General features: G+C 39.7%; 4 protein-coding genes across 4 annotated transcripts; 3 read left to right on the top strand and 1 right to left on the bottom strand.

Moving 5' to 3' along the window:
* The first annotated feature begins 12,761 nt into the window (after positions 1 to 12,761).
* Positions 12,762 to 23,655, top strand: LOC139442836 (cysteine-rich PDZ-binding protein-like). Its single transcript, XM_071223738.1, has 4 exons — positions 12,762 to 12,792; positions 14,228 to 14,348; positions 15,350 to 15,432; positions 18,048 to 23,655. The coding sequence occupies exons 1-4, from the start codon at positions 12,777 to 12,779 to the stop codon at positions 18,128 to 18,130; spliced, it is 303 nt and encodes a 100-aa protein (XP_071079839.1). The 5' UTR covers positions 12,762 to 12,776; the 3' UTR covers positions 18,131 to 23,655.
* Positions 23,656 to 24,285: 630 nt separating this feature from the next.
* On the top strand, positions 24,286 to 32,216 carry LOC139444047 (sororin-like). Its single transcript, XM_071224953.1, has 6 exons — positions 24,286 to 24,399; positions 26,184 to 26,269; positions 27,377 to 27,403; positions 28,292 to 29,081; positions 31,442 to 31,515; positions 32,100 to 32,216. Exons 1-6 carry the CDS (start codon positions 24,342 to 24,344, stop codon positions 32,181 to 32,183), a joined length of 1,119 nt encoding a protein of 372 aa, XP_071081054.1. The 5' UTR covers positions 24,286 to 24,341; the 3' UTR covers positions 32,184 to 32,216.
* Positions 32,217 to 38,341: 6,125 nt separating this feature from the next.
* Positions 38,342 to 45,063, bottom strand: LOC139442733 (enhancer of rudimentary homolog). Its single transcript, XM_071223614.1, has 4 exons — positions 45,006 to 45,063; positions 41,964 to 42,051; positions 40,405 to 40,525; positions 38,342 to 39,370 (listed from the first exon to the last, which is right to left on the bottom strand). Exons 1-4 carry the CDS (start codon positions 45,006 to 45,008, stop codon positions 39,277 to 39,279), a joined length of 306 nt encoding a protein of 101 aa, XP_071079715.1. The 5' UTR covers positions 45,009 to 45,063; the 3' UTR covers positions 38,342 to 39,276.
* A 178-nt stretch (positions 45,064 to 45,241) lies between these two features.
* Positions 45,242 to 67,241, top strand: LOC139442343 (zinc transporter ZIP9-A-like). Its single transcript, XM_071223142.1, has 7 exons — positions 45,242 to 45,405; positions 53,849 to 53,951; positions 54,794 to 55,015; positions 59,265 to 59,342; positions 60,278 to 60,363; positions 61,452 to 61,586; positions 62,826 to 67,241. The coding sequence occupies exons 1-7, from the start codon at positions 45,310 to 45,312 to the stop codon at positions 63,069 to 63,071; spliced, it is 966 nt and encodes a 321-aa protein (XP_071079243.1). The 5' UTR covers positions 45,242 to 45,309; the 3' UTR covers positions 63,072 to 67,241.
* Positions 67,242 to 72,089: the final 4,848 nt, after the last annotated feature.

Raw genomic sequence — 72,089 nt, 5'->3', positions numbered from 1 at the left:
GAGGCAGCATAACACTGCTTTACTGCCATTTTAGCTTCTCCAGACCTCTCCCCAATAGAACCTGTCATGAATGAGATGGACGAACGCCTACAACAGGTTTGGTTGGGTATGGCTGGTTTGTTGTTTAACGCCACACTCAGCAATATTCCAGCTATATGACGGCGGTCTGTAAATAATCGAGTCTGGACCAGACAATCCAGTGATTAATATCATGAGCATCGATCCACGCATTACGACAAGCATAGTCACCAGCCTACAACAGGACCACAACCAGTAGGTAACGCCAGCTCAATTTGACACATATTTGGTTGACATTTCTAAAATATGACAAGCGTAGCGAGGGTCATTATTTTCAGTACTTTAGTGCATCAAAAACGTCTGCCTGACGTTTAAGGGGGAACAAGGACTGGTCGGCTCGGAGTAACGAGTGGAGTAATCGTGCTATGCGACGAAATGTCAAAGCTACATGTTAATATTCGCTAAAATTATTTGTAAACTTGTCTTTAACGAACTTGACAAACGTTACTATAACTAACGATGTGTGTTTGTTCAAATACACTGCTAGCTTCCACTCCAGCGAACAATGCTCCTAACCATTCGCTGGGATTCTAAACTGACGTCTGTTTCAGATAGGAGAACGTCATAGGCGTAAAACTTGTACATTCTAAGCGAGATGTTCAAATCAACCAAGAAATTCTACCTCCCAAATCTGTGTGACTGGATAGTCTTTCGACATTACCATGATAATTTGCAGGGGTGGTACGCGCAATATCGGAAGACGGATGTCGCGTCCAATCCAAGTCTCAATATTCCAGAACAGCGCTTGAAAGATGGATACACTTCTTGCAGAGCTGTCCAGCAGCAATATCAACATCTTGCATTCTTGTGTAGTTTCTTCTACTGAGGTGATATAACGTGTCCGGATGAAATATTGATTTTTTTTTTTGTTTAACGCCGCACTCAGCAATATTCCAGCTATATGACGGCGGTTTGTAAATAACTCAGTCTGGACCTGACAATCCAATGATTGACATCATAAGTATCGATCCACGCAAATGAGATACGGTGACATATATCAACCAAGTCAGCGAGTCTGACCACCCGATCCCGTTAGTCGCCTCTTACGACAAGCATGGTCGCCTTTTACGGCAAGCATGAGTTTTTGAAGATCTATTCTACCCCGGATCTTCACGGGTCCGGATAAAATAATATATAAAATAATATATTACACAAGGTATATTTATGGAATATTGTTTAACGCCGCACTCGGCGATATTCCAGCTGTTTGACGGCAATCTGTAAATAGTCGAGTCTGGGCAATCCAGACAATCCAGACAATCCAGTGATTGATAGCATGACCATCGAGCAACACAATTCAGAAACGATGACATGCATCAACAAAGTCGCCGATCCTAACCGCCTAACCGGTCCATTTAGACGCCTCTTACGACAAGCAAAGGTTGCCGGTGCCTATATTCTCACCCTGACCCAAACCGTGTGCATATCACAAGCACATCTGAACATTTGGTTCTCCTGAACTCGAATGAGAAAACTTTCAGTAGTTCGTTGCTTTTAAACAACCAGTGAAGATACGGGTTTGAACTTGTCTTCAGCAACCCATGCTTGTTAATGCTTCCAAACTGAGTAGATCGATGTTCATGATGTCAATCACTGGATTGTCTAGTCTCGATTATTTACAGACCCTCGTATGACAGCTGGAATTGCCTAGTACAGCGTAAAACAACAAGCAAACTATACAATAAACTACGGTTCTAACGAACTCAAAGGGACCAAAAAAATGTGTTCGTTATATCCGTAGTTCGTTATAAGCGTTTCAACTGAAGGTTATCGCAAATGACCGGGACCAAAAACAACAGTTCGTTATAAGCGTGTTAGTTATAAACGTAGTTTACTGTACTTTTAAACCAATGATGCTGGATTAAATTATCATTGGTATTTTCATTACGTTTTGATGCGCGTCGGGAGAATGGTCCTAATGGGCATCAAATATTTGTATTACGCTTTTGGGGAGTGCGAGATAACGATGACAGGAAGATCAGAGGATGTTTAATGCATTATAATGCACTAAATACGTTCGAAATTGTTTTCGTTGCTTAAAAAGCACACATCTATAAATAACCGTAATTGTGAATTGGAGATGATGCGTTGTATATATCAATCGGATTTCCACCGTGTGTGTGCCCATCAGATGCCAGTGTCCGTTTCAAATCATCACCAGAGACGTAATTCTATCCGTCTGATTGTGTCCGAAACTATACACGCTTCCTGGGTAGAATAAATATTATTCTGAATGCAAATTCATGTGATATCGAAATCAAAATCGCCATACGAAAGGGCAAATAAAACCTTTAAAAAACATAATGCATGGCTTTTCTTACTGTTTTGTTCTTTATCCGTTTGATTAGTTGAACATAGTTTTGACAGATCCGCATGTCCTCAAATATTTGCTTTAGATCAGCCTCGGCGGGAATTCTATTAAAGTCAACACACCAAACAGGCGAGCAGACGACAAGCGCCGCCATTTTGATTACAAGATCAAGTCCTGAAATGGAGAACAATTCCAGTAATGAACTGGATCTGCCCATGGTGATTGCAGGACTTGAAATGATTGGAAGGGGGGTTGAAGGCATTTTGCTGTAGTTTAGAAAGTACTTGATGTGCTGGGGTGAATTCAATCACTTTATATCATTAGGCATACCTTCAATCGTTTGGTTTCCACAGGTATAAAACTTCTGCGCATGAAAGGATGCGATTATGCGTAATTATGCGTACACTATGCGTGGCCATTACTCGAATGCGTGTGCGTCTGTTCGGGCTAATCAATGTGGGGCTTTGATATGCATTTTAATACATTCGTCATCAGCCCGTTCCTTCTGGCGGTCTCCAATGGTGGATGGTCCGGGGCTGTCTGGAAGCTGTTGATGATCGCATCAAAAAGTTTATTATGGTTATTTTGATGATGCTAAGCTTTTCGGTTGGAGTGATGATGATTGGTTTGGTTGGTTTGTATATTCCAGCTATATGACGGCGATCTGTAAATAATCGAGTCTGGACCAGACAATCCAGTGATTGATATCATGAGCATCGATCAACGCAATTCGGATCGATGACATGCTTCAACCAAGTCAGCGAATCTGACCACCCGATCCCGTTAGTCGCCTCTTACGACGAGCATAGTCGCCTTTTACGGCAAGCATGGGTTGCTGAAGACCTATTCTACTCCAGACCTTCGCGGGTCTGGAGGTGATGAGGTGAGGTGTTGTGAAATGGGGTTTAACGTCGCGTCCAAGATTATTGCACTTATATAGCGACGTGCATGCATGTGTGTGTGTGCGTGCGTGTGTGTGTGTGCGCGTGCGTGTGCGCGCGTGTGTGTGTGTGTGCGTGTGTGTGTATTTGTGTGTGTGTGTGTGTGTGTGTGTGTGTGTGTGTGTGTGTGTGTGTGTGTGTGTCTGCTTGTACTAGTCGGGACTGATGCCGATTTATAGTGCTAGCACACTGAGATACCATGCCGCAGTTTAACATGAATACCCCACTCAGACACAGTATACTGACTCCGAGCCGACCAGTCCTTGTTTTAGCCCCTTTATGCCGAGCGCCAGACAGGGTAACAACAAGTACCATCTTTTAACGTCGTTGGGTATGACGCGTCATATAGCTGGAATATTGCTGAGTGCGGCGTAAAACAAACAAACAAACAAACAAAACAATCAGTTATGATAATCCGCTCGAGTCTTAGTAATGTGATCTACTCTCTACCCGTTCAATACCGGTGTGCATGGATACCGTGTGATCCATTTTAACGCCCCTTCTTCTCTACTCTTAAGCCAAACGAATTTCTCTTCGGGGTCACCATGACAAACTGTTTTCAAATCCAGTGTAGTCATTTTCAATTAAGGAAGTGTATGGTGTGTGACGTTCGCCACGTGTCATTCCTACTGAAGGCTGGTATCGACTGACAACATGTGGCTGTCGTCCCAACCAGAACATGATCAAGGTGAAGGGTTCGTGCCTCCAGTAGGATTTTGTGTTGCAACTCGTCAGCACTTGAGTCTGACTGTCTGGACTCAAGACTGAAATAACCTTGGCTCTGTTCAACAAGGCGACCTCAGTGTTTTATTTCTAACAATCTAGGTGGTTGAGTGGAGAATGTTTCACGAAGTAGACTATCACGATGACAGTAACTATACAAGCCTGTGCCAGGCAAACCAGTGATTGTTAACATGAGCAACGACCCACTCCGTGATACACAAGGCATTCATTGCAACATCGACGACTGCGACTTCTTCTGCGACTTACAACTACGATTGATGCTTCTAAAGCTCTGACTGACACTTCTACAACTACCACGAATATTTCTACTCTACCAATACTACTACCACTACGACTAATACTTCTACTTCTACTACGACTAATACTTCTACTACTACTACGACTAATACTTCTACTACTACTACGACTAATACTTCTACTACTACGACTAATACTTCTACTACTACTACGACTAATACTTCTACTACTACTACGACTAATACTTCTACTACTACTACGACTAATACTTCTACTACTACGACTAATACTTCTACTACTACTACGACTAATACTTCTACTACTACTACGACTAATACTTCTACTATTACTACTACGACTAATACTTCTACTACTACTACGACTAATACTTCTACTACTACTACGACTAATACTTCTACTACTACGACTAATACTTCTACTACTACTACGACTAATACTTCTACTACTACTACTACGACTAATACTTCTACTACTACTACGACTAATACTTCTACTACTACTACGACTAATACTTCTACTATTACTACTACTACTACTACTACTACTACTACTACTACTACTACTACTACTTCTACTACTACTACTTCTACTACTAGGACTAATACTTCTACTACCACTACGACTAATACTTCTACTACTACGACTAATACTTCTACTACTACTACGACTAAAACTTCTACTATTACTACTACTACTACTACTACTACTACTACTACTACTATTACTACTACTACTACTACTACTACTTCTACTACTAGGACTAATACTTCTACTACCACTACGACTAATACTTCTACTACTACGACTAATACTTCTACTACTACTACGACTAATACTTCTACTACCACTACGACTAATACTTCTACTACTACTACGACTAATACTTCAACTACTACTACGACTAATACTTCTACTACTACTACGACTAATACTTCTACTACTACGACTAATACCTCTACTACTACTACGACTAATACTTCTACTACTACTACGACTAATACTTCTACTACTACTACGACTAATACTTCTACTACTACTACGACTAATACTTCTACTACTACTACGACTAATACTTCTACTACTACTACTACTACGACTAATACTTCTACTACTACTACGACTAATACTTCTACTACTACTACTACGACTAATACTTCTACTACTACTACGACTTATACTTCTACTACTACTACGACAAATACTTCTACTACTACTACTACGACTAATACTTCTACTACTACGACAAATACTTCTACTACTACTACGACTAATACTTCTACTACTACTACGACTAATACTTCTACTACTACTACGACTAATACTTCTACTACTACTACGACTAATACTTCTACTACTACTACGACAAATACTTCTACTACTACTACGACTAATACTTCTACTACTACTACTACTACGACTAATACTTCTACTACTACTACGACTAATACTTCTACTACTACTACTACGACTAATACTTCTACTACTACGACAAATACTTCTACTACTACTACGACTAATACCTCTACAACTACGACGAATATTTCTACCACGACAAAAACATGTACTATGACAAATACATCTACAACAAATATGTCTACCACTACCATGACGAATACTACTACCACTACGACACATATTCTTCTACTGCGACTAATACTTCTACTACAACTACGACCAGTACCTCTACAACTACTACGAATATTTTTACTACTACAACTGATACCCCTACTACTACTACGACAAACACTTCTACAACTACGACGAATATTTCTACCACGACAAACACATGTACTGCGACGAATACCACTACAACTACGACAAATACTTTTACAGCGAATATTTCTACCAATACCACGACGAATAATTCTACAACTACGACGAATACTTTAAAACTATGACGAATACTACTACGACAAAAACTTCTCCAACTACGACAGTGTACTATGTACTATGACGAATTCTTCTGCAACTACGACGAAAACTTATTCAATATTCAATGACGACGAATACTTCTACAACTACGAGTGATACTTCTACAACTACGCCGAATACTTCTACAACTATGATGAATACTTCTACAACTACGATAAGTACTTTTACAGTAACGATAAATACTTCTACAGTTACGACAAATATTTCTACAATTACGACAAATATTTCTTCTAAGGCAACTAATACTTCTACAACTACGACGAATACCATGTCACACTCCCGTCCACGACACAAACATGGCGGCATTGCATCGACTAATGACCGTGTTTATTCGTTGAACTTTGATTCAATGCAGGCACGTGGTGGTTCATCGGGGGTCATGGAGACAATATCGGCCCAGTGACCTCATTGTCAGATCAGCGAGGAATGGTAAAGCAATGAGGTTTACTGACGATCTCACTGGAATCTTCATTAACGCCACAATCTCCGTTCCTGGAGGGGAAAGCCAATTAGTGAAGTGGCACATCGCTGACATTTCGGCCGGGGGTTGAGATACCAGCAGCCCCAAGCATGGGGGTATTTCCCGCTAATATTTCGTATCTAGTATCACGTGCTGTAATATTTGTCATGTCCAACGTTAATCTTCCATTGCTTTCCCAGAGACGAGGTTTCAAAGTGGAAAATGGTGGCAAGGCTCGCGTTTTGGTATGTTCATATTAAATCAAAGGATTAAGGTGGACGCGCTCCACTTCTATCCATGTATGCACGCCACTTTTATTCATGTTGAAATAAAGTATTAAGGTGGATGCACGCCACTTCTATTCATGTTGAAATAAAGGATTAAGGTGGATGCACGCCACTTCTATCCATGTTAAAATAAAGGATTAAGGTGGATGCACGCCACTTCTATTCATGTTAAAATAAAGGATTAAGGTAGATGCACGCCACTTCTATTCAGGTTGAAATAAAGGATTTGGAGGATGCTCACCTCTTCTGTTCCTGTTGAAATAAAGGATTTGGAGGATGCGCACCTCTTCTGTTCCTGTTGAAATAGAGGATTTGGAGGATGCTCACCTCTTCTGTTCCTGTTGAAATAAAGGATTTGGAGGATGCGCACCTCTTCTGTTCCTGTTGAAATAGAGGATTTGGAGGATGCTCACCTCTTCTGTTCCTGTTGAAATAGAGGATGTGGAGGATGCTCACCTCTTCTGTTCCTGTTGAAATAAAGGATTTGGAGGATGCGCACCTCTTCTGTTCCTGTTGAAATAGAGGATTTGGAGGATGCTCACCTCTTCTGTTCCTGTTGAAATAGAGGATGTGGAGGATGCTCACCTCTTCTGTTCCTGTTGAAATAAAGGATTAAGGTGGATGCACGCCACTTCTATTCAGGTTAAAATAAAGGATTAAGGTGGATGCGCGCCACTTCTATTCATGTTAAAATAAAGGATTAAGGTGGATGCACGCCACTTCTATTCATGTTAAAATAAAGGATTAAGGTGGATGCACGCCATTTCTATTGAGGTTGAAATAAAGGATTAGGTGGATACGCACATCTTCTGCTCATGTTAAAAAAAAGATTAAGTTGGATGCACGCCGCTTCTATTCATGTTAAAATAAAGGATTAAGGTGGATGCATGCTACTTCTATTCATGTTGAAATAAAGGATTAGGTGGATGCGCACCTCTTCTGTTCATGTTGAAATAAAGGATTTGGAGGATGCGCACCTCTTCTGTTCCTGTTGAAATAAAGGATTTGGAGGATATGCACCTCTTCTGTTCCTGTTGAAATAAAGGATTAGGTGGATGCACGCCACTTCTATTCAGGTTGAAATAAAGGATTAAGGTGGATGCACGCCACTTTTATTCAGGTTGAAATAAAGGATTATGTGGATACGCACCTCTTCTGCTCATGTTAAAATAAAGGATTAAGGTGGATGCACGCCGCTTCTATTCATGTTAAAATAAACGATTAAGGTGGATGCACGCCACTTCTATTCATGTTAAAATAAAGGATTAAGGTGGATGGATGCCACTTCTATTCAGGTTGAAATAAAGGATTTGGAGGATGCTCACCTCTTCTGTTCCTGTTGAAATAAAGGATTTGGAGGATGCGCACCTCTTCTGTTCCTGTTGAAATAAAGGATTTGGAGGATATGCACCTCTTCTGTTCCTGTTGAAATAAAGGATTAGGTGGATGCACGCCACTTCTATTCAGGTTGAAATAAAGGATTAAGGTGGATGCACGCCACTTCTATTCAGGTTGAAATAAAGGATTATGTGGATACGCACCTCTTCTGCTCATGTTAAAATAAAGGATTAAGGTGGATGCACGCCGCTTCTATTCATGTTAAAATAAAGGATTAAGGTGGATGCACGCCACTTCTATTCATGTTAAAATAAAGGATTAAGGTGGATGAATGCCACTTCTATTCAGGTTGAAATAAAGGATTTGGAGGATGCTCACCTCTTCTGTTCCTGTTGAAATAAAGGATTTGGAGGATGCGCACCTCTTCTGTTCCTGTTGAAATAGAGGATTTGGAGGATGCTCACCTCTTCTGTTCCTGTTGAAATAAAGGATTTGGAGGATGCGCACCTCTTCTGTTCCTGTTGAAATAGAGGATTTGGAGGATGCTCACCTCTTCTGTTCCTGTTGAAATAAAGGATTTGGAGGATGCATGCCCAACGCTTCGGATAAGCGTCTTTTGTACGGTAAAAGGGGGCACGGGTGGCCCAGTCGTCTAGGGCGCCACGATTCCCTGTGCAGAGTTGCGTCCCTTGGGCACGCCAGAAACCTATAATTGTGGGTTCGAATCCCGGTTCGCCCCAATTATGTTTCTAGGTTTGTCAGCATCATACCCGTGGGTTTCACCGAAGTGGTAAACGTCTGAGACCTGCATCACTTTGGGCTTTCCTCCCACATTAAGCTGACACGCCGAGATATAACTGGAATACTGTTAAAAGCGGCGTTAAACCCAACTCACTCACTCAATTGTACGGTAATGGAATGTATGGATGCACCCATGTGTCATAAACTTACCCCACCTTCACAATCTCATCAACATCAGATAGTTTACTCCGATACACACATCCGTCAAGATCTACCAAACCACCCAGTAGATGTTGAATCGAAGAAAAAAAACTGATCTTAATTAGATTAATTAAACCACGAATGTATTAAACGTCCTTGAAACAAACAGCTTCCACAGCATGTGTGCAGCATCCGCCCCAAGTGTCAGCATCATTCCAAACTAAGCTGACCTGGCCTGGGAGATATAGGGCTAATTCCATATCATGGCCCGGGGGCCCGGGCGAGGCCCGTAATGATGTGACAAACACCCCCGGGCCCGCTCCACCCCGGGGCCAAGGGGATCACAGGGCCGTGTTGTATGCAGCAGCTGGTGGGCGACCTGCCTAGGCACTGGTACATGTTTAGTGCTTCTTTCCTTAATTAACTTATTTCGTAAATGACACCTCCAAAGTATGAATATCTGTGTAATTGGCGACACTTTCAGCACGTGGTGAAACGGTCACATCGACTAGAAGAACACTGAAATGGTTACTATGACGGCGATCACGATAATGATGATGATGATGACGACGACGACGACAACGATGATGATGATGATGATGATGATGATGATGATGATGATGATACAACAAACTTCAAGTTACTTTGAGTGAGTGAGTGAGTGAGTGAGTGAGTGAGTGAGTGAGAGAGAGGGTCATCGGTTAAACGGTCACATTGACTATAAGAACACTTAAATGGTTACTATGACGGCGATGACGATTATGATGATGATGACGACGACGACGACGATGATGATGCTGCTGATATAACGAACTTCAAGTTACTTTGAGTGAGTGAGTGAGTGAGAGGGTAATCGGTTAAACGGTCACATTGACCATAAGAACACTTAAATGGTTACTATGACGGCGATGACGATAATGATGATGATGATGATGACGACGGCGACGACGACGACGACGATGATGATGCTGATACAACGAACTTCAAGTTACTTTGAGTGAGTGAGTGAGTGAGTGAGTGAGTGAGTGAGTGAGTGAGTGAGTGAGAGGTTCGCCGGTTAAATGTTTGAATTAAACTGGAAGAGATGCAGGTCACCGCATTCTCTTCTTTGGTGCGACAGACGAGCTGCTGCGGTATACACTGGTGCAGACAGACCAGGAATCTGGGATTCGAACCCACACCACAGCTGTGAGCGCCCAATTCCTTATCTAAAGCCGCATCAGCAATATGACAACGATATAGAGACTACGCAGATTTAGGGGTAGAGTAAAACGTGAAATTCCTGTACCATCTTTTAAATATTTTAATGTGTAAAAAAAACAGGATTTAAAATGTGAAATTTCCATAACCTGTGTAAACTCTTTATTTTCATTGTGCAGCATTATAAAAATGAATGTTCGTATGATTCGGAATATGAGGTCAATCTCATTAAAATCAGACCTCAGTTCTCGCTACCGTTAAACAAAGATCTGAGGACAACCCTTTAGGGGTCACGTCAGAACGACCTTTCATCCGACCAATCGCATCGCTTACCAGATTATGAAAGTGACAGTCGGAATGTGATTTCTAATCATGCACCCTCGAAAACTTTAACTCCAAACGATAGTAACGGGTTTAACGACTGAATCCATACAATCTAGACCTTCTATTAGCCTTTCCAGAATGTTTTTTTGTTCAGGTTTCAAATTTGTAATCGAGAATTTGTCCAAATGTGTTTCGAAGCGTAGTCGCCAATTTGTAATAGGGCCGTAAAGCACAAGAAAGCTGCCTTCTGATTGGTCATTCCATTGGTCGGTCACAGTTCGCACAAGGTCGGTCTGACGTGACCCGTAATGGGATGTCCTCAGAGATTTGTTTAGCGGTAGCTTGCATTTTCGTATTTTAGTAAAAAGAACTTTCTTTACACTTTTCCTTTTGAAATCTTTCTAGGATAATAATGTAGGATAGAATTACTGAGAGTTTGCGACTGTGGTGTCATGCTGGATCTTTTTCTCAGTTTCTTTACCATAGGTTCCCCAGCAGCCTACTTGAAACGTAGTCTAAGGGGCGTAACTCTTGATTAAACGTCACAGATGTCGAGGCGAATATTGGAATGAGATTTCCGTCGCTGTTCAGCATTATTCCAGCCAGACAGCCGTAAATCTAACGCAGCACAGATGAACGAATAACATTCTTTAAAACTAATTATAAGCTAGATACTTAATTTAGTTCCCTTTTATCTCACCAGGATTGGAAATAATATGATGTTATTCTTGCGTCTGCAGCTGTAAAATACTCACCCGGAAGTAATCCATTCAATAAAACTGAAACCACCACTCGTGTTCCAATCCAAGGGGTGTGCATTAGCCCGCAGCCATACTGAAAAATATATTCGATGCCGTTATATTCCGTATAGAAAATGAGATGAAACTTGGTATGGTATGTTCCTAAGTATCAATAAATGTGTCACCAAAGTATGTTAAAATGCTCTGAGTGGGTGAGTGAGTGAGTTGGGTTTAATGCCGCTTTTAACAGTATTCCAGTTATATCACGGCGTGTCAGCTTAATGTGGGAGGAAAGCCCGAAGTGATGCAGGTCTCAGATGTTTACCACTTCGGTGAAACCCACGAGCATGGGTATGATGCTGACAAACCTAGAAACATAATTGGGGCGAACCGGGATTCGAACCCCCAATCATAGGTTTCTGGCGCGCCCAAGGAACGCAACTCTGCAAGCGAATCGCGGCGCCTTAGACGACTGGGCCACCCGTGCCCCCGAATTGCTCTGATCAATATATGGTGAAAACTATTTATGAATTTAACTATCATCTGAAATAAAATAGCGCACTGAAATCTGAGTCAGGTGAGCTAAAAATGAAAGTTTCGTTTTTGTTAACTGGAAAAGTGTGACAGTTTTGAACAACAACATTATACTTTCTTGCAAATCAACAATTGTTGCAATTTAGTTGTTTGATATCAGTGTATTAGGACACAGAATGATTATTTATTGTGTGTTTGGTGATGAATTACTTTCTTCGTGAAAATATCAACTTTGTCAAATCACTGACATGTTATTTGACTAAAAATTACGTAAATATCGTCTATTTTTAATAAAGACATTAACATAGAGGCATGACTGTATCGGTGATCATCTAACACATTGACAGAAAACCCTAATGATATTTTATAACGAGGCGATTCACGTTTGTTATATAATAGATCTATTATTTTAACTTAAATGATTTGTTTAAAGCAAATGCGACTGGACGTAATGAGCGTTTTTCTCTCTTTGCCATATTAATTTTAATATTTTCTTATGATACATCGTACAGTCCCTCATTAATCACTAAAATAACACTATCCAACAACCCATGCAAGTCTATAATAGTTTAGCAAGTCTAGATTTTTCCTTTTTAGTTTACGACATTGGCCGCTATGAGAATATTACGACATTACCACTTCCGGAAATGCGACTGCTTCACGATACAAACAGTTGTGAATAACAAAATGGTCTGCGAGAAATGTAAGCATTTAGTTTTTGAGAACGTTTGCGTATGTGTTGACACAACATTCATGTTCATATGGTTTGATTAATCGTAACACAAATAGGTAGCAATTAGACTGGAGTAGACGTTGGAATATCCTGTGCATGTTGCGATCCAATGTCGTTTTGTGAACAGTACTTCTGTAGCCTAGTTCTCAGTGAATGAGCCTTCCGAGTGAATCTCACAACATGTAACTAACATTCTAGGTCTGTACTAACAGGCGAGGCCGCTCCTCTTCGACATTGCTGGCGAGTGTGTTCATATATGCGGAAAATGCCCAGAATATTAGTTGTATAGTCCGGTGTCCTTACTGGTTTATAGTCAAAACGGCCTCAAAACTCAAAAGTCAAAACGGCCACTAAAAAAGTCAAAACGGCCACAAACCCATAGTCAAAACGGCCACAAAAAAGCCATAAGGGCTACAACAAAAAATAATAATAATGTGAGCAGGATGTGTACAGAGTATACATGTTAGATATTGTTGTTATTAATAACAAATGAATATCCAATATGAGTAGGAGTTGTTATATAGAGAATCTCACCCGAGTGTCTTTTGATATCAAATATATCAACACTCGTTGATATATTTGATATCAAAAGACACAAGGTTGAGATTATATTTATCATCCAACATCATTCTTCCAACTTTTTCAGTTTGTAGACGGTAATAAGCAGTGTCTTATGTGTAAAAAGTACTGCTAACAGCTTCAGTAGCAGAGCCATTAGTGATGTCATTTGATTGTAACGTCATTGTAACCAATGACATCACAATGGTCTGCAAAGCATTGTGATGCAAATTCATTCCAGCGATATCACTTGATCTCACCCAAGCGATATCTACTGTGGGAGCCAGTTTGGGATGATAAAACAACGTATTATCTTCCAGTAGGGTTCACATGTTTTAATGTGTGATATGTGATGTGTAGTTAGTGCTAAAGATCTGTGTGTATAAATCAATCTGATCTGATCAGATCTATGAACTGTTATACAATGAACAGAATACAATTAATGCATAGGGTCAGCTGCAGTTTTTGAGTTCCCACTTCGGGGGTTTCCGTAGTATATAAGCAGCACGTGTAAATACCCAATGACATTTTTTCAGCATGCGTACAATGGAGCTAATTTCTGAAACACAACTACGAGCTCGTTTTCTTTCTGAGTTAAGCCTATATCATGTATATGTAGAACCATTTTATCCTCCAAAAACATTTCATTTTTTTTAAATTTTAAAATGTTTACTCATTTGGGGAAAACTCAATAGAGTGATGAATAGATAAGTGAAAATCTATTGGTTACCCAATGAAAAATGTAATAACTCAATTAAAATAGAAACCGTTGAGTTAAAACTCAATTGCTCAAAAGATATCTGGAGCTCTGCTTATGTTGTATATATAAATGTCTGACTGACTTCAGGCCAGAAGAAGCTGGGGAAGGTGATAACTCCTGATCCCTGGAAGAGTGGAGCGCGGAACACGACTGAAGGCGGGGGTCGCAAAGTAGGGGAGAACAAAGCTTTGACAGCAAAGAAAAACAGGTATGTGTGTATGTATGTGTGAAGTGTGAACATCATGTTTGTTTGTAGATTAACGCCGCTCTCAGCAATATTCCAGCTGTATGATTTTAGTCTGTAAATAATCAAATCTGGACCAGACCAGTGATTGATATCATGAGCATCGATCCACACAATGAAAACAAACCATATGTTATACATGTGTCTATCTCCGGCAACAGAGTGAATAAAAAACAGAAACCATCTTCATGAGAAAGTTATTGAGTATGTTGATAGGGAATCTAAAATACTTTAGAGGTGTGATAAACTGATACACATGATATTATCTATCATGATAGTATCACTATTTATTATTTAAAGTATTATTCCACGGTTGAATAAGCCGCTTCTATTCCCATGACACTGTCATCAAAGTCAAATGAAGTATTGGTTTCAGCAATAATATTTGTTTTGCCCATATCACAAGCATTGATTTGTTCATAATATGAGTTTATTTATTTTCCAATTATGAAAGCAAATAATATGATGTAAATAAGGCTAGATTGAGGAAGCGTAGTTTTCACTGAGTTGTGATTTATACCAATATTGGATGCAATTTTGGTTATTGTTCAGAAAGCTGTTATGGATACTGCAGGCCCCAGGCCTTTGGGCAGGCTCTTATTTCAAGCATTGCATTGACCCCCTGAACAGGATGTCTCTAGATAAGGAATAGAACAGTCAGTTCCATGTAACATGCAATCTACAGTATGGATACATTTTTTTATTTAAACCCCGATACTTTTTTACGACCGACAGAACAATGTGAATTAATTGAGTCAATTCTCCATTTGTACATGTTGTATGCTTACATTACACAATTGTGTGCATCTGGTCAAACCCTGAATATTTAGATATGGTGATATGCTCATTAATAAGCCAATAACATGTACCACAATATTTTCATGCAATGCAAGTTATCCAGGTAACTAGTTTGAATCATGTGTGTTTTTGTAGACCCCGAGTAAGATGAGAGATTTGTGTTTTAGGTTCAACCCCTATTCTACAGGATTTGACAAGTGCCGCATCTGTAAATCCTTCGTCCACCAGCCTGGCTCTCACTACTGTCAAGGTGGGTTCTATGTTACACAGCCACGTGGACATTCCCAGGCAGAACCCATTTTTGCCTCCTTAAGGGTGTCCCAGGGCATAACTGGTCAGACCCGTGAAGACTCTGGGGTAGAATAGGTCTTCAGCAACCCATGCTTGCCGTAAAAGGCGACTATGCTTGTCGTAAAAGGCGACTAACAGGATCGGGTGGTCAGGCTCACTGACTTGGTTGATGCATGTCATCGATCTCAATTGCGTGGATTGATGCTCATGATATCAGTCACTGGATTGTCTGGTCCAGAATCGATTATATACAGACTGCCGTCATATTGCTGAGTGCGGCGTTAAACAACAAGCAAACATAACTGGTCATTAGTAGCCCATGTATGTCTTCGTTTTGGAATTCTGGGCAGAATAGGTACCCAGTACTTCATGCTTGTCATCTGCCCGAGGCAAGGGAGTTAACTGATGATTACAGTCCAGTTTCCACCCTTGCCGAACTAGGATGGACTTACGGAGTTATATTTTTGCTGGACTAACGAGTTTATACATAGCCCAATGAAAATTGCGTAACGAAATCGATATCTGGTTCGTAAAGTGTCGTTCAGATTTCAGTCGATTGCAGGATTTGCCAAGCATGTGTACCACCAACTTGGCGTCAACAGATATTTTCAAAATCGATTCATGTTTTGTAATCAAGGTGCTCATGTGATGTGATGCACTTCACGAAGTAAGGCTTGTTTTTTCACAATAAGGATCTTGATTATCGATCAGATTGTCTTGACAGGACGCTGCCATTTTGTTTGAAGTAAGTGCAAGTGATATGAGAGGTGGAATCTGATTGGTCAGCAGGAGGGACATAGAAGGGACATAACTCGTAATAGCCACTGGTGGCGCTACAATCAAACCTAGAAATTCAAGCCTAGTTCGGCAAGGGTGGAAACTGGACTTTTCTGTCAGTTACTCCCCTGCCTCATGAAGATGTAGCTTGTCACCTGGTGGAGATTCTGGGGCTGGACAGGTCCCAGTGCCCTATGGTTTGTCCCATGGGGTTTCTGGGGCAGAGTATGTTATCCAGTGCCTTTTTCCATGTGGACATTTCAAGGCAGAATACAGGTACTTGAAAAATACATACTTAAAAGCATTGTGATTTATCAGTACCTCTGTAACCTTGTGGTACACACACTGGGAGACAGATACGTGTTCGATCTGCGGGAATATAAAGAAAACATTTGTAATTTGATTTTACATTTCATTACTTTGTGTTTAAAAGCAAAATAAATATCTAGCTGACGAAATTTGTATTAATAAGATCCCTGTTTATGAGATTTAACCTGACTGGAGAACAGTAGGATGACATCACTGGAGGTGTATAATGGCAGCTTTGAAAGAGCCAGATTCTCTCACGACACGACCGCCTCTGTGGTCTTGTGGTAGAGCTTCCGCCTGGAGAGCGGAAAGTCCAGGGTTCTATCCCATACCAAATGACGTTAAAATATGGTACTTGTTGTTACCCTGTCTGGCGCTCGGCATTAAGGGGCGAAACAAGGGCTGGTCGGCTCGGATTCAGTATACTGTGTCTGAGTGGGGTATTCTTGTTAAACTGCGGCCATCTCAGTGAGCTAGCACTATAAATCGGCATCAGTCCGGACTAGTACAAGCAGCCCCCCCCCCCCCACACACACACACACACACGCGCGCTATATAAGTGCAATAATTCTGGATGCGATGTTAAACCCAATTTCACCTCACCTCTCACAACACATCCTGTGCCTGATGTTCTGACTGACGATGCTTGTGTTTCCATATTGAATATTGAGGGTATCCCCTGTAAGGTGAGCTATGGAGAATTCCAGATGATCTGTCCTGAGCCTTGGCGATGATTACTGAAAACAATTGCACCAATATTCTTGCCCCTGTGGGTAATATACTTATCAGATACTTATCAAGAAATGTTTTTGGTATTTTTCAACTCGGTTACTTCCTCTGCTTGTTTTGGTTGGAGGCATCTTCCCGAGGCAAGCATGTCCACTAGCCAATATCAAAGTCTAGTTTCTACACTTGCCACATCAAGGCCACTTTTCTTGGCTCGACCCTGGTGCCACCTCTTGTAATAAAAATGCGATATCCAATCAGATCACTGTTCTTATGTCATACAGCTTCGTTGATCAGATAACGAAAACATTCGCAATTTCATCCCATTGGCAGTCGTTGGGGGGATTAAATGATGAAATTAACATTTGTCAACAAAGACAGGCAGCGGTAAATCACTTTCAAAGGCGTACAGTCGTGGATGTTGATTTTGTGAAACTTTCTCTGATTGGACTATTGATATGTGCGATAGTCCAATCATATTTAGCACAGGAAAGTGTGCTTGGTGGGGCAAGGGTGGAAACAAGACTTTGATAACAAGGCTAGTAGACGCTCTTGCCTCGGGAAGATGGGATGGAGGTGGCTTAGATACAAATTATAAACATAGTGAACATGGTAAATAAAATATTAGTATTCACTAAACTGTTTCTACTCTAGCATACACTCACTACACTGACATACATGTGTCTCAAGCACAGAGAGCATTGATACTGTAAACCAATAATGAAAGCACTACAGTTACCATGGTTACCTTCTCTTTTGCAGGCTGTGCCTATAAGAAGGGGATCTGCGCCATGTGTGGCAAGAAGATTATAGACACGTCCAACTACCGACAGACTTCAGTTTGAGGAAGACCATGGCGTCAGGACAACAAATTTTGTTTGGGAAGACATTTGAAAACAAAAAAAAGGGACCTATTTGTTTGTTTTCTATATCAGATGGGATCAGAGACGTAGGCGTATCAATCGTTAATGGACTCTGCAATGTTGGACGCAGGCAATTGCAGCATCCCTAAGTGTATTGTGGAAGGCAGCTATTGGCTGCCAGAATGAGGATTGGGTGGTCACAATGGCTGCTGATTATGACTCGTACTCAGGATGGAGCCACCATCTTGCACTGATGTTTGCCTGAAGCATCTCATCACCTGTCAGCCATATCATCCTTGCTGGAGTGTATCTGTGTGTTCCTGTAGAATCTATGTTATTCATTCATTCGATATTCATGAGCATATCGTTGGTGAAGTGTTGGCTTGTCACGCCCGGAGTCCACTCCCTACATGGATAAAATGTTTGAAGTTTTTTATGGCTGACAACCCAACTCACTCACTCACTCTTGCACACATTCACTCACATCTTTATCACAAATATTGTATCGGTTTTTTTCTTTTTATTTATTTGTATAATATTCTTGGTATAAGATTATGAAAATTATTGCCAAAGAAAAAAGGCAGATACAGTGATCCCTCGCTGCAGTGCTACCTTTGGCTGGTTGGTTGGTTGATGAGCGTTATTGATGACCAGCACTAATCCGAGGTGGAGTCGTAGGGGGTAGATCACCAACACAACAGTATACATGCTCTACCTACCTAACACAATCTATGCTGCACGTTTCAGAGTTTAAAAAAACATCAGAATAGTAGTTGTTTATGATTCATAGTGTAAAAAAAGATTTATCGAGTGTTGTGCGCTTTAAAAAAAACCCACATCGTATCCCTTCAGCCAATTCTGGTGAACAAACAGGTATAACAAACTTGGTCAATAATAATATGAAATTTGATATAAAACATCACTAGACATGATAATTTACCTTTCGAATTGTATTTCCTGCTCTCCAAGGCATTGTTTTATATGCAGAGATAAAGATTACCGTGTGTATTTCCTCGTAAACTGAGCCGGAAATAGCAATCAGCTGTGCACACGTTTCCTCCCAATCTACCGGTGATTCAGTTAAAAAGTACCCAGTTATACAACTTCAAAGAATTTTGATGCAATGGTCGGAAGAAATTGTATCTGAAATGATTATTTTATCAGGAATAACATATTTCAATATTGCCCAATAGCGAGGGAACACTGTAGTGTTATTTTCCTTGTAATACGGTAGATGTTTGGCATATGACAATTGTTACGCAATAACTAATCCATTTGGTAGATGGAGAATCCCTGTAGCTTCTACTTCGAATGTGGTTAGAACAAGGACTCGGGGGCTAGAGAGGGTCCATAAGGAATGCATGAGATTTTCTGTATTCTGTGTCTACCCTGGTACTATCTGGGTCTATTTGTTTGAATCAGAAGTCCTAGTGGAAGAGAGCTTAAAGATTTCCATCTGCAACAGAAATCTACTTTCTGACTGTATTAGCTAGAAATTAGTATTTAAATATGTTAGGGTTTCATTATTAAGCCCAGAAACCTATGATTGTGGGTTCGAATCCCGGTTCGCCCTGATTATGTTTCTAGGTTTGCAACACCATGCCCGTGCTCGTGGGTTTCACCAAAGTACTAATCATCTGAGACCTGCATCACTTCTCGCTTTCCTCCTACATTAAGCTGACACACCACGATATAACTGTAATACTGTTAAAAGCGGCATTAAATCGAACTCATTCACTCACTCACTCATTATCAAGCACTCATCATATTATAAATTGGTCTGTTCCAGCCGAGAATTGAGTATACAGTCAAGTCCTGTTAATCCGACATGGCTGGTTGTATGTGATTGATTATGTTGGATTAACGAGTATCTCGGATAAAAAAATTAAGTAGTACCATATCCCTCGGTCATAGTTCGTGACAGGTTGTTCTGACGTGACCTGTAATGGGTTGTCCTCGGCGATAGCAAGAACTTGTAACTGATTTTAATGAGATTGCGGTAATCTAAGCATGTGATTAATCCTGTTTTCTTTATTTAAAGCATTAATTGTTTATTATTAAGCAAAGTTTATCTCTGCAGCTTCGTAATATGCAGCTACCAGCCGACTCGTCTCGCATCTAAACACGGGCTGTGTACTCGCGGACAGATGACCACGGAGTACGCTGATCACAAGTGTCGGATTATCGAGACTGATTAATGAGTGATTTTGGTAATTCATTGCAAATTAGGTGTGTCGGAGTCAGAGTGCGAGACTGTCGGATAAACAGGTCTAAATAGCACTGATTTAAACGGTTCCCATCATTAGTGTCGGATTAACGAGACTTGACTGTAGTTGTATTGATTTATGTGTAGTGTATTCTCCAGGAAGTACCTTTTTAAGGCTTTTGGAATGTCAGTAATCTCACCTCCATCTGTTGTCCATGTTACTGTATGTGTGTGTGATCATGTGTAGATTTACCATGTTTTTTGAATGGTTGAATATTTGAGAAAAACAAATTGTTTGTAAATAACTTTTTTCTCCTCAATTATTCTTGGTAACAATTGATAACTGAATCAGTACAGAGCATGTGATCAGTCATTATTCAATCAACAGAACATCTTGTCTAGAAATTGTACAGATCACCTTGCACCTTGTTTTTTCCAGTGTATCATATCTCCACTCCATTATGATAAATACCTGGTCCCGTCAGCCACCATAGCATCATTTGGAGTCAAGTTTGAATAACATGATGCCAATAAGAACCTCACGATCAAATTTCCCTGTTCTTTCATGACTGAAATAAGTGGAAATATCGCTAGTACTCAACTCGGGTGTTGCAAACTGTCTCCAAATAAAACTAAAAAAGTCAGATCTTAGAAACCCTTTTCCAGCAATACAAGATGGTTTATGACAATCATCTGACGTCAACAGAAGGCATCAGGGGCATACTTGTTCAAGGACAGAGGTTTGTTATCAGATGTATGTGGAACTCTTGTTAAGAACCATTTTGACTGGCTGTTGCCATCTTCCTGAGGCAAGGGAGTTAACTAACTATGAAAGTCCAGTTTCCACCCTTACCGAACTAGGCTGGAATTATAGAGTTATATTTTGGCTGGACTAACGAGTCTATGTATAGTCCAATCAAAAGCGTGTAACAAAATCAACATCCGATTTGTAAACTGCCGTGCAGATTTCGGTTGATTGCAGGATTTGCAAAGCATGTGTACCGCCAACTAGGCGTCAACAGATATTTTTCAAATCTTTTCATGTTTTTAATCAAGGTGCTTACATGATTTAATGAACTTCACGAGGTAAGACCCATTTGATTACAATATTGATCTTGATTATCAATCAGATTGTCTTGACAGAGCACTGCCATTTTGTTTCAAGCAACTGCATTTGGAATGAGAGGTGGTACCTGATTGGTCAACAGGAGGGACATAACTCGTAATAGCCACTGGTGGCGCTACGATCGAGCCCAGAAATTCCAGCCTAGTTCGTCAAGGGCGAAAACTGGACTTTCATAGTCAATTAACTCCCTTGCCTCGTGAAGATGCCCGACTAATGGGAGGCCTAATTATGACTTGAATGATATCTGATAGAACTCCTACACCACTTTAAACAATTGGAAGGTATTCTGGTAGTTATACTATATTGAACACCACACACAATTGTTGGAGATTTCCAGCTAATGAGTATCAATTCTGAAGTTGGTGATTAAAGAAAGGGGGTGGCGACGTCACTTCCGAAACAAAACTTTGTCGGCCAATAAGTCCAAGGTATATGTTGTAATAAACTGGAGATCCTGTCGAACCTTGTGAATACTTTGGACTCCCAGATGAGTCCGAGACAATCAGGAATTCCGACATCCAAGTTCAACCCAAGGTGCGACTCTATAATACACTGGAACATCGGGGATCCATCACAATGACATCTGTGTGAATAACTCTCTGTGTATGATCAACAGCAGCATTAGTGAGAAAGTTTATATTATGTCCAATCTGTAAGATTAAGATTATTTTTGGAGCTTTTGAAAAGATATTTTTTCAGTGGTCACCATTGTAACTAACATATAATTGTGATCATTCATAATTTGTCCATACACTGTTGATGGAGGAATCAGGTCCTGACTTGTTACCATGCCGTAGTGGTACCACTGGTCCATGATCTAAAAGGCGAAACAATATGTTTGTACCAGGGTACGATTCTTATCACAAAATAAATTTGACTGAATTTGTCAGAAAGATATGTCTATGTCAGTATTTATTTCAATTATTCAGCCTAGTGTATTTCTATAATAAATCACACTAATGTAGCATTTCATAAAACCAGTCCTTTTAACATGCTGACCCTTATATTAAGTAATATTTTATATACAAAACATGAAAATTACTTTTACCCTATAAGTCAGTTAATTTTTATTAATATGTAGAATAACAGAATTCCTTTACTTGGAATCTTAATCAGTCTTAGCGTTCACATGGGTTAAGGCCACACATGCACTGCCTGGGAGTACCAGTGAATAGTATTGCTATGTAGCCCATGGCATGTCAGCGATTATTGGTCATGGAACTTGTACCACTTACAGAGCTACAGATAACCTGCGTATTTGTGTAAAATACCCCCAAAACTATTCAAAACCCAATTACTTTCAATTAACTTGCTTACAGAAACGCATGCATTAAATGAAAAACTCAATTGTTTGAAAACAGCACTCGTAAATATGCAATGAAGCTTTTTCAGCATGCATACAACAGAACTAATTTCAGAGAACACAATTACGAGCTTATTCACTTTACGAGTCAAACCTACATTTCGAACTGTTTTATACATCAAAAACATTATTTCATTTTTTTTCAAATCTCAAAATGCTTACTCATTTTGGGAAAACCCAACCAAGTAATGAATAGATGAGTGAAAAAATAATGGTCACCCAAGAAGAAAATTTAATAACCCAATTAAAATAGAAACTTTCAAGTAAAAACTCAATTGCTCAAAACGGTATCTTGAGCTCTGCACTTATCTCAGTCAGGCAGGAACATATGGAGTTCTTTATTCATTAGCATGATTGTTAGGCTCTGCGTTTATAAAAGAAATTCTAATTCTAAAAGTGTATATTTTATTGCTTATATATTTTTAGTCAGCTGAACCATAAACCAAATAATAACAAATAAGGTTAATGGGACTTGTAGATTTGTTGAACCCTCTTCCAGGTTACGATTAATTTACATGACAGAATAATCTGTTACATATATGATACCGGGTATATCAATATAAATACGTAAGCTACTTCGAAACATGGTATATGTGGTAAATATCAGTTTGATTTACACTGATAACCAGTACAAATATGTTAATGATGCTTGTTATATCATGGACTGAAGGATCACAATCTATTTGTCTATTTCCCCCTATTAATTAATGCATGTATGTTTCTAGTTACTATGGTGTTGATATATATATTTTCCATATTGTATTTGAAGAAAAATATGCATGTACTATTTTCTGAGGAACTGGTCATTTTCATATTATTATGTGTTTTATTTAAATAAATTGTGTTTCTATCTTATCCTGTGTCAATGTTTTTTATGCATATGGGAAAACTTTACAGAGTGACCAACAGCAAAACCGCCTGGAAAAGGTTTCTTATGCAATTTAGGGCGGCCGGATATCCCAGTGGTTAAAGCGTTCGCTCGTCACGCCGAAGACCCGGGTTCAATTCCCGACATGGGCACAATGTGTGAAGCCCATTTCAGGTGTCCTGCGACATCATATTGCTGGAATATTGCTAAAAGCTGCGTAAAAACATACTCACTCACTCACTTTTTATGCAATTTAAAATATACAACAAATTATTTTCCCACAGTCACTGAGTTTTTGCTAGCTTGACAAAAGGAACATTATTAGTGGCACCTCATGTAAGATTATATTATATATTAGTCCCCAAAAATAATGCAGAGAGCAATGATAAATGGTCCCTGCATAAAATCACCGAAGACAACAACAAAAATGAGTCATTCCGATACAACTGGTGGTCTAAGGGGGATAACTCTGTGTCATGAAGAGTTACCCACCCCTTTTACGACTAGATGGCAGCACCACGCACTTGCTCATTGGTACGATGTGATTGGCCCGCCTTTGAACGGAAGCCCGCCAAGTTGGATTACAGAAGAAGATAGAAGATCAACAAGGGAAACATAAATATATTCAGTATGGCACCTAAACGCGGCCAAAGAAGAGTTCGATCCGGTGACACAGTAATGTTATCAGGTGCATAATTATGTGACGATGTTTTCATAAGATATGCGTACGAAAATACTGCATATTATTCTTGCACATTTTGACGGAATCACTCGTGTAGTCCGTCGACGGTCTGTTTTGGTTTTCAAATACGACTTTAGTGCATAGATAGATGAATGTTGATGTGGCATGAATGATACAAGTCATGCGATGTCAAACGTGTTGATTCTAAAGCATGCATCCTAGCCCAGAGCCGCGATTGAGTGGGACAGTCAAGACGGTGATGAAGGATCGTGTATTGATTGTCGCGTGTATACAAATCGGGGCAATATGCATCCCTGTTACTGAAATAGGGATAGAAGGGTCTACGTGCGCCTAAAGCTGTGTCAAAACACCAAGTCACTTATGCAGGCGAAATCAATTTATAGCCTACGAACAGTAAATATATATACCGCGAATATCTAGTTGAAAAACAGGAAATTGCACAAACAAGTATAAGTCCTACCCTGCACTGCCGCCTTGCTTGAAATAAATGACTTTTTTATCATCATTCAATCACATAACTGCATTAAAATGACACTGCTATTTTAAGTATGACAATACTATTCAATGCATAACTTGTTTGAGGCATTAATGAGAAATAGAAGGATGACAAAGTAGACCCAAAAATATATGAATAACATCATCTTTATCATGCTGTAATAGCGTCATTATTGGAATAGATCTGTATACCGCAGTCAAGCAGGACTGAATAATGGACATGGTACAGAATTATTAGTTCCTGCGTAATCACCAGATGCCATTTAGCATCGGTGACCCAACAAACTGGGTTTCAGAGCCGGAATCGAGGGAGGACCTGGTTGACAGCGATAGGGAATCCCCTTGAATCATATTGCATTTGATTGAATGATGCTTATTAAAACCTTAACCTTGTAAATTTGTCTGCATGTATGAATGTGTATGTACATTTATATGGTTTAGAATACAACATGTATGTGTACATATTATTTTTGCAACAATGAAGTTTAGTTCATATTTATAGGATTAATTGCATATTTAATGCATCAATTACTACTCTGTTCTTTTCATTCATGTTTCATGGCATAAACCGTACAGGTTGATTAGTGCCAAAAGTGGCATAAAACCACACTCACTCTCACTGAGATTACCTGACAAAGACTATGCTTCTGAGGGTGTCACATATATATAGCAATCAGTGGTTAGTATTTAGCATTTCTGGTGTCTGGGGTTTGTTTAATCTAAGATTGAGTTATACATCCAGGTCTGATGTGGCGAATGTATTACAAATGGTGCCGGATTTGTGTTCCTGTAATTTGTGGAGAACCCGTGTTAGATTATAACTGAACTACTACCAGTTTGTTCTAAGACTATTTGTGAATAGATACAAATAAAGTAGTGGTGGGATGATATAACAATGCATTGGTTGATCGAGGTACTTTATTTCCCAATTAAATGTTTACTTTAGTGGCTGTTACACCAAACACTAATCAGTAGTGAAAAGTAAATATTTTGATAGATGGCGTCATACTTGATACTGCCAACTGTAAATTGTCAGTGTGCCAGGTACTTGACTATCCAGTCTATGAAAAATATTGCTTAGGGACCACAGATAAGAGCATGAAGATGTATCATGCTAAGTATCGAATTGTGAATAAGGTATCGTGATACGTATCAGATCGCACAGATGGTGTACCATCCCAGCACTATAATTAAGTATGGTGTGCAGAAACACGTACTAAATAATTTGGATTATTATGATGGGTTTCTAATTCTTTTGTTTTTATGGTTTGCAGAAAGTTCCAGTGGAAGCGATTCCGAGAAAAAACAGAAGTGTAAAGCGAACAACAGCAGCAGGAGGAGGAGATCAGGACGACTGAAGGTATGGTGAAAGGCAGTTCCCCTTTTTTTGGTTAGGGAACCAAGAGGCTCCAAACATGTGTTTTAGAAGCAAAACCTGAATTTAGGAGCGGCAGGCAATATATGTTTTGACCGGATATTGTTATCATTTATGGTGACTTCAGGGTATGCAAGTGGCGAGCAGTAGATAAATTTAGGTCGCCAATCATAGATTTAACTCGCATTTGGCCACCAAAATGGTGGCTACTTGGAGGGCTAACAGGCCCTGCAAAGCAGTGATTTATCTACATCTGCAACCAGGCCAATATTCAGCCCAAAGTCTGCAGCATGTGTCAATAAAACTTCCAAATTGGAATAAAACATTTGCCAGTTCATGGTGTTACATGTAGAAACTATTGTTATGACTTTGTGGGGTTAACTTGGATATCACTGATAATCAATCTAGAGGAAGAGGGGTTAATGTTCAGTTTGACGTTATTTCAGTGAATAGTGTTGAAATCCTATGATAAAATACCTCTGAAGTTAGGAAAACAATAACTTTATAAACAATAGAATTTAACTTTTCTCCCATCCGCCTGCCAAGGGCACTGTGGTCCATATGATTATATGTCTGTGCTCTGATGATATGAAGTATGTTCCCTTGCTGGAGGTGCTGGAGGATTGAAGATGAAGACAACTGGATTATTGCTATTAGCATGATTAGAGGGGTATACAGAAGAAAATAAGACTGACTAGCCAACATGCATAGCTGATGTTGAAAGTAATTGCCTGGCTTAGTTTGATCTGAGATGATCACCTTAAAATAATAGAATTATGTAATTTTAGCTAGCTATTAAGACATATTGAAATGAAATTTGACAGGAGGCCACATTGATTTAGAAATTTTGATTTCTCACAATTTACAGCTTATGACCATTGTACTTCTGAAATTTAGATTTGATATTTCATGTTGTTAGCTGAAGTTTTTGTTTTGACATTAACTCACTCACCTTGTTTGATAAATACTTCGCTAGCTAATAGCCCACAATGTCAAGCAGGGATGGCAGAGGATTTCCGTATTGTCAGCGAGGTTATGTACATTATCTTTGTCTGAAAACTTACAATAATTTTGTGTTGCTTCTTCTTTCAGAAAAAAGACTCTGATTCTTGCACTTCGGTGAGTATAAGATGAGACAGTATTAATTGTTGTAAAAGTTGTATAATACCAAGATTTCAAAGATATTGCATGTATTGTGGACTTAATGCATGACATATTGGTTAGAAATTGTGTTGAACTAAGAAGCGCCATAATGAAGGTGTTCGAAGACATGATACTAGACGCCACCCCGTGTATTCCACGGACACCTTCATTATTGATAGGTATTTCAATATAGGCACATATTACCAAATATTTGGACATTTTGCAAATGTGTCCATATAAGGGACATAAATGGGTTAGTTTCTTCTTCAGCAAACCTCTTTTATTTGAAAGATTGCTTATACATGGTCTATTTAAGGAACTCCTGTCATAGACAGCACCCCGTGTGTAATTCAAGGATTACTTGGTCTCCTCTATGTCTTAAGCTTGTCCTCAGTCTGCAGAAGAATATCAAGTTTGTTTGTTGTTTAACACCGCTGTCAGCTATATGACGGCAGTCTTGATTGTCTAGTCCAGACTCAATTATTTACAGTGATTGACATCGTGAGCATCTATTCACGCAATTGGGATACGATGACATGCAAGCCTGACCACCCGATCTCTTTAGTCACCTCTTACGACAATCATAGTCGCCTTTTATGGCAAGCATAGGTTGCTGAGGACCTATTCTACCCCAGATCTTCACAGGTCAGAATATTAAGTGGTCAGGCTACTTGACTTGGCTGATGGCATGTCCTTGTGCCCCCCTGACATGGGTCGTTCGTGATGCTTTCAGTAACTAGTTTTAGTCCAGGATTGATACAGCCTGCTTTGATACGTCTGGAATATACGGACAAATCTCAATGAGTTCATGCATGGTGATATGTCTTACGATCATTCGTCTTCAAGGGAGTCTTCTTTCTTCAGATTGATTCCGCCTATGACGGCGATGGGGAGACGACAAACAGCACCCTGGAGTCCAATTCGTCAAGCGGCTCCGACCAGACCATGTCCTCCCCCAGCAGTGACATGTACGACTTTGACGAAGACGACAACCCACCAAGCCGAGGCATCCTCTCACCCAAACAACCAAAGGTCAAGAAAAAAACATCTAAACGAAAACAAACCTCCAACAAAAAGTCGAGCTCTACTAAACCCAGTAAACCACGGAAGCAATCCCCTAAAATGGAAACTGTTTCAGTGACTCCTGTCGTAAGTAAAGGAAAGTCGGATGTCGAGAATAAGCCAGTGAGGCGCCCAAAGGGCATGAAGACGCCAGGAGTGTCGCCCATACTGTCGGCAAGTCGCCTTGATTCTAGTGTGAACAGTTCGGTGGAGAACAAAGGCAAAAGGAAGATACCAGGTTCGACGCCAAATGTCACGCCACAGATAGGCTCAAAGAGCAAGAATCCCAGAATTGATTCTATAAAGAATGACAGTGGTTGTTTTATTTCCCCACCACCCTTGAAAGTCCCCCGACTCCTAGCCAAAGACACTTCAACACCCAGTAACACGAAGGACGATATTCGGGTTGGTGTCAAGGATAAGTGTTTTGGTTTTGACTCCCTCGGTTCACCGGCGCATGGGATCTCGACGTCAGACTATGGGTCGGCGGTGATGGATTTGTCCCAGATCTCCATGGATGACACGGCTCCTAGTGTGGAGAAAGACTTTGAGGTGACAATGTTCTCGGAGCCAGAGATGGAGCCAGAGCCAGGTAAGACTGGGTCTAGCTATAAATAAACTCAAAATAAAACATGAATCATAGAAACGCACAGAGAAGAGCGTACGTTAAGAAAAGATGTTTCCACTGTGTACCACTTAATTACAAAACTATACGCAGCATGTGATTTCCAAACTCTACACGCTAATCCTGCACGTGACAAACGGTGCATCTCTTGTCTTGGGTCGTCACATGTGACATGTTCACACAACATACCAGTACATTCGTTTGTACTAATAAAATATCTCTTGAATATGAGTAATTCTTCATATATTCACCACCATATATGGTGTTAGTGTTTCTTTTGGCGGTGAGAATACAATGTTATCTAGTAACCCAATCTCATTAAAATCAGACCTTAGTTCTCGCTACCGCTAAACAAAGATCTGAATTTGAAATTTGAATAAATTGTTTTTAAAAAATTCAATTAAAAAACATTTTCAATTGAACACACTACAGGGATTTATCTAGGATTCTAATTTTTGGCAGGCAAATTGGGGGTGGAAATCATATCTTTCCAAATTTGATTTGTTTAATTATTTTTTTGTGTGTAAATTATGAGGAATTGTGAGTTTTTAAATTCCAATTCGTAATTGCACTGTCACTTGCTGTAGACTTGAGGCCGAATATTGTCTTCTGTGTAGGTCTAGATTAATCCATGCAATATGCAGGGGTGAGAATCTTCTGCGGATCTGCGAATTTTAGTGACCACAAATTTGTTAAAATCTGATTGCTTCTCCCCCTGAACATGCCAAAATTATGGAACACGCTCCGTTGCAAAGATAAGAAAACAGTTCTCACGCCAATAATAGCGAACACATTGCAAAGACGTTTCAGCTGAAAAGGAAAACATCCATTCTCATCCCTGAATATGAACATGGTCTAAGATTTACATACCGTACATGCCACCATGATATATGGCTGTTGAGGAACAGTGATTGCTGCCCCAAAACGACACTGGGTCTTCAGTCATAGGTGCAAGTTATCCTGAAACTTTTCCAGCCCAAATAGTGATAATGTGTAAATGAAGGTTGAGGTGCGTGGTATTACCGGCACACCGTGATTTGAAATACAATCATGACAATAAAAGACATATGTCGGTGTGTTTGGAAAATACTGGTATATTGCGTTTTAAAACTTTTACAGATTTTCATATTGTTTGCAAAGTTGACATTGGTGACAAGTCAAATTAAAATTATGAAATTCAAAACTATTCGCGACCTCAAATATATAATGTTGCAGAGCTCCAGAAAAGCTTTTGGTGTTGTGGGTATTTTACCCATGCATTTTAAAATCATTGGGTATCAGTAATTCAATCTGCGTATTCAAATTTCTGTTACCCACAAGTTTTTACAGATGTGGGTATTTAAGTTAAATATTTAAAAACACTATTCATCCAGTCCCTGCAAACTGGTGTTGTGTGGGTTCGAGAGCTTTATAGGACTCAAAAATACCACAATACTTCCACAAGAAAGTGTGATGGCAAATGATCATGATGTAACTGTCATCATGGAGTTTGGCAAGGTTGACGGAATGCCCGTTTATAATTCAAAATAAGTTGCTGATTTGCTAATCGAATACGCAGGGTTACTTCACAATATTTTGATGATACGCACAAGTTTTATTTTTGTAGCGTATCTGTAATGTTCGTTGCATATTTGATACGCTTGGATTATATTTTACTGCATATTTCTGCATTTCTGATGCGTATTTCACGCAGATACGCAGCTTATCTGGAGCTCTGATGTTGTAATACACTAGCCTGATGACCATCATGAGCATAGCAACATCCAACAAGATGTCGGACATCTACGAAGTTGTCAAAGATGTGCAGAGAAAGTTCAATGTATGGGGCCATTTTTATTCAGGTTAATAGAAATTACAGATGAAAGAAGGCATGCACTATATTGTGGTACCTATAGCAATACATTAACCATTATTGCAATAAATTGTAATGTGGTAGTCTGGTCAATACTCATCTCTACTTGCTTACAGGGACTGCCTTGAAAAGGCTACACTTCTAGACACGACGATAGTGTGTTTGTGCCAAGTTAGTTCCAACTCAGGACATCGAAAAATGATACCCTGTCTATGCTGGACAAAAAAGTTAGGGATCATCAATATTTTGGGGGATATGTGTGAAGCCCATTTCTGGTGTCCTCCGCCGTGATATTGCTGGAATATTGCGAAAAGTGGCGTAAAATCAAATTCACTCACTCATTCTTATTTTCTAACAGTGGACTTCTTTGCGGCATATAAAGAAGTTGATAAACAAACACTTCAGTATCTGTATGATCAGATCCTGGAAGCATGTTTGTCTCCTGATACCTAATTTTATTCATTTTTATTTTCAGAAATGTCACTGAATAAGAGCTTATCAATTCCCTATAAACCCTCAAAGCAAAAGAGACCGAAGGGACGCTACTCTGTAAGTATACATGGTTGCCATAGTTACATAGTTGAGCAGTACCACTCATGACGAGTTGCATCACCTGTTACCATGACTACTATAGATGACATAATACCAGAGTTGAAAGGAGGTGGTTTGTGTGTACCAAGGCCAAGGTGTCTGGAAACAAAATACTGCATCCCCGAACATGATTTGATCTGCATCAAGCAGAGAATAGGATAATCCCATTCTGGTGTGTCGGTGTCGGTTCTGAAATGTATTTTGAAGAAACCATTTTCTCTTAAAGCAGGAACATCAGACATGTGCACGATATAAGCCATTTAATTAAAGATGGTACTTGTTGTTACCCTGTCTGGCACGACATGAAGGGTCTAAAACAGTTGGTATACTGTTTCTGAGTGGGGTATTCATGTTAAACTGCGACATGGTATCTCAGTGGGGTAGCACTAAAAAATCAGCAATAGTTTAGACTAGTACACATGGTACAAGCAGCCACACGCCCACATTTGCATGCACGTCACTATATAAGTGCGAAATATTGGACACCATGTTAAACCCCATTTCACCTCACCTGATATTAAATGGACTTTTTTTATCTTCAGATCAGCAAGGTTGATGCTTGGGCAGAGAAGATGAACCAGGAGTTTGATGACGCAGAACATTTTGAACTCAGCATAGAGGGATAACACCTCTAGAGCACAGTGACATTTGGGCACTGCTTTGTGGTTGGCAAGACTCTTTTTTTTTATTCTGTGTGCCCTCAGAAAACAAAGCGCAAAGGAAGAAGCTGTGCATTTTCATATTGCAGTTCCCTGGTTTTCTACGAAATATTTAGACTACGAACATCAAACTGCAGGATAATATGTTTTACAGCAAGACAAGCTTTACTAACACTGCACACAATCTATTCAGATAACAATACCTGTACAAGAAAAATAAAAATTAAATGTCTTTTCTTTTTTTCCTCTGCCCCATCTTCTGACCAGGGCCCACTTGCACAAAGCGATCTTAGCGCTAAGATGATCGTAACTCCCATACTTCAGCATAGGCTTACAATAGTTTTAGCGCTAAGATAGCTTGTGCAAGTGGGCCCAGGAGTTTAACATAAAATATCCACACAAAAAGAAACAAGGAGTCTGTCCTTGCCATGTGGATCCTGGATACCATGTGCAGTTTTCAAAACTAACTGGTGGGTGGAGTCTTTGATGTTTAATGCCAAGGTATTTGAATCCAGGGGCCCCAACACTGCACTGATGTGGATACTGTGTTGAGAAGAGCCGCAGCTTTCTAAGTCCTGTGTAACCCTAGCAACGTTTTCTGTGCCAGTGAAGCCATTTGTTCATGTTAGATTTAGAATGCGACAATAAATTTGTTGATGTATGGAAGAATGATGTAAAATAGTATTTATTCCATCTGATGAATGTGTGCATCATTTTCATGATGACATGTTGTCAATCTCATTAAAATCAGATCTTAGTTTTTGCTATCGCTAAACAAAGATCTGAGGACATCTAATTACGGGTCACATCAGAATGACCAATCAAAGTGTCGCTTACCAGATCATGAAAGTGACAGTCGGAATGTGTTTTCTAATCATGCAACCTCGAAAACGTTAACACGGGGTATTCTGAACGACAGATATGGCCCGTACGACTGATTCCGTCAAAATTAATGCTGTCTTTCGCTTCCATGGGATAAACATTTGAACGGAAGAGGCGTTGCGCAGTACGTGGGAAGCACTGCCATACAATCTAAACCATATATTGGACATTCCAGAATGTTCCTTTGTTCAGTTTTCAAAATTTTAATTGAGAACTATGTCAACATATTTTTCAAGTGTAGTCTGAAATGGAAGTCGCCAGGTTGAAACAAGTGCCGTAAAGGTCGAGAAAGCTGCTTTCTAATTGGCTGATGTCGACTTCTTGTTAGTCGTTTCAGTCGTCGGTCAAAGTTCGCAAAAGGTAGTTCTGACGTGACCTGTAATGGGATGTCCTCAGATCTTTGTTTAGCAGCAGCGAGAACTTAGATCTGATTTTAATGAGATTGACAAATTGTCTAAATATTTCAGTGATGTTTTAGAACGTATCAGTTTGTCATGTTGTCGAGTACATGTTCCTGAGCATGCGTGCTGACCTTTAAGACGTACGTGACTACATCTGTATATACAGTATATAAAATCCATTAGTTTACCTGTTTTCCAGTTATCCCTGCTGCCAGGACCGTTGCTATTAGGGACTGTGTATATATGTAAATTAAAGTAATGTTGCAGTGTGTCAATGATATGATTATCCTATGTTAACACCAGTCGATAAAAGTTTTTTTACTTTTATTGCTGAGTGTTGATATATTTGATATCAAAAGACATTGAGATTCTTTTTATTCTCGGTTTTTAAGCAGTAATGACCAGTGTCTTGAGAGTAAAAAGTACAGCTCTTCAGCTTTAGTGCGAGAAAATAGTCATTCAATTTCGAAGTTATGGTGACACTTCGAGTTACAATGACGTCACAATGGTCTGCAAAGCACTGATGCAATTTCATTGGAGCTACTACTCTCGTGGAAGTAAGTTTTGGATTGTGAATCTCCATTCTACTATAATAAGTGCCCTTGACCCATCTACTGAGTTCCGCTGTGTGCCTGATTAAGGCTTGGTTTTAGGAACTTGACTTAATGTGCACCAGGTGTTTGTTGAGATGAAAGCCAAGTTGCACCATGTTATTAAGACTATTTCACTGGTCCTCAGAGCTTGTAGTGCTACTTGAACGAGACAAAAGCGTTCACTATGTTTACAATTTTTGTCGCAAAAGGCGACTATGCTTGTCGAAACAGGCAACTAACGTGATCGGGTGGTCAGGCTCACCGACTTGGTTGGTGCATGTCATTGTATCCCAATTGCATCGATCGATGCTCATGATATCAATCACTGGATTGTCTGGTCCAGACTATTATTTACAGACCGCCCTCATATAGCTGGAATATTGCAACAAAACAACAAACAAAACATTTTTTTGTCAGTTTAATTCAATTCAAATTTATATCAATGTTGTACAATCATTGTTTTTTTTTATTTGTCTTCACAATTTAGTCTCGGGCGAGCAGCCTGGTGTGAATTTCAAAGGCTGATGTGGAAGGGTCTGAGAGGTTTTGTCGTTCCGATATCATGGCTGTGGCTGTTTGGCAACATGGCTTTGGCTGTTTGGCAACATGGCTTTGGCTGTTTGGCAACATGGCTTTTTATTGTCTTGTCAAGGGGTTACCTGGGACTGATGTTTTCAATTTCAGGCAGTTAAGTAAGTTTCATGTTTTTCTTGTTACCCATTTTGTACAGTGGTTTTATGCAAGTACCTATTATTGATGTTAATGATATTTGTCATTTCTGCCTTGTTCACAAGGTGTGTACGTGTCAGATGTGTGTGGTGTTCAATATAGTATAACTACCAGAATACCTTCCAAATGTTTAAAGTGGAGTAGGAGTTCTATCAGATATCATTCAAGTCGTAATTAGGCCTCCCATTAGTCAGTCATCTTCTCGAGGCAAGGGAGTTAATTGACTGTAAAAGTTCAGTTTCCGCCCTTGACGAACTAGGATGGAATTTCTGGCCTCGATTGTAGAGAAACCAGTGGCTATTGCAAGTTATGTCTCTTCGATGTCCCTCCTATTGATCAACTAGATTCCACCTCTCTTATCTATTGCATTTGCTTCAAACAAAATGACGACGCCTAGTCAAGACAATCTGATCGATAATCAAACTCGGGCATTACCTTCTGCTTAGAAATTGATCTCTCTCTCCCCACCTCCAAATCCTGCATTATCATTGGCTAACAACATCCTTGAAATCTTGTCAGGCTTATATATTTACGTTAGTTTGTCAACAGACATCTTTGGATGATGGCGGCACACTATCATACCACTACTTGTCAATTCTACAAATGAGTAGTGCGGTACTAATTTTCCCGATTTATCTAAGAGAATTGCAAAATGGTGTTTCTGTTCTCATGACTCTGTACATGAAATTTTAAAGTGTAGATGGGCGAACTCATTAGGAATTATTGTAGAATAGTTCAATCAGTGCAGTAATGAAATGTAATTGTCAATGTTGAAAGGTATTTTGTTAGCGTGTTGCCTGTTTTAGATTGTTTAGCAGGAAAAAAATGGAAAATTAAAAATACATATCTGAAAGCAAGTTTGTGTTGTTTTTATGACAGGGTGAGGTTCGACAGTTTCACGGATATAACTGCATGTCTGCTTCATGTGGGAGGACGGGCAGACAATTGGCCCTGGTGCCAGGACAAACGGATTCGTCTAGGACCTGTGAGGGTTAAAATAGGTCTCAGCAACCCATGCTTGTCGTAAGAGGCGACTAACGGGATTGGGTGGTCAACCTCGCTGACTTGGTTGATGCATGTCATCGTATCCCAATTGTGTGGATAGATGCTCATGCTGTCAATCACTGGATTGTCTGGTCCATTCTCAATTATTTACAGACCGCCGTCATATAGCTGGAATATTTGCTGAGTGTGACTTAAAACAACAAACCAACCCAATTGCGCAGACCGATGCTCATGATGTCAAACATCACTGGATTGTCTGGTCTAGACTTCATTATTTACAGACCGCCGCCGTATAGCTGGAATATGTTGAGTACAGTGTTAGTTTAACAAACAAACTACAACACAACTCACTGCTGGACTCTTGTGTCGACAGGAATAGGTGTGAAATTATTGTCTTTGAATGTGGAAAGGCATGTTTTGTATGAAATTAAATATACTTTGATAATAAGACAATCTTGAAGAAATTGAGTGTGTACACTGTAAACAAAATATTTCTCTATCTTAGTAATAAGTATGCAAAACATCAATTAGGAACAATTCAAGAATGATCTACACTGTACATGTCTCCTTTTCAAGGTTATTTAAAAACATGAATATCCTGAAATCTTCGTAAACAAAGACGAAATAAATAAAAGTAAATTTATCGAGTCTGGACCAGACAATCCAGACTGCCGTCATATAGCTGAGAGCGGCGTTAAACAACAAATAAACTTGCAGACTGAGGACAAGCTTAAGACATAAAGAAGACCTTGTGTAGATTGATGCTGATTTACAGAACGCTGATGCTGTTGAGGCTGGGGGGTTAAGTATCAGTCACTGGATTGTCTAGTCCAGGCTTGATTATTTACAGGGCTCTATCATATAGCTGAAATATTACTGTGTGCGGCATCAAACAAACCAGACAAAATCATAAACGGTTGGGACAGTCTGCAGATATGGGACGCAAAACAGTGAATCGTGTTACAGCTTAGGTTGCAATGAGTGTCCTGAGTCGAAGATGAAGCAATCCTGGGCTGCTGTGGTGAGGCGGTTTTCCCTATCTTGGGATGAACTGTGCAATATTGCCAAAGTTGGAAATATGTGGATACCCAAACAGCCTCTAAATAGACCCCCTAATCATGTGTACCAAAAGGTGGGTTGGCAGCCTCATAATACCCACGTCATGAAGTTACTAAGGCAAACCCAATGTGTCAGATGCCCCAGTTAGACAGTGGAGTGGAGATGGCTTGTCAAAACGTGTGATTTACCTGTTGGTCTTTCCGTCTGCTTCTCAAAGGGGACAACCTTTCTCAAAAGCTATTGGTCAGAGAAATGAAATTTTACACTAATATTAATGAGTTTGAAAATTGGCTCGAGTTTTGGCTCTGCTCCGTGCACATCATCTTACTGCCTGAAATGGGTCAATTTTTCTCAGAAACTACTGAAATTTTATGAATGCAAGTTTGCATGCTTATGTAAGAGATATTTGTCACGACTTAGTTCTAAAATTGGAGCCACAAATTATTATTTTTCCATAGAGGGGGCCTTTTGTGTGTATTAATTTCACATTTTGTCATGTTTTCAGTAACAAAGCGACCCTGATGCCTATCTCTTCTTAAGGCTTTATAGGACCCTATTTATATAGTTTAAATTCATTAGTATATGAGATGGCCAGTTTGTCAGGGTTAATACAGGGTTTCTATTTACCGGTAATTGTTAGTAATTTGCAGGTAGAATAGATCAGGGGAAAAATTGAAAATTTAACCCTGTCAGTCCACTGAACTGGCAGTAGATATGACACTATTATCATAAAACAGAAATCTTGACCAAATCTATGTACATTTATGAACAAATGCTGTCTAAAACTGACTGAACGATGTCTTGAATTTGTTTTTGTAAGATGTTTTGTTTCATTAACGCTGCACTCAGCAATATTACAGCTATGTGACAGTGGTCTGTAAATAATTCTGAAGTCTGGACCAGACAATCCAGTGATTGACATCATGAGCATCAATGTACACAAGTGGGATACGATGAAATGCATCAACCTAGTCGATGAGCCTGACCACCTGATCCCGTTAGTAACCTCTAACCACAAGCATAGTCGTGTCTTAGGACAGGTTTGTTATTGAAAGTGGTTGGGAAGTTCCTAGTCTATATTTAGCCAAGCTTAACCATAAGTTGATATGAATCACATTGATTGAGACAGTAAACTAATTATCAGGGGGAGAATCTTCCGCGGATCCGCGAATTTTAGTAACCACAAATTTGTTAAAATCTGATGGCTTCCCCCATAAACATCCCCAATTTATGGACCGCGCTCCATTGCAAGTTTCAGCTGAAAAGGAAAATACCTCGTGAGTGAGTATGGTTTTATGCCGCTCTTAGCAATATTACAGCAGGGGACACCAGACACACATTGTAACCATGTCAGGAATCGAACCCAAGTTTTTGGCGTGACGAGTGAACGATTTAACAACTAGGCTACCCAACAGCCCCTTAATACCTCATGAAATTTACAACACTAACAAGAAGGTATGAGAAAATGGTAGTTTATTGATGTTAAATGAATATATAGCTACAAACGCTGTCACAAGACAGTATCAGACAGCCAGAAATATGAATTTCTCAGTCACACCAATGGAACACAAAATGAAGGTAAAAAGTTATCTCCCTTGAGAGAAAGTCGGCATGTCAAGTACAGCACCTAATCTATTTAATCCTACACAGTAAGCAGTTGACATAGACTAACATCAACAGTCTGCACGCTTCAAATACTGCAGCTAGAGTACTCATAAAGGCAAGGTATTCTAAAACAAACTTCCGGCTTCCTACCCAAGGGAGATAACTTAGCCAAGTGAATTGAATGAGCAACTTGTTGGCATCATCATAAATACAAAGCAGAAAAGGAACCCAATCAGGTTTTGTGAGTCTATTCCTCCATGTTTCTGTAACTAGAGATTTAAAATTTTTCTTGAAAGGCAATTTTTATTATGATGATTATTGTGAATAAGTTATAAAGACTACTTGTAGTAAAGATTAATCTTGATTCTAACACTTGAGTTTCATACACAAACAGAAATATGAAACAGAGAAATGAACTCAGTCACACAGTGTGGCAAAACAAAAGACAATTACTTCACGAGGCTGATGTTAGTAGCATGTTCATCTTGAATGATTATTCACTTTATATTTGGTCCTATAACTATGCAATTTCTATCAAATCGTTTTCTTCATACCAGATTCCAAAATTCCAAAACATTAACGCAAATGATCTGAAAAAACACAATTATACAAATGAACATACTGAAAAAATTGTAAATGTATTAAAATGATAATCTATGGGGACTGTCTTCATCCCTGTGTATCAGCCTCAGCCTGGTGTAATAGACATGGTTGAAATAGACATGATTTTCACACAGTCGTCACAACAAAGATCAAGTGTCTCTATCACAAGTTGTCCATGCTTGTCTATTTCCCTGCCTGCTTCCTCAGCATATTGTAGATCTTCTCCTTGATCCAGTCTTTGTTGTGGGGGATGTATGTGCCAGTGCTTTTCTGGTACCTGGGAACATTGAGTGAGGGGTTTAATGCCGCCACAAACAGTACCAGTTATATCACTGTATGGTTGGTGTGTGCTCTCATGTAGATAGTGTGAGTTGGGTTTAATGCCGCCACAAACAGTACTAGTTATATCACTGTATTGATGTGTGTGATAGTCTGGAAGGTAATTTAAGGTACCGACGTTTACTACAATATCTGAAAATCTATTGGACCTATTCCTGTCAAAATTGGTATGAGATTATTAAACAGTCATACATAACTGGATATTACATTTAAAGACAATCGGTGCATGAATAAAAATTCTGGCTATTTAGCTATCACTATATTTCATCAACAACCAGACCCTGTTCGTCACGGGTGGAACGAGCATTCATTGAAACAGCCATCTGCATAATGCTACCCCTGTGTCACGGGGCCATATGTCACAGTTGAACCAATCAACTCAACTGGAAAGGGTGCACAGGAATCACGCACGCACGCACGAATACGGTGTTAGCGTTGGGCGTCAGGGTAAGGGGCAGAGTACACAAGCCCCTGAAGCAGGATAGTGATATTAATAAAACACAAACCTTATATTTAGACAAGGTACGTCACTCACAAATCTTGGCCGAAGTTGAAATTTGCTGTATCGCTTACATTAAATGGAAATGTACGCATGTCATGTTCACAATACCTGCTCCACATGTGCCCGCAACAAACCTTCATTTTTTGTAATATATAACCTATATTTGGTAAATCTAGCGAAATATTGGCTCAATCGTGGCCGTCGGTCACGGAAGAAAACAAAAATCTTCACTCTCAATGGTGTCAAGCGCTCTTATAGGTAAACGTGTAGAGGGAGGTGGGGAGGTATTGTGAACATGACGTGTACATTTTCATTTAATCTAAACGATACAGGTGATTTCAACTTCGGCAAAGATGACTTGTGACAGACGAGTACCATGTCTATTTTTATATATGGTTCCAGCGTTTCAGTAAAATCGCTATCCTGCTTCAGGGGCCTGTAACTGGGTACGCTGAAATGTAGACACTTACACTAAACAACTGAGGTCAGCCAGGTCATCCACGAAGTCGAACAGCTGACTGATGTCATAGGTGATCTGGGATGACTGGGGATTGCTTCTTTTTAGATGCTCCTCGAATATCTTACAGATGCCTACAACATGCCCAAGAAATACAGCTGCACATAAATGTTGTCAAACAGTGTACAAGTACTACTAGGGAAAAATGTCTGTTGATTTCACTTCTAATTGAACATTTTTATGCTCTTCAAAAAACATGAGGACATGTTTAGGCAAGTCTGTCAAATAAAGTTGGTTGGTTGGTTTGTTGTTTAAAGACGCACTCAGCAATATTCCAGCTATATGATGGCTGTCTGTAAATAATCGAGTCTGGACCAGACAATCCAGTGATTGAAATCATGAGCATTGATCCACGCAATTGGGATTGATGACATGTATCAACCAAGTCAGCGAGCCTGACCACCCGATCCTGTTAGTCGCCTTTTACGACATCATAGACACCTTTTACGGCAAGCATGGGTTGCTGAAGACCTATTCTACCCCGGAATCTTCACGGGTCCTGTCAAACTAAGACTCCTAAAGACATGTGGGGCTGTTTGTACCAGCCCAGGCTAGAGTCAGTGTTATGGGGCCAGCCCACCAGATACCATGCTGCAGCAACACCATGGGCCTTGTCTGCACTTGCAGAACAGGAGGTATCAGGGACCTTATCTGAACAAGAAGCCACAAGATATAGTTGGAATCCTCAACATGTTTAATAATCATTATGATGATGATTTTTTTTCCACCTTTAACTTCAATATCAGATTATCGGATCATAAACCAGAAATAGTGGCCATGGCTCTCAGAAGGCTGTGGAGTGGTTGGATCACAGTACTCTAAACAGTTAATGGTACTGGTAGCCTTGATAGAACAACTCAGTTTGTAGCTGATGCCCAAACTTGGCTCTGAGCATCAATTATAGTAGAACTTAGTGTTGTCATATGGACTATTAGCTGACCCTACTAAGCAGAACAGAATCTTACAAGACTCTTGCCCTTGGGCCAGTGGCTAAAGTTACAGATTGATTATGTCACACATCATATTACCTACAATCAAAGGGTAGTCGGGTAGCCTAGTGGTTAAAGCATTTGCTCATCACACCAAAGACCCAGGTTTCATTCCCCACATGGGTACAATGTGTGAAGCTCATTTCTGGTGTCCCCGCCGTGATATTGCTAAAAGCGGCATCAAACCATACTCACTCACGCCTTCCATCAATCAAAATGCAAGTGTTATGTGAGATGGAGTCTGATTGGCCAATAGGAGGGACATAGAAGGAACGCAACTTGTAACAGCCACTATTGGCGCTAAAATCAAGCATTGAAATTCCAGCCTAGTTCGTCAAGGGTGGAAACTGGACTTTTATAGTTGGTTAACTTTCTTGCCACGGGAGGAAGTGATGAAAATGAAAATGATACCAAAGTGACAAATCTCAGGGCAGATGGCTTTCAAGAGCCGTGACCAAAAACGCCATTACCTTGTTCAGGTGAGCTAACTATTTTGATGGCACTTGTCCTAATGTAAACCAACCTTCCAAACATTCGTTGAGAGACTCATAATCTGAGTATGTTCTTGTCTCTGGTCTGATGGTAGGCTGGACGAGTAGGATTGTGTGTGACTGCAACAAAGCACAGACAAGAAAGGTAATTATTATCTCAAAGCACCATCAATAAACAGGATTAGATATCATAGTTATCATCAGAGCTACAGATAAGCTGCATATTTGCGTAAAATACCCCCTCCCCCCCAAATATTCAAAACCCAATTACTTTCAATTAACTTATGTACGCAAATGCATGCATTAAATGAAAAACTCAAATGTATAAAAACAGCTCTGGTAAAACACCCAATGAAGCTTGTGTACATAAGAACTAATATCAAAAACACAATTACAAGCTAATTTACTCTCCGAGTGAAGCCTCTATATCTAGAACAGTTATATACATCGAAAACATAAGTTTATTTCTTTTAAATCTTATAATGTTCACTAATTTCCTGGAAAAACCCAATAGAGTGTTGAACAGATGAGTGAAAAAATCTTGGTTACCCAATGAAAATAGTAATACCGTATTCGACGTAATAAACGCCCCGCTCTTATTAGCGCCCACTAGTGAACAATCCCCATTGCACCCCTTCTGATTGATCAATGTACACAAGACTTATTTATTCATGCATAATATGCACCCTTAATTATTGACAATTAAATCCTGGAAAATTATATCTGTCGTATATAAACATTTCAGGCTGTCAGCATAAACCATGAAATTTACTATCTTAAAACTCTGGGTTTTTTTTCCACCAAAATAATGTTCTAAAAAGAGCCCCATATTTTTAATTTTGAGAGCGCCCTCGGCACTTAGCGGATTCTTACAAAAGTTTGCACATCGGTTTTTCGATTCATACCTCAATGAACAGAAAAAAATATACAGTCAATGCTTATAATTAAATTCGACAACGTAAAACATGTTTCATCTACAATAGTTTAACCCCAAACAGTTGCATATATCAAAACAGACAAAAATTACGACATTGATAAACATTCCAGGTGTAGGAATACATACTGTGGCGTGACATGAATCAGGTGATCGTTTAATTTATGCACATAACTTGACACGCCTACACAGTCAGTAGCCAATCAACGGAGAGTGGCATTAAAACAATGTTCATTGGACCTGTCAATTAAGGCAAGAGGCGAAAAGAACTGCAACAGTCAGACTGTAACGAACCGGAAGAAATATGTCCGAGAGAAGGCGGCTGTTTCAAATAACATGGTCATTTACTGCGTGATTCAAACATAACTTCCCTGATTACGGTAAAACACAGTTGGAGAAATGCTAGTTAGAAATGAAACTAGTTTGGACAATGAATATGCATGAACATTGCTTAATGTCCTGTGCATGACGAAACACATGAGCAGAAAGGGAATTCCCTCTACTGTAATTTTGGGATTCCCCGACAATCCGCAGTAATAAAAGTAGTGCGCAGCGGTGGGCATGGCTTAATTTTTTACATTCATTGGGAAATGAATGCAATAACACGTGACCCATTCAGCTAATCAGAATGCAGGAATTTCCATGAACACAACGAAAATTTAATAATTAACCAATGAACACTAAAATGAAAAAGGTTCTCTGTTCAAACTTGAAAAGTCTATCATAAATTGTGCGTTATCAGTGGACAGCTGTTTAGAACTGGTGTGTCAGCATTCATTTACTGAGGAAGATATCTTTATGACAAAATATTCATTTCTTTAAAAAATTTCAGAGATTGAAGATGGGACAATGTTGGGCAGAAACAAAGGCTAGAGGGCACTGTGAATGTTATGCTATTTACAGCCAACCGAGAACATGGAGAAAGACCAGAGAATCTATGTAAACTGGTCGCGGAACAGTTTTGTTAAGCTTTATAAATCTGTTGTTATTCATGTCTTTACATGAAAATAACTTGTAATAAAGGTATCACAACACTGGTTGTAGATTGATGTATTATATTGTTGGCATCCTATTGGTATACAGTACTGTATCGTTACACCACTATCCATCACCCAGGGGTTCACAATTCAATTCCTGGTACACTCTGTAAGTAATTCGCTCTACAATCTTCATTTAAAAATAATAAATAATTTCTTGGTAAACCACAACAAATTTATTGTAAGTCACCAGTACATCATATTTGTATCAAAATGTGGGAACTGAAACCAGAGCTTCAGCATGACATGCAACATCTATACCCATCAGCATGATACTCCACAACCCTGGCTGGAAAAATAGGGAAGACATTTCTTTGGCATCTGGATAAATATCATAAGGAGCATAGGAACAAGAAGGCTCCTGGAGATAACATTATCCTTCACACCAAGGCCTGTTTACTACCTTGGCCTTTTTTGCAGTCGTTACAACAATGTGGGGGTTAACTGTACTGTATTAAACTGTGGTTATGATCATAGAAAGTGGCTTGCACCCCAAATTGATACGGTCAAATCTGACAATTACATCATGGGTACTATGTTTGAAGCCCAATTTCTGTTGTCCCCTGCCATGATAGTGCTAAAAGCATTGTAAAACCATAATCACTGAAAACAACACAAACAAGTGAAGATAATAATAAAGTATCATTCCAACAGAAAGGATATCTTTATGTTTTGACACAGACGACATGATATCACAACCCATGTATTGTACTATTGCATACCTCTGTCTTATTACAATGATTGCCAAATTCCATCAACACCAAAATCGATAAGGTTACATACACAGGGAGAATACACAGGCACCTGTATAAATATATTTTAGGATAACATTCAACCGGCTAACTTCAAAATGCGTAATGATTTGGCTTTGAATATGAGTCCGCTCTATCAAAACTGCAAACGATAGCAGCAGCGATCACAAGTTCCATTTCGTCGTGGCACATGTTGAACGAAGCCAATCTTCAGCTGAGGTGCATTTTCAGGCGATGAAGGTTTACGTCAGCCATATGGTTAATTGTGCACAATAAAAAACAAATAAGCTAAGCCATGTCAATACTTTCAACTGAACAATGTAAATATATAAACACTTATGTAGTCAATACCATTGTTGCAAACTTGGATGATGTTTCAGAGCTTGTTGGTGAATGTTACCGGAAGTTGTTTCTATCTCATGAAAACGAGATTTTCTTGTTTCGAAAGGATTTTTTATTTTGATACATTTAACGACTTTTGCATTATTTTCAATACGAAATATGCTAAAAGTTATTGAAAATAATTCGTTAATTAAAAAAATACTTTCCATTTTGCGCCACCTGTCGGGAGTCGGCGTCATCAAAACATGGTCGTACGTGGTAGGACAGCTGTTTGAGTGTCATTTGGAGCTATTGAATATTGAACTGCACGATCATGGACGAATTATGGACTTTGGTATTACTGTCACTGGCAATGTTGGTGGGCTGTTATCTTGCTGGCATAATTCCACTAGCGTTCACATTTTCAGAGGTTTGTATGCTTTGATTTAGATTTCGAAGTTGAATGAGTTAATCATGTTTCTGAGTCAGATAGGCCTGGTGATATATTGTATGTCTTGGTGTCATCACGTCATTTGAACATGAAGACTATATAGAGTGTGTGAAAATATGTAGTTATTCTTCTTAGGAGTCAACATTCTGGCTGCTCCATTGATCTGTTATTGTCATTAGTATACATGACAACAAACACACAAGTTTTTAGTTAGGTTGACATTGATAGATCTATATCATAGGGACCTATGTTGGAGATGTATAATCTTCTGTATTATAAATTATGCAAGACAGCAATATAATCCTTTTCAGTGCCGCTGCCTCATCTTCTACAAATTGAAAATATTATTGATGACAAGACACAAAATGAATGATTAATTTCTTTATTTTAGCTGAGCTGATGTTTCTGTTCAATTTTGAAGCAAGTTTTCAACCAATGTCGCTACACTAAGACTTGTAATAATGTGTTGATCATCTGTACTATCCTGTCATCAGACTCGATTATTAACTGACCACCGTCATATAGCTGGAATATTGCTGCTTACAGCATTAAACAACAAATGAGTAAACAAACAAACCTTGCCAGCATGAAACTATCCTGGGCTAATGAGCCTTATTAACCAAAACCCTTCCACAGGATTGACCTCGGGTGCTTTCACAAATAATTCACCAAGTCATCAGCAACCGATTGTGTACCTTTAAGCCTATGCGCAGTAGTCATTTTTGCCATGAAACTTGATTAAAATTGTACTTAGTTTCTTTAGATTACATTGGATTTATTTGTTTAAAGAGATAGCTTACCCATACCCTACCTCACAACTCTAGGATCGTAAGAGGGTACCAATCCCTAAGGATTGTGAAAGGGGTGTTTGAGTGGCAAGTGGTTCCCAACCCTAAAGATCATGACAGGGCATTTGATCGGAAAGGGGTACCTTACTCAAATAATTGTAATGGGGTGCTTGATTGGAAAGGGGATCCAAGGACAGGATAAAGTTGGATAACCTACCTAACCCTAACACAACTTACTCTAGGATAGAAAACACATGCAAAGCCACAGTCGGCAGTCTGATCCAATTAGAACTGGGGTAAGTTGGGCCCCGGTAAATTGCATTGTTACCACACTTAATATTATGAATATAGCACCTTTCTGTCTTCACAATGACAGGTTATGCCAAAGGAGAATTTCTAAGTTTTTGAAGGTACCAAGGCATAGCTGACAATTTACAGTGATAAGAATTAACTTGGAAGATCTACTTGCAGACATAGGATTTGTAACATGGAAATACATCTAAGGTTACTAGTCATGAGGTGAACCATCCCTTGCGTTAAAATTTATTCGATTTATCCCCCTGGATGGACAAAAGTTCATTTCTGAAGAATAAAATTATAAATTCAATGAAATAACAATGACTGAGTAATGGCAGCACCCAGTCAAGACGATCTGATCATTAGTACTGTAATAAAATGGGTCTTACCCCACAAAGTGTATCATATCACTTGAGAACCTTAATTAAAAACATGAACCGATTTGCAAAATATCTGTTGATGCCAAGCTGACAGTACAAATGCTTGGCAAATTGACTGGGTGCCGCAAATGCAAATGAAATTGGAAGCAAATGCAAGTGTTATGTGAGATGGAGTCTGATTGGCCAATAGGAGGGACATAGAAGGAACGCAACTTGTAACAGCCACTGGTGGCGCTAAAATCAAGCATTGAAATTCCAGCCTAGTTCGTCAAGGGTGGAAACTGGACTTTTATAGTCGGTTAACTTTCTTGCCACGGGAAGATGTTTGGGATGAGGAAGTGATGAGTAAATTAAACAGTAACCACCCCTTGCAAGAAGATTCAGGGGAACATGGGTGTGCAACTTGTCCAAGGTGCCTCAACTCATTGTGCAGAGTTGCCTCCCTTAGGCATACCATTCTCATTTTTCAAATTGATGATTATGATCAGTGGATAATTGTGGGTGTGAAATTATTGTCTTTGAAAGTGGGAAGACATGTTTTTTTATGAAATTAAATATACTATGATAAGAAGACAATCTTGAAGAAATTGAGTGTGTACACTGAAAACAAAATATTTCTCTATCTTAGTATGCAAAACATCAATTAGGAACAATTCAAATATGACCTACACTGTACATGTCTCCATTTCAAGGTTATTTAAAAACATGAATATCCTGAAATCTTCGTAACCAAAGACGACTCATGACTTTTTTTACTTGCACAACAGGATGCATATGTGGTAAACACGTGGTAAATATGCAGGAAAATTTTGTATCCTAAAAACAATATACCAGGTAATATGTCTTCAGTGTGTTCCCGAGTCTAGTCACATTTATTAATATAAAGTTTATAATGCCACTAGAATCTACTGAAAATGATATCCTGACACTTTGGGACCAATAAGACTAAGAATTGTCACCAAAATGTGCTGAAGTTGATGGAATGTTTAAAAAAGGAGGCTGTGAAAACATGTTTATTTTCAAAATCTTGAATTTGAAAGTTTTGATTACCAATCAAGGAATTATCTAATTAACAAGATTGTTTTTTCCTGTGGTTTGAGGAATATTTTCATTTTTCAGTCCAGATAACTGGAACAAGACAGCAAATTAAACTTATATTTGAAGTATTATTGATTGAATGAGACAATGAAAATGTCAAATTTTGATATAATTTGGTGCTAATAAGTAACAGAAATTATATCTTGTTGCATAAATGTATCGGTGAATCCTATTGTATTATATGTTGTTGAGCCCACCCATCCATCACACCTGTCATTGTCGAGCTACGGGATGAGGCTCTGTGTGTAACACATGGAAAAAGTGACGTGTCACAACACAGTATGCTCTGTTTCATGTTTTCGTATCACTAGCTTGTGTAAGTTTAATTTTTCATACTTGCCAGTATGGCTATGACCATAATTCAGATTAATAATAAGTTGTTATTTTGATTGTGTATGTATATATGCCCCTAATCATTGTGTTTAAGGAACTGACCATCATTTGGAAGCCCCAACCCTGAATCGAATAGCTTGTCGAGTTCCACCGTAGCTTTTATTACTGTAGACTGTGGGGGCGGTCCGGTAGCCTAGTGGTTAAAGCGTTTGCTCGTCACGCTGAAGAACCGGGTTCGATTCCCAACATGGGTACAATGTGTGAAGCCCATTTCTGGTGTCCCCCGCCGTGAAGTTGCTGGAATATTGCTAAAAGCGGCGTAAAATCAAACTGACTGACACTGTCTGTAGACTGTGTGTCTTGCAGAGCTCCATATAACTTTTTGAGCAATTGAGTTTTTACTCTAGGGTTTCCATTTTGATTTGGTTATTACATTATTTATTTGGGTAACCAATATTTTTTCACTCATCTATTCATCATTCTATTGTTTTTTTCCCCAAATTGGTGAATATTTTAAGATGTGAAAAAAATGAACTTATGTTTTAGATGTGTGTAACTGTTCTAAATACATAGGTTTGGCGTAGAAATTAAATTAGTTTGTAATTGTGTTTCGGAAATTAGCTCCTTTGTACACAAGCTGTAAAAGCTTCATTGGGTATTTACGCAGGATGTTTTTATGCATTTGAGTTTTTCATGTAATGCATGCGTTTCTGTACGCAAATTAATTGAAAGTAATTGGGTTTTGAATATATATATTTATTTTTTTTTGGGGGGGGGAATATTTTACGCAAATACGCAGCTTATCTGTAGCTCTTGTCTTGGTAGTCACTAGTTTATATCATTAACATACATTTATTTGTGCTTCACTGTAGAGATAAACCTGTAATCTTCATTTCACTTTTTCTGACATTCTTCAAATGAATGTTTTCAAAAATAAATGACTAAAAGAAATAAACCTGACCTTCCTACGATGTATTTGGATGGGCTGAAATTACGGTGCATACCTTGACAACCCCAGGCACACCCCCTCTCTCCCTTGATTTTGAATATTGACTTGAGATTTGCCAACTATCCATGTTGTAGCTAGTTGTACAGAAGGTAGTATCTTTCTAGGATTGTAAACTGTTTGTCCCAGGGAGACAAATTGGGGAAAAAATATTCTTATTACCGGTATGTCAAAAAATGGGATTTTTTATAAAGTATATATTTAGAGGTATTTTAACATTATATTTTGTGATTGCATTCATTGAAATAATATAGAACCTAGCATTAATAGTTGTTGCTCTTTGTTGGGCCTGTTATCAGTGAAATCCAGATTGCCACTACAGAGCCATACATTTAGTTATTAGTTGTCGACATGAATTGGGAAATTTTTAATTCCAATTTGCTGCAGTTTTGGGCCAGAATATAGGCCTTTGAGCTGGTCTAGATAAATTGCTGCAGAGTAGGTAGTTTCCTGTCTTACAAGTTTATGTCACTGTTAGTGTGGCAGTAAGCAGTCAGGGTGATGCAGGAAGAGATGATGCCATCTGCAGTGTGGACACCTGCTGTGTTGATAATCCCCTTGTATGGTTAATCTGGGATAATCAGGCTAAACCTTTAGGAACTTGACACAGCTGTGCTGGAGATAGTGTACCATACTTCCTCTTATAGATGCCAGATTGCCAATACATGCAGGCCTCCAATTTGCGCCTGGCCTCATGCTCTGTCCAAAATATAGACGCTGGACCTCTGTTAGGTGCTGGGACTCTAATACTTAATAATGACTGTTTCTTGCGAAAGTTTCTTGCGGTAGTGAGTTACCACTACTTAACAGGGCGGTCGGGTAGCCTAGTGGTTAAAGCGTTCACTCGTCACGCCGAAGACCCAGGTTCAATTCCCGACATGGGTACAATGTGTGAAGCCCATTTCTGGTGTCCCCTGCCATGATATTGCTGGAATATTGCTAAAATCGGCGTAAAACCATACTCCCTCACTCACTCACTGCAACAGATGCCAGGTCAAGGCTTTCTTGAAATTATTGGATATCCGGTTGTTTATTAGATGAAATATGATATTTTAATTTTATTACACCTTTTTATCTTCTTTTTTTGAGCTGTGTTTAACGCTCTTTGAACAATAATTCAGCTGATTTGGGAGGAAAGGAAGTGATGCAGGTCTTTATACCTTGGTGAAACCCACAAGGCTGGGTGGTGCTGACAAACCTAGAAACATAATTCACTGGGGCAAATTTGGATTCGAACCAATGACTCCGGGGTTTTGGCGTGCCCAAGGTAGGCTTTGCTCAGTATTGGGCCACCGGTGCCCCTTCTTACACCTTAGCTGTATAAATACACTCAGTTTGTCTTATAGATTTGTAATCCAAGGACATGTTTCATCTTCTTACCCAGTTCTATGTTGTTTCAAGATCTGAGGACATTACTATTTAATAATCAGGTTCTTAATGAGAAATGTGAGGGTCTGTTGGTGCCTTCATGTGAGTGAGTGAGTGAGTTGGGTTTAATGCCGCTTTTAACATAATTCCAGTTATATCACAGCGTGCTTTCATGTGAGACCAACACCTGAAGTTTCCATATTCATGCCAGTTTGGTATGTGTAAAATTAAAAAAACATAACTAAAATATACCTAAACATATCATGTATAACACCATCTAAACCTCCCGATTTTACTGTTAGAGATATCAACATGATCAAGTTACTCTGCCCATGCAATTTTCATTAAGTCTACAATCAGCCTCCACTGATTGACATGGCATCACATCCATGCCAGGTCAACGACACCACACCGACATCACCGAATCTCCCCACTTTAGATGATTAAGAACCAATAAAGTCATGAAAATGTCCCAGTGACATTTTTTGTTTTTGTCAAACTTATAATTCTCCTAACCATGAAGCAGTACAACTTGTCATAATAAGACTTTTTTTTAAGACACTGGGATTTAATCATGTTGACAATGGGTAATTAATATTTTAGTAGAATGTGTTAGTTTTTCCTATGTTTGTTTGTCCTCGTTTATCTAGTTTCTATATCATCTTACTTTTGGCATCCAAACCCATCTTCCCGGGCAAGGGAGTTAATTGACTTTAAGAGTCCAGTTTCCACCCTTGCTGAACTAGGCTGGTATTATGGAGTTACAGTTTGGCTGGACTAACGAGTCTATGCATAGTCCAATCAAAATCGTGCAACAAAATCGAAATCCACTTCGTAAACTGTCATGCAGATTTCGGTCAATTGCAGGATTTGCAAAGCATGTGCACTGCCAACTCGTTGTCAACAGATATTTTACTTATCTTTTCATGTTTTTAATCAAGGTGCTCACATGATTTCATGCACTTCACAATGTAAGACCCGTTTTATCGCAATATAGATCTTGATTATCGCTGAGATCGTCCTGACTGGGCGCCACCATTTCGTTTGAAACTAATGCAAGTGATACAAGAGGTAGAATCTGATTGGTCCATAGGAGAGGCATGGAAGGGACATAATTCGTAATATCCACTGGTGGCGCTATAATCAGGCCCAGGAATTCCAGCCTAGTTCGGCAAGGGTGGAAACTGGACTTTTGTAGTCAGTTAACTCCCTTGCCCCGGGAAGGTGTCCAAACCAGGCACTTGTGCATACTGAATGCACTTAAAACCCTGTATCTTATATACTGGTATATGTTGCACGATATTGTCCATGGTTCGATGATTAAATTTTGTGTGTTCATTGTATTTTTTGACAATCTGATTGGCTGAATTTGTCAATTTCTTTTGCATTCATTTCCCAATGAAATATGCCCTCAAGATGGACAACTTTCACTATGAAGGAAATCCCAGCGTAAGTTGCCTTCTTCCAGGGCTGAATTGCACAAAACCTACTTATTCCCTTATTTTGTCACGATCTTAGATTTTAGCTACAGTCGACATCCACTTCCACGAACCGATTGTAGACTGAGATTAATGATTGTAAGATATGATGATTCATACCAGTTTTGAAGTAGTGTTTTTGATTCAAACTTCAATGAACTGAAAAAAATACAGTCATTCCATTAACATGTTGGTATTTTATGACTGGTAATTTCAAAATGGTAATTTATTGATAGCACACTATACTAGATTATCAATAGTTTCATTGGCTTAGGTATTTTGTTATATTATTTGTGACTATTGTTGCAATTATTAATTTGTGTGTCCATTATGGATTTTGGAGAAACCCCTATTTATTATTTAGTATGGGGTTCAACTTTCTGTAAATTATTACCATGATTACATGACAGCATCAGTATGCCAGAAGAATTTTCAGCTTATGGCATGTTGCTTAGTCTGTCATCTGTCTGTCCCTCCGTCATTCATCCCAACTTTATCGTCTCCTCAGAAACAGCTGTTAGGAAGAGTTTGGAACTTAAAGAGGATGCCCAGCTTTGAAATTTGCCATATGTGTTAGTTAGTGTTTTATTATGAAAGACAAGTCAAATTGTAAGAAATCCATAACTATCTTTGTAGAAAACACAAGGTCTAGGAAAAGGAGACCTTGATATATATGGGTCTAAGAATAGGAGACCTGAATATATGGGTCTAAGAATAGGAGACCTGAATATATAGGTCTAAGAATAGGAGACCTGAATATATGGATCTAAGAATAGGAGACCTGGATATATGGGTCTAAGAATAGGAGACCTGAATGTATGGATCTAAGAATAGGAGACCTGGATATATGGGTCTAAGAATGTCAGACCTGGATGTATGGGTCTAAGAATATCAGACCTCAATATATGGGTCTTAGAATAGGAGATCTAGATATATGGGTCTACAAATATCAGACCTGGATATATGGGTCTAAGAATGTCAGACCTGGATGTATGGGTCTAAGAATATCAGACCTGGATATATGGGTCAAAGAATAGGAGACCTGGATATATTGGTTTAAGACTATGAGACCAGGATATATGGGTCTAAGAATAGAAGATCTGGATATATGCGTCTACGAATATCAGACCTGGATATATGGGTCTAAGAATAGGAGACCTGGATATATGAGTCTAAGAATAGGAGACCTGGATATATTGGTCAAAGAATGTCAGACCTGGATATATGGGTCTAAGACTATCAGACCTGGATATATGGGTCTAAGAATATGAGACCCGGATATATGGGTCTAAGAATAGGAGACCTGAATGTATGGATCTAAGAAGAGGAGACCTGGATATATGGGTCTAAGAATAGGAGACCTGGATATATGTGTCAACACAACATTTACAAGATGCAGATTATTTTAGAATCTGTTTCTCAGACATCACAAACCCTAGATAACAATAGATGAATCTTAAGGTACAAGGACTATAAAACTTGTTTGTCTGTGCAGTCGGCATTCTGATACAAGGACTATAAGCCTGTGTTTGTGTATCTCTAAGCCTGTGTTTGTGTATCTCTAAGCCTGTGTTTGTGTATCTATAAGCCTGTGTTTGTGTATCTCTAAGCCTGTGTTTGTGTATCTATAAGCCTGTGTTTGTGTATCTCTAAGCCTGTGTTTGTGTATTCCAGGAGAAGCTGAAGCTGGTGACGGTGCTGGGGGCGGGGCTGCTGGTGGGGACCGCCTTGGCTGTCATCATCCCCGAGGGAGTCCACGCCATGTACACTTCAGGAGGTCAGTTGACTCATGTGACACATCCTCGATAATCCAGGGAATATACTTCCATGCTACTTAACTGGACCCATTCGCTACCATAGCCTCATTTAGGAGGTGACATCACCATTTGTGTCCGAGATGGCGGAAACGTCTCAGACTTTCTAACGCTTGTGTGGAGTTCATCGAAATCATATTTGCAGGTATTACCCACAAGTGTAGAAAGAAAGAGTTACCGGTGACAACATTCCGATGTTTGCTCATGTGAATTTTGGCTATTATCAATGCTGATTGGTCAGTTGTTGCAATATGACGTTACGTTATTGTTGATAACTGAGATTTGACTTCATCAGAGTGATAGGGTTTCTCAGTGAAATTTCTGTGTGTGGTTGAATTTCATATATTTTCCGATCTTATAGCAACATATGGCTTAACCAAAGAGATACAAGGAATTACAAGTTGTCTGTCACATATGAATGAGAACCTCACCAAAGCTTCATGGCCTTCACTATTCATTCGTCTTACTGTGTAGGGGGCTGTCGGGTAGCCTAGTGGCTTAAGCGTTGGCTCGTCACGCCAAAGGCCTGGGTTCGATTCCCCACATGGGTGCAATGTGTGAAGCCTGTTTCTGGTGTCTGATGTTGCTTGAATATTGCAAAAAGCAGCATAAAAACTCACTCACTCACTCACTCACTCACTCACTCACTCACTCACTCACTCACTCACTCGTGTAGCCTCAAGGACAAAACCAAACTTCAACATGTGGAATATTTGTTCCGAGGTGCACACTTGTAATGATCTTTCTTTTCATATCCTTCATAAAATGTTTGACCTATTAACTAAACTATAACATGTCCCTTCAGAACCCCATCTACATGCTCACAATGAGGTCAAGGCCATTGACGCATCCGACGCCCACAAGGAGCCCCAACATGGTGAAGGGGAGGCAGGGCATGACCATCACCATGACCACCAGCATGACATGTCAGAGGAACACTCCAGGATTGGCATAAGTCTGGTGACCGGCTTCATCTTCATGCTCCTGGTGGATCAGATCGGAGGCTCTCACATGCATGGAGCGTCAGGTAGGTGCTTCACATTGCGTGCTGGTGGATCAGATCGGAGGCTCTCACATGCATGGAGCATCGGGTAGGTGCTTCACATTGCGTGCTGGTGGATCAGATCAGAGGCTCTCACATGCATGGAGCATCAGGTAGGTGCTTCAAATTGCATGCTGGTGGATCAGATCGGAGGCTCTCACATGCATGGAGCATCAGGTAGGTGCTTCACATTGCATGCTGGTGGATCAGATCGGAGGCTCTCACATGCATGGAGCATCAGGTAGGTGCTTCACATTGCGTGCTGGTGGATCAGATCGGAGGCTCTCACATGCATGGAGCATCAGGTAGGTGCTTCACATTGCGTGCTGGTGGATCAGATCAGAGGCTCTCACATGCATGGAGCATCAGGTAGGTGCTTCACATTGCATGCTGGTTGATCAGATCGGAGGCTCTCACATGCATGGAGCATCAGGTAGGTGCTTCACATTGCGTGCTGGTGGATCAGATCGGAGGCTCACATGCATGGAGCATCAGGTAGGTGCTTCACATTGCGTGCTGGTGGATCAGATCGGAGGCTCTCACATGCATGGAGCATCAGGTAGGTGCTTCACATTGCGTGCTGGTGGATCAGATCGGAGGCTCTCACATGCATGGAGCATCAGGTAGGTGCTTCACATTGCTTGCTGGTGGATCAGATCGGAGGCTCTCACATGCATGGAGCATCAGGTAGGTGCTTCACATTGCATGCTGTTGGATCAGATCGGAGGCTCTCACATGCATGGAGCATCAGGTAGGTGCTTCACATTGCACGCTGGTGGATCAGATCGGAGGCTCTCACATGCATGGAGCATCAGGTAGGTGCTTCACATTGCGTGCTGGTGGATCAGATCAGAGGCTCTCACATGCATGGAGCATCAGGTTGGTGCTTCACATTGCATGCTGGTGGATCAGATCGGAGGCTCTCACATGCATGGAGCATCAGGTTGGTGCTTCACATTGCATGCTGGTGGATCAGATCAGAGGCTCTCACATGCATGGAACGTCAGGTAGGTGCTTCACATTGTGTGCTGGTGGATCAGATCAGAGGCTCTCACATGCATTGAGCATCGGGTAGGTGCTTCACATTGCGTGCTGGTGGATCAGATCAGAGGCTCTCACATGCATGGAGCATAGGGTTGGTGCTTCACATTGCGTGCTGGTGGATCAGATCAGAGGCTTTCACATGCATGGAGCATCAGGTAGGTGCTTCACATTGCGTGCTGGTGGATCAGATCAGAGGCTCTCACATGCATGGAGCATCAGGTTGGTGCTTCACATTGCGTGTAGGTTTAGGGAATTTGGTGTTTATTTACAGGCCAGTCACCTGTGCTCACAAAAATGTATGCAAAGTACATTGTAATAATTGACTCATGATATTGTATGACACCATTGCGTTCCACTGCCTACTATTTGTGAATATTTCTGAAATCTAAGTTTTTTTATCATAATCATTCATTATGACCTTGAAAATTTGTAAGTATCATGAAAATCAATTGGAGAGATTATTATTCTGATGGGTGGCCTTGACATTAGCACTAGACATTGAGTGTCTGGTTACAATGAATATTTGTTAGTATTATGAATATTATTCAGAAGGAACAAAAAACTATCCCGAACAGCAGGTGTGTAAGAGACAGCTACGTTGTCAGCACATCAGTGAATCGTGTAGCTGCCTGCTGCAGTAACAGCTGGCTCCACTCCTGCTGCCACTGTATCTCCCACGACAGACACAGAGAGGGGTCATCAGCTGTGTGTATTGTGTACAGAGCTTCAGATAGGATAAATACACAATATACATCACCATTACCCAACCAGGAGATAAACATTCTGTGTTTACAATGTTGGGGAGGTGAAATGGGGTTTAACATCGCGTCCAAGATTATTGCACTTATATAGTGACATGCATGCACATGTATGTGTGGCTGCTAGCCCACTGATATACCATGCCGCAGTTTAACATGAATACCCCACTCAGACACAGTATACTGACTCCGAGACACCAGTCCTTGTTTTAGCCCCATAATACCGAGCAAGGAGGGTTTTCAATGGAGAGCTAGGTTACCACTCGTTATTTAAACATGCCTACCGTCAATGTCTGTAAATGAAGAACTCTTCTGAAAATATTTGCGTCTGCGCTGATGCAGCACTCAAATCGGCTGTTTCAATGAGAGGGGGTTTATTGTGATTTGATAACCAATAAAACTTGAGTATTTTCCAAATTTCAGATTCAGTTTTGAATTGTTTGTGTATAAAAACTAAAAAAATCAATAACAACACTCTGCATAATTACCCAATGTAACCGTTTCAACTTGCGTTTCTTCACAACCTTTAGTTACTGATCGAATGCTGGCATCACATATACATGAACTCGACAGCAGTTGATAATAAAGACTTGACAATTGCTAGACAATGGTATAGGGATCTATACTGAAATGTCGCCTTACAGTATTAAAGAAGCTGTTATCCATAAATTGTGTCTACTTTGTCATCCGTCAACTTCGAAGTAATGCCTGTCAAAAAATGCAGTTAATAATGTATAAAAAAGGCGCTACATGATTTAAATCCTACTTTTTGCTTATGAGACATGTGTATCGCTGTTGTGAGTTTATGCGTCATGTTGCACACTAGGAGCAGTGCACACACAGATACAACAGACTGGCCCCAAGAGAGTAAAACTATACTGAATAAACAAAGAAATCTATCAATACCCAATGTGGATGACAGCATTGGGGTAAATACTCAATGGCCATGTTTTATTTATCTGGAGCCCTGTGGTAATAGGAATATACACTGGAATATATATAGTTTAAATCTTGAAAATTGAAATTACTGTATTCAACATAATAAGCGCCCGTTCTAATAAGCGCCCACGGTGATATTTGTTAATATACTGGCTAGTGAACAATCCCAATTAGCACCCCTTCCGATTGATCAATGTACATAAGACTTATTTATTCGTGTATAATACGCACTCATGTGTTATATGCACCCTTAATTATGGGCAATTAAATTCTGGAAAAATACTTTGGTATATAAACATTTCAGGCTGTCAGCAAAAACCCCGATTTATCTTTCAACTCTGTTTTTTTCCCACCAAAATACTATTCTAATAAGAGCCCCCTATTAAAAATTTTGAGAGCGCCCTGGCTGCTTATTACGTCGAATACGGTACTTTTAAAAAAGGAAAATCTCATTTACAATTTGTTTCATCCTGTTGTTTGGTCTTGCTGGGATATTTTGGCAAGCATAGGTACAAGGAATATCAGCTTTCTTTATTTGTAGAAAAGGCTTGTTTATAAAAACCAAAGCATTTAATCAGGTCTCCATGAGGGCTCTGACAGGTACTCGTGTACTTGAGCACACATGTTTAGATCGGTTCAAGGCTGACATCAAGAATTGCAGTACCTTACCAGGGGAGGTAACTCACATCTTCACTTCTCTAACATGTGGCAGTTATGGTTGAGAAGTGGTTCAACAGGGTTTTAGTTGACTAACAATAGTAGGGGTCCAGGGATCCTTTATAATTAATGTTAAGGGTCCTTGCAGGCAATATGAGGGTCCTGTAAAGTAATGTAATGGTGTGTCCTATTCATTTTGATGTTTATGAGAGAGGTTGGAATGAATCAATGATCATTTGTACAGTGGTCATGATTGATGATTGAAATGGCAGATGCCCATAAATGCTTTTGATGCGGAGTAGGTACAAATAATATTATTGCATGTCCCCTGGGACAAAGTATATTCTTTTTCTGCATCCATTTTCAACTACTGCGCGTACTGAACGCACATTTGTGTGTATGGTTTTGTGATGAGACTCCCCACTTCAGAAAAGATGAAGATGTCTGCTGTGTAAAGATGTAACCCGTTGGAGAGTTGTTAGCATATGCTGCATCCGACTAAAATAAATTGTGACCTGTGAAGATCCGGGGTAGAATAGGTCTTCAGCAACCAATGCTTGTTGTAAGAGGCAACTAACAGGATCAACTGGTCAGGCTTGCTGACTTGGTTGATGCATGTCATCGTATCCCAATTGCGTGTATCGATGCTCATGATGTCAATCACTGGATTGTCTGGTCCAGACTCGATTATTTACAGATCGCTGTTATACAGCTGGAATATTGCTGAGTGCAGCGTTAAACAACAAACAACAAATAAACAAACAAACAAATAAAATAAATTGCCTACCTGTTTGTAGCTGAAGCGTGACCATGTACGTTTGTGTTTTCATTGTCAGATGCTGAGAATGGTCAGGGTCAGATCCAGAACCGGAACAAGATCACAGCCACTGTGGGATTGGTGGTCCACGCAGCAGGTAACTGAACTCACACACAGACTTGTTTGGTTTTATCCCCCGCCCCAAGTGGAAGGGGGATACAGGAATGGGTGAAGTCTGTCCAGCCTTCAGCCTGTCCGTCACGTTTCGGTTCCGGAGCAGAACTTAAAATCCATAAGGCATATCCTTAACCAAACATGCCACATAGATAGGTCGCATGGTGAACAGCTCCCTTTTGATCATTTGTGATTTGGATTTGTGAGTTCCCGTAACAATGACTTTGACTTTGACTGAAAATGGGGGAAGTGTTCCTTTCAAGAGCAGATCTTGAAAACCGTACAATATTTCTTCACCAAACTTGGTACATAGATAGGTCTGGTGGTAAACTGATGCCTTTTGATAGTTGGGGATTTTTGAAAAATTTATCTTTTGGGTTTCCATAGCAACAACTTTGACTATAAATTGCAGTAGTGCTCGTTTCTGGAGCACATCTTGAAAACCATACAAGATATCTTGCCTTGCACACAGCCAGACATGTCATATTGGCGGGGGATATGAGTATTTCATGCTTGTTATTTTTAACATATTCAATTCACAACAGTGAAATGGATTGGGTGCAAGTTGGATGACTAAGTATTGAATCTATTGTAAAACAATCTTGGAATTAAGGAAGTTCAAAAGAAAAAAAATAATTGAAGCAAATCAAGTTAAATTTTTCATCTCCAATGTTGGGATATAAATAACATGACTAAATATGTAATCAATGCGAGCTAAGACCACTCACGGTTTTCACATTTAATCCATGCTCGTGTTAATTTCAAGATTTACAGTATTAGAGGTGTAAATCAGGTGTGTATAAGGAGGGGTCTAGATGTAGCGTTAAGGAGTCACAAGGAGGCTGAGAATAATCAAGATTCAGTGCACTTGCTGCTGTCACATGTGAGATGATGATGTTTGAACTCTGACCTTCACAGCTGATGGCGTGGCCCTTGGTGCTGCCATCACTTTGGCCGAAGCTCACATCACCATGATTGTCTTCATTGCCATCATGCTGCACAAGGTGAGAATGTGTTTTAGATGCCTGACATCGAAGGCTACAAATGTTAATTGTTAATATGATCAAAGAAATATTTTAGTTAATAATGCGTGTGTTAACAGTGACTGATTTCAAGTTGTGATGGTTGTTGTGATGACATCTGGTGAGGTGAAATGGGGTTTAACGTCGCGCCCAAGATTATTGCACTTATATAGCTGCGTGCATGCACATGTCTGTGCTTGATGGACTGATGCTGATTTTATAGTGCTAGTCCACTGAGATACCATGCTGCAGTTTTACATGACTCAGACACAGTATACTGACTCTGAGATGACCAGTCCTTGTTTTAGCCCCTTAATGCCAAGTTCCAGGCAGGGTAACAACAAGTACCATTTTTTTAACGTGAATTGGTATGACACAACCGGGGATTGAACTGGTCTGGGACCTTCAGTGAATACTGCTGAGGTGTAGGTATCCAGTCAGCTTATCATGTGTAAGCAGTACTATAAGACTTTGATACTCAGAGTCGTCAGTCTAGTAATTTAGAAGATCCGGGGTAGAATAGGTTTTCAACAACCAATGCTTGCCATAAAAGGCACCTATGCTTGTCGTTAGAGGCGATTAACGGGATCTGTTGGTCAGGCTCACTGACTTGGTTGATGCATGTCATCGATCCCAATTGCGTGGATCGATGCTCATGATATTAATCACTGGATTGTCAGGTCCAGACTCGATTATTTACAGACCGCCGTCATATAGCTGGAATATTGCTGAGTGCGGCGTTAAACAACAAACAAACAAGTAATTAAGAACTTTAATTGAGTAATCACATAAGTAGCCTTCTGAAGCAATTAGATTTTGACATCTACCTGAGGAGTAATTGCCTTGCCTCTATCGCTGAGTAATGTGTTTCTGCTGAGTAATGTGTTTCTGCTGAGTAATTGCCTTGCTTCCGTCACTGAGTAATGTGTTTCTGCTGAGTAATTGCCTTGCTTCCGTCACTGAGTAATGTGTTTCTGCAGAGTAATTGCCTTGCCTCCGTCACTGAGTAATGTGTTTCTGCTGAGTAATTGCCTTGCCTCCATCACTGAGTAATGTGTTTCTGTTTTCAGGCTCCAGCTGCATTTGGTCTTGTGTCTTTTCTCCTTCACGAGAACTTTGACCGACCACGCATCCGGCGCCATCTTCTGGCCTTCTCAGTTGCAGCGCCCCTGTTGTCTGTCATAACATTCTTCGGTCTAAGTCAGGTAACAGGAACTGTTATGTTTTGCTGTGCTAGGTCACTCTTATTTTGGCCAAGACTTTTATTTCAGGCCTGCTTTTATTGCTGAAATATTGCTGACTGTGGCATTAACAAACAAGACTCTAGAGGGGATATAGTGTACCTAGTGGAACGTCCTCCGGATGTGGATTTGTGATGGAGCTTGTTGGTTTGAGGGATGTGGTTCAGTTCATTCATAGGGATGCGATGTTGTCTAAGGTGCTGCAATTCCCTGTGCAGAGTTGCATACCCTTGGATTGTCGCGGGTTCACACACTTTTTATGTTTCCAAAAGTGGAAATTGTCTGAGACCTGCATCACTTTAGGCTTTCCCGCGACATCTAACTGACATGCCGTGATATAACTGAAATACTGTTCAAAGCGGTGTAAAACCTAACTCACTCACTCACTCACTCATGCCACATCGAGATCCACAGATCGGTGAACACTGGGATGAAGCACTTGATGGAGTAAAGAACTCTTCCTTGTCTGTCTGGGCAATAGTGTAGAAGATGTTAGCAACTTTCATACCTTATCACACTGTATGCCGGTCTGTATCGTGTCAATTTTGTTATGAGGTAATGACCACTTAGAGAAATATTAGACTCATGATGCAAGGAAAGAAATTCACACCAGCTCTCAGCCTTGCTTGCCCGAGTTTGTTGACCTGAGGTGAAGTTATCCTGACTGCTAGAATAATTTCAGACTTTTTAGGTGTCATTTTATGTTTTTCACCAGTAAAAGTGAAATTTTAATGTCTACTGCTCTCTACTAGACTTGTGTAGCCAAAGTGAAGACCGGTACATTCTAAGTTGGGCTGGCTAAAAGGATTGATAATTGGAATTATCATTGATGGGAAGAAATATTAAAGATTATCGATATGAAATTGTTGTCATCGATATTAACTTAAGAAACTATTGTGATGAAAGAGAGTTCAGATTTACCAAAACAGACTTCTTGTTGTCAATCATGTCAATTGCCGAAGACAAAAAGCAATTTTTCTGTAATATCTCAAATGCCCACAAAGTAATCCATGCTTAAATGTGTCATTGTTCACCAGTGGTGTGAAATATGTTGATTTCTTTCAAGTTTTATTTGCATATTTGCTTAAAGTTACTTCAACAATATGATAATTGATCAATATTTAGTTAGCCATTATCAAGATTGATGATCTATGTCGATATCCATCCCTAGTTCTAAGTCATCACTTTCTTTTTTTCTTTTAGCAAAGTAAAGAGCAGCTGTCTGACATGCACACGACGGGAATCGCCATGCTGTTTAGCGCAGGGACGTTTTTATATGTGGCAACTGTCCACGTGTTGCCGGAAATCCAAACAGAACATACCCGGACAACTGCCCCAGACGGCACCGTCATCGTCCGGGAACACAAGGGCTTCAGAAAAATCGAGCTATTAGCCCTGGTCGTAGGCTCCTTGATTCCCGTGGCGTTAGCCCTGGGTCATAAACATTGAGGGACACAGGCGGTGTTGAAGGGTACCAAACTTGAAGAGAATAGCACCTCCTTTGTTTTAGTCATTTGGAGGATTTACAATATCTCCTTCTATTTGTGCCACTAAGAGATGGAGAGAGGAAACGAAAATCACTTCCATTGTATAAGTCTCGCTAAGTCAACGGAGGAGGTGTTTCATTGTGTTATTCTTATTATGGCATGGAGAAGATTTTTTTCTGTGAAAGTCATTATTTGATGGCTGTGAGAAGGCTATTTCAGGTTAAATGTGGGAAAGGTGGTATCAATGTGCAGAGTTGTGTCCCTTAGACATGCAAGTATCCGCTGATGGTAGTTTGAAGCATAGATTCACCTTGATATGAATTCTTGGTACCTCAAGCTCGGGTTTTCTTCGTACATAAAGCAACATGCTGTTATAGAAATGGTGTTCAGAACAGCATTAAATCCGACACTCTCTCTCACTCATAATGATTTTTTTCCTCAATACATGAAAATAAATGTTCAAATTGTTACCATATTTTCTTGCGTATAGTATATATTTTCTAGCTGTGTGGAGGGAGATGCTCATAAAATACACATACATTAAGTTTTTTAATTGTTTTTAAAATCGAAATACCAAGGTTGCAGAAAGCTTCAAACGGGTGACTCGTCAAACTGTCCAGACATTAATAATATCTTGAACTATATGATAGTTCGCATGCTTATGGTTATTATTATTTTAGATATGAATAGTTCAATGCAACTAAACTAACACAGCATAGGAATAATCAATCCTGGGAAGACTACAGTTTTGATTGAGGATTCATATTTTTCAGTTTATCATTTGAGAGGTAGAAAAGAATCTAGTTTTATGAAACATGAATTGGACTGTTAACTCCATCTGGGTTATTTAACAGGGGCATTAATGTGGCTTGCCTGATGTAGTGGTAGATCCTGCACTTGGAATCCTACTTGGAATATTATGGTTTCAAGAACCTGAGTTCTCAAACAGAACGTTCTGTGTTTGGTAGAGTCATCATGGTAGAAATAAGGTTTTGAATGATGAAGATTATTGGTCCGGGGCCACACTGCTTCGTCCATCACATCATGGCCCTCAGCGACCCCACCTTCGCACCTCAACGTGACACCTTCCTGAGTCGAGGGTGTTAACTGACTTGGAAAGTCCAGTTTCCACCCTTGCCGAACTAGGCTGGAATTTCTGGGCTTGATCGTAGCACCACCAGTGACTATTACGAGTTATGTCCCTTTTATGACCAATCAGATTCCACCTCTCATATCACTTACATTTGCTTCAAAGAAAATGGCATCGCCCAGTGAAGACGATCGGATCGATAATCAAGGTCCATATTCACCTGATGAAGGAGTAACTACCGGTATGTACTCCAAAACGTTTTGTTCCTGATAATAAAAAAGTTGACATCATTAATTTTTCTTCCTTTTGAGTATCACTTCTAAATGCCTTTCAAAGACATGAAGTGCATCAAATCACGTGAACACCTTGATTAAGAACGTGAAAGGATTTGGAAAATATCTGTTGATTCTAAGCTGATGCTACACATTCTTTGAAATCTGCATAGCAGTTTACGAACCAGATGTCGATTTCGTTACACGATTTTAGTTGGACTATGTATGGAGTCGTTAGTCCAGCCAAAATACAACAGAATTCCAGCCTAGTCCAGCAAGGATGGAAACTGGACTTTTATAGTCAGTTAACTCCCTTGCCCTTGCAACATGAGGAAGACAGGGTTGAGAACATAAGAATTCCCCTCCCCAATGTTCCCCCAGTTGTGAACAGTTTGTGTCCGTCTCAACACTGGGGGACTCTGTTAATCCTCACACTACCTCCACTGTCCTCTGAGTTCCCCGATCCAGGCACCTGTGCTCAACTGCATTTATATGAGGTATTTGATGTGTGGGATTCTGTCGACCTGTGGTTGCCAGATTGTTGAGTGTGTCTGAAATGTACAATACTGTTGTCATATGCTGTCATATTTGATGTGTCATGTCCAACGGACCCGTAGAGATTCGTGTTAGAATAGGTCTTAAGCAACCCAAGCTGGAGAGATTTTCTTCTTCTGTAGGGGGCACAGGTGGCCCAGTCGTCTAAGGCGCCGCGATTCGCTGTGCAGAGTTGCGTCCCTTGGGTACGCCAGAAACCTATGATTGTGGGTTCAAATCCCGGTTCACCCCAATTATGTTTCTAGGTTTGTCAGCACCATACCCGTGCTCGTGGGTTTCACCGAAGTGGTAAACGTCTGAGACCTGCATCACTTCGGGCTTTCCTCCCACATTAAGCTGACACGCCGCAATATGACTGGAATACTGTAAAAAGCAGCGTTAAACCCAACTCACTCACTCACTCTTCTTCTGTAGATGCTAGGAGACAATAAATGAGGTGAGGCAGGGTATTAGGTAAAGTCCTTTGGTCTGTAACATGTCTGAGACCTGGACTGCAGTGAATGCAGTCAATGTCATCAGTCCTGTCACGACCCATGAAGATCCGGTCTTCAGCAACCCATGCTTGCTGTAAAAGGCGACTATGCTTCTCGTAAGGGGTGACTAACGGGATCGGGTGGTCGGGCTCCCTGAATTGGTTGATGCATGTCATCGTATCCCAACTGCGATCGATGCTGATGATGGCAATCATTGGATTGTCTGGTCAAGACTCGATTATTTACAGACCGCCATCATATAGCTGGAATATTGCTGAGTGCGGCATTACAACAAAGAAAAAAAGAAAAGAACAAAGTCATGTCATGATGTCATGTAGGATGATGTGTTAGGTCTGGGGTGACATGTCTAATGTGTCACGTTCAACATGTCATGTAGGATGATGTGTTAGGTCTTGGGTGACATGTCTAATGTGTCATGTTCAACATGATGCCATGCCTGAGGTGTCATATTTGAGATAATATCATGTCCAGGTCATGACTAATGTCATGTGTGGGGTATCTTGACCGATGTGTTATGTCCAATATAATGTCATGCCCGATAGGGCCCATCAATGTCATTTCCTTGCTTATCATGACTAAGTTGTCATGCCCAAGCTAATGTGCCCAGTCATGGCTGATGTTCATTTTAGATGTTATGTCATGTGTGAGGTGTCAGTGTGGTTGTTAACCGTCTAGCACCTAACAGGCAGTTTGGGTTGTATACTCCCCAGGGAGTGGAGAATGATTCTTAAGTGCACACCTATCCAGTGATCGGGGTATTAATATCACTTGGAGCATGTCCCTGAGTTGTGTGGAAATATGTGTAATATAAATGGCCTATTATTATCATTATTATTTTTATTTTTATTTTTTTCAAGGGGACTTTCGTCACAGGATTTTACTCCTGCTCTGACATTATGTGGACCATCAGGTCGTGATGTCTCTATATTTATTTTCTTTCCCTCTTCATGACGTGAGGGGGCACGGGGGGCCCAGTCGTCTAAAGCGCCGCGATTCGCTGTGCAGAGTCGTGTCCCTTGGGCACGCCAGAAACCTATGATTGTGGGTTCGAATCCCGGTTCGCCCCGATTATGTTTCTAGGTTTGTCAGTACCATACCTGTGCTTGTGGGTTTGACGAAGTGGTAAACGTCTGAGACCTGCATCACTTCAGGCTTTCCTCCCACATTAAGCTGACACGCTGTGATATAACTGGAATACTGTTAAAAGCGGCATTAAACCCAACTCACTCACTCACACACTTCATGACGTGAGATGTGGTATTTATAGAAATTCAATGTTTGTAGACATGCCATAGAAAGATCTACTGTAGATACATCTCAGTCCTACCATGGATCTGAACGTTTCATAAATACCCATCCGTCTTACTGCTTTGTGCCAAGCTCTGTAGCTTGTAGTCATGGTTACCAGGGAATATACTAGTCATCACTCATTGATGATGCCTTAAAGCTTAAGTGAAACTTGATTCTTGGTAGATATTGGATTCTTGGTAGATATTGGATTCTTTGTAGATATTGGATTCCTGGTAGATATTAATACATATCGAACATTCGACACCCCTATTTCCAGTACTTTACAGTTCTTGAATATTCTGAAGATATTCGTTCAATTGGTTACTACAGATAACATTTGTTATTGCATTAATTATCGTTGAAGGTTTTAGGGGACATTTGACAATGAAGACAATTGTTTTTCTATTGGTGTTTTGAAATATTTGGTGACGTAACGCAAAGTTTGGTCTTGCTATTCGGGCGGTCAGATAGCCTAGTGGTTAAAGCGTTCGATCGTCACGCCGAAGACCCGGGTTCGATTCCCGACATGGGTACAATGTGTGAAGCCCATTTCTGCTGTCCCCCATTATTGGTGGAATATTGCTAACAGCGGCGTAAAACCATACTCACTTACTAGTGAAAATTAGTAGTGAAAAAGTAAATATTTTCATCCGTTGCGTTATACTTGACACTGCCAGCTGTAAATCGTCAGTGTGCCAGGTATTTGACTATCCTGTCTATGAAGAACATGGCTTACACACCACAGGGTACTTACAAGTATCGTGATACGTATCGTATCGTGAACAAGGTATCGTGATACGTATAGGATCGCACAGTTGGTGTATCGTCCCAGCCCTAATATTTTTGCGACCAAGCACGGAACTTGTGTGGACGAGGGAAGGATGTATAATGATGAAGTCATGTTATGCCAAAATTCATCATTTTGAATGATATTATCATAAAATCATGAAGGGTAAACACATCAACGTATGTGCACCTTGCAGTTGTCATCAGGTAGGAAATGGTAGACGTTTGAACATTACATTAAATATCATGGAACTATTGCTTTCTGAAAAGGTAGTGTATGTTTATTGGATAGGTTAGATTGGACTATATTGTTAGTTGTCATGTACATAGCCTTTCTGTGTCTACAGTCTTGTACATCATGTTTCCGACACATATAACCAATATATGCAGAAGTGATGAAGAACGTGATGAAGAACTATTTTTGGTGAAACAATTTTGTGGGACATTTAGATATATGGTGTGCTCAGCATCCATCTCGTCGTCTGGTAACTCAAAGTGCCAACAGCTTTTGTTGTGACGTCCATTCAACAACCATCTTCCCGAGGTAAGGGAGTTGACTGACTGTAACAGTTCAGTTTCCACCCTTGTTGAAATAGGCTGTAATTTCATGGCTTGATCGTATCGCCACCGTTGCTATTACGAGTTATGTCCCTTCTATGTTCTTTCAATTGACCAATCAGTTTCCACCTCCCATATCACTTGCATTTGCTTCAAAGAAAATGGCGCCCAGTCAAGACAATCTGATCACTAATCAAGATCTATATTGTAATAAAACGGGTCTAACTTGGCGAAGTGCATCAAGTCATGTGAACACCTTGATTAAAAACATGAAAAGTTTTGCAAAAAATCTATTGACGCTAAGTTGTCAATATACATGCTTTGCAAATCCTGCAATCAACTGAAATCTGTGAGGCAGTTTCGAATGGGATGTTGATTTCATTACACATAGACTCGTTAATCCAGCCAACATATAACTACATAATTCCAGCCTAGTTCGGCAAGGGTGGAAACTGGACTTTTGTAGTTAGTTAACTCCCTTGCCTCAGGAAGATGTTCAACAAGACATCACAATGTCTATATAGACCAACCAGCCATATTGTACATATTCTTTGCCATCTAATACTTGCCTAACAGATTATCTTACGTACAATGAACAGGAAGATATTTTGGTAAAAATGTGGCGATTTCAAAGTTTGTAAATGCTTGTGATTAGAAAAGTATTAGTGAGCATTACTGCCATAGTCAACTACTATGTCCTCATCTTGAAACATCATCATTATTCATTTACCAGAACCAAGGAGTTTCACTGATTTATTTCACTTGTGAAATGAGAACAATGCACACTGTATGTTTGGAGCGTCATGAGGAGACTTATGTATGGCTGAACGTTATCAAGTAGATTGTTTTACGGATTGTTTTACGGACTATGAATCTGTTGGTGATCACGTGATGAATCTGTTGGTGATCATGTGATGAATCTGTTGGTGATCAAGTGATGAATCTGCTCATGATCACGTGATGAATCTGCTCATGATCACATGATGAATTTGTTGGTGATCTGTTTTAAGGGGGTGGGGGTAGATTTTTATTGTTCCCCGAGTAGTGGAGTATTACAGTATTCCGTCAAAACAGATTGCAAAAAATGACACATAACACTCTATAGAATTTAAAGGTTTTGAAACAAACATTGTCACATTTCAAACTGTAAAGGTTGCAACACAATAAGACTCCAACATAGCATGTGTCAACAGAGAGCTAAGAATCGAATGCTGAGAATAAAAGTGACCTTTTTTGGTGAAAATTATTTTTTGTCGTCCTTTTTTATAGCAATAAATTTCTCAATTGAATATATATTTTTAAGTAGTTTTAAATATATATCTTCGGTTTAATCCTTTGATTCCACATACATTAATATGCCTTTTTCCCCATAAAAGTATGTGATTGATAAAAGTATTAGAGTAGTCAAAGAGTTAGAGTTAGAGTGTCAAATTAAATTTGTGTGAAAGATAATTATCAAGCCAAGGTGATCTGTTGTTGTTCATGCGATGAGACCAATGGTGTTCATATCACAGTGTTCATACCATCATACCATCACACCAACACACCATCATACCATCAGTCGTGTGTACTGTGTTTGTGAAATTACAACCAGTTTGCTTGTACAGGATATCATCACCGGTTTTTCAAAAGCTTTAAATAGTCCTATCAGGCTTGGTATGATTAGTGGCGGGTGAAGGGTCAGCACAGTTTGGGCCGCTCCATCATGAGCGATGACATCACATGCTGAAGGATGAAATGGCCTGTCAAACTTGATCTAGATACACATATGTACCTCATTTACTTATGTCATGGTGCCATCTCGATAAGTACACAAAGTTTACATTTCTTGATTACCAGCTACAGTGGCTGGCAGAGGATGAGACGAGGATGTGACCTGTGTGGCGTGATTAGAAAAAGTGGGAGATCTCACGGATTGGAATATTGACTTCTGAAGAATCCTTTTAGGGGAAAACTTGTTATGAAAATCATTGCAATGACCAAACAGGACAAGACTGCGGTTAAACTGTTGAGAGTGGATAATTATCATTCTTATTTGCTTGTCTGTGAATCAGATGAAAATGTCACCAAATATCTGCACTGTTGTAACTAGGGCTGTAACGATTCATGATACCTACAATATCATTGGTACTAAGGTACACACGCTACTTGAATAGTCAGTTTGTGAGATCGGCATACACTTTAAATAGAAACTGATAGAGTTACTTCCCATAGTGGCAGAAGTAGCATAGCGCTGCTTGTAAGCATGGCGGAACACAAGGACGTGGTGATAGAGGACCTGCCTGCTATTAAACTATTACATTTAATAACCATCCCTTCATTTAAAACTGTTTTGTTCTTGGGTTTTTTGTTAGCAAGTTTTTGTTTTTGATATGATAAGTAAATGTTTGAATCCAGAGGTTTTAGAATTATATTTCAGTGATTTCATCATTTTTTTCCTATTTGTAGGTCAATCTTGATTCCAGTGCTATCGTCAGTCTGTATTGTGATACGTTTTGTATCGCAAGATACTAGGTAATACTCAGCTCTAGTTGTAACTATCTTACAAATTAAGCAACGTAAGAAAACATGAATTAGGAAAACAGGGATACTTAGCTTTCTAGCCATCGCCTCTCATTTTGACGAGTGCAGTCGTTCAGTTGGCTCAGTGTTGGGCTGCTGCCTTGGCGGTGTCCTAGGTTCTATTCCCCTCTAGACATGGTGTCCATTGTCTCTCAAACACACCCTGAAATAGAGCATCGATGCTCCAACTCTCCCATGTATGACAGACCCAGGAAGACCAGGGGTAGAATAGGTCTTCAGCAACCCATACTTGCCATAAAACCCATAAGAGGCGAATATACTTAACAAATGTTATATTTGGGACAACACTTTCTTAGTAAAGTACAGATTCTCTCCCAAATAAAACATTTGTTACATTTGACCACTTTCTAAATGGCATTGTGTATTCATAGCGAATATACTTGTCATGAAAGGCGAATAACGGGATTGGGTGGTCAGGTTGACTTGGTTGATGCAGCTCATCGTATCCCCATTAAGTGGATCGATGCTCATGATGTCAGTCACTGGATTGTCTGGTCCAGACTCGATTATTTACAGACCGCTGTCAAATAGCTGGAATATTGCTGAGTGCGGCATTAAGCAACAAACAAACATGTATGATAATGTATAATGTGCTACTTTCATGTTCTTACACTTCAAGGAGAAGGCTGTTTAAAGCATAGAGAACTGCCAGGGTACTGAATGTGCTGTACATATTTTGCTATGTGTTTTATACATGTTGTCAACCCATGTTAAACATCAACAATATCATTGATAAAAGGATTTCACATTGTTCAAGAGTTATTCCTTTGGTAATCCAAGCTTAATTTTGAATGAATGAAATAGTTTCACAATAATACTATAAGGTCACGATGGATACGTATCATGATACATAGGTCACGATGGATACGTATCATGATACATAGGTCACGATGGATACGTATTATGATACATAGGTCACGATGGATATGTATCATGATACATAGGTCACGATGGATACGTATCATGATACATAGGTCACGATGGATACGTATCATGATACATAGGTCACGGATACGTATTATGATACATAGGTCATGATACGATATGTATCATGATACATAGGTCACGATGGATACGTATCATGATACATAGGTCACGATGGATACGTATCATGATAGGTAGGTCATGATACGATATGTATCATGATACATAATTCACAATGGATACGTATCATGATACATAATTCACGATGGATACGTATCATGATACATAGACCACGATGGATACGTATCATGATACATAGGTCACGATGGATAGGTATCATGATACATAGGTAACGAGGGATATGTATCGTGATACACATATTTTCTGTCAAATCTTGTGGAAACTTCTTAACTATAATTAGTTTCATA

Source organism: Haliotis cracherodii, unplaced genomic scaffold (genome assembly GCF_022045235.1).
Source record: "Haliotis cracherodii isolate W230 unplaced genomic scaffold, xgHalCrac1.p SCAF_5, whole genome shotgun sequence".
Taxonomy (NCBI): Eukaryota; Metazoa; Mollusca; class Gastropoda; order Lepetellida; family Haliotidae; genus Haliotis; species Haliotis cracherodii.
The sequence above is the reverse complement of the archived record's forward strand: the minus strand, read 5'-3'. Positions and strand labels throughout refer to the sequence as shown.

Bases quoted from the DNA above. Each gene is read 5' to 3' on its own strand.
- LOC139442836 (XM_071223738.1), top strand. The intron at 14,349-15,349 runs GTATGTGTGTAT...TTTGTGTTTTAG, and splicing joins TTGACAGCAAAGAAAAACAG to GTTCAACCCCTATTCTACAG. The intron at 15,433-18,047 runs GTGGGTTCTATG...TCTCTTTTGCAG, and splicing joins TGGCTCTCACTACTGTCAAG to GCTGTGCCTATAAGAAGGGG.
- LOC139444047 (XM_071224953.1), top strand. From the start codon at position 24,342: ATGGCACCTAAACGCGGCCAAAGAAGAGTTCGATCCGGTGACACAGTA. The intron at 27,404-28,291 runs GTGAGTATAAGA...TTCTTTCTTCAG, and splicing joins ACTCTGATTCTTGCACTTCG to ATTGATTCCGCCTATGACGG. The intron at 31,516-32,099 runs GTAAGTATACAT...TTTTATCTTCAG, and splicing joins GACCGAAGGGACGCTACTCT to ATCAGCAAGGTTGATGCTTG.
- LOC139442733 (XM_071223614.1), bottom strand. The intron at 40,526-41,963 runs GTTGGTTTACAT...GGCATGTTGTAG, and splicing joins TCTCAACGAATGTTTGGAAG to GCATCTGTAAGATATTCGAG. The intron at 39,371-40,404 runs GTAAGTGTCTAC...CAATGTTCCCAG, and splicing joins GCTGACCTCAGTTGTTTAGT to GTACCAGAAAAGCACTGGCA.
- LOC139442343 (XM_071223142.1), top strand. From the start codon at position 45,310: ATGGACGAATTATGGACTTTGGTATTACTGTCACTGGCAATGTTGGTG. The intron at 45,406-53,848 runs GTTTGTATGCTT...TGTGTATTCCAG, and splicing joins TAGCGTTCACATTTTCAGAG to GAGAAGCTGAAGCTGGTGAC. The intron at 61,587-62,825 runs GTAACAGGAACT...TTTTTCTTTTAG, and splicing joins CATTCTTCGGTCTAAGTCAG to CAAAGTAAAGAGCAGCTGTC.